At 44.0% G+C, this 72089-nt stretch overlaps 1 protein-coding gene across 3 annotated transcripts; it reads right to left on the bottom strand.

Moving 5' to 3' along the window:
• Positions 1 to 16720: 16720 nt before the first annotated feature.
• Positions 16721 to 65827, bottom strand: LOC139383378 (mitotic deacetylase-associated SANT domain protein-like). 3 transcript variants are annotated; one of them, XM_071127903.1, is made up of 13 exons: positions 65780 to 65827; positions 54739 to 57031; positions 44667 to 44987; positions 42646 to 43033; positions 41996 to 42062; positions 39786 to 39928; positions 39438 to 39541; positions 27113 to 27188; positions 26072 to 26160; positions 23377 to 23520; positions 21879 to 22013; positions 20964 to 21157; positions 16721 to 18461 (listed from the first exon to the last, which is right to left on the bottom strand). In XM_071127903.1, exons 2-13 carry the CDS (start codon positions 56683 to 56685, stop codon positions 18212 to 18214), a joined length of 3858 nt encoding a protein of 1285 aa, XP_070984004.1. In that variant the 5' UTR covers positions 56686 to 57031; positions 65780 to 65827; the 3' UTR covers positions 16721 to 18211. The 3 variants fall into 3 exon arrangements, 2 of the variants coding, with proteins under 2 accessions (XP_070984004.1, XP_070984003.1); XM_071127902.1 differs by lacking the exon at positions 65780 to 65827 and adding an exon at positions 63425 to 63785; XR_011628728.1 differs by lacking the exons at positions 16721 to 18461; positions 20964 to 21157; positions 65780 to 65827 and adding exons at positions 26734 to 26821; positions 63425 to 63786 and having other exon boundaries at positions 21927 to 22013.
• Between the last annotated feature and the right edge of the window lie 6262 nt (positions 65828 to 72089).

Below are 72089 nucleotides of genomic sequence, written 5' to 3'. Positions count from 1 at the left end.
TACTTTATTTTTTCTACTGTGTCATCGATTTGTTTATTGTGTTATTGGCTTGTTTGTTTACTCCATGTGTAACTCTGTGTTGTTATCTGTGTCACACTGCTTTGCTTTATCTTGGCCAGGTCGCAGTTGCAAATGAGAACTTGTTCTCAACTGGCCTACCTGGTTAAATAAAGGTGAAATAAAAAATAAAAAATAAATTAAATTACATTTTAAAAATTGCATCCAAGTTGTCAGACCCAGGTGTCTTGTCATCAATGGAATACTGTCTCTTGTCAATGAAATACAACATTTTATCAATAAAATACAATATTTTATCAATGCAATACAACATTTTATCAATGAAATACAATCTCTCAATGAAAGTGAATTTTGCCTCAATCAAAGTGGACTTCATGATGCAAAAGCAATATTGTTTCAGTGTGAAAAGGCAATGCTTGTTTTGGAAAATATAGCATGTCATCCAGAAGCATCTAAATGTCATCACCATCTGGTCTCAGGAAGCGTTAATTATCACGTAGCTATGGCTATGGAGGAGAAAGTGGCGCTCTCGGGAACGTTCAACCGCATTGGCCCAAATCTCTCTATATACTGTATGGCTCTGTATAGAACTCATATACAGTGGGGCAATAAAGTATTTAGTCAGCCACCAATTGTGCAAGTTCTCCCACCTAAAAAGATGAGAGAGGCTTGTAATTTTCATCATAGGTACACTTCAACCATGACAGACAAAATGAGGAAAACAAATCAGAAAATCACATTGTAGGATTTTTAATGAATTTATTTGCAAATTATGATGGAAAATAAGTATTTGGTCACCTACAAACAAGAAAGATTTCTGGCTCTCACAGACCTGTAACTTCTTCTTTAAGAGGCTCCCCTGTCCTCCACTCGTTACCTGTATTAATGGCACCTGTTTGAACTTGTTATCAGTATAAAAGACACCTGTCCACAACCTCAAGCAGTCACACTCCAAACTCCACTATGGCCAAGACCAAAGAGCTGTCAAAGGACACCAGAAACACAATTGTAGACCTGCACCAGGCTGGGAAGACTGGTGGCTACAATTTTGTTTCTGGTGTCACTCTTTGACAGCTCTTTGGTCTTGGCCATACTTTTTTGCCCCACTGTATATGAGTTCTATACAGAGCCATACAGTATATAGAGAGATTTGGGTCAATGCAGGCCTTCTTATCTTTTTAGAAACGTTGGTGGCCCGAGAGCGCCACTTTCTCCTCCATAGCCATAGCTACGTGATAATTAACGCTTCCTGAGACCAGATGGTGATGACATTTAGATGCTTCTGGATGACATGCTCATTTTGTCTGTCATAGTTGAAGTGTACCTATGATGAAAATTATTTTTAAGTGGGAGAACTTGCACAATTGGTGGCTGACTAAATACTTTTTTGCCCCACTGTAGGTCCTTGGTCTGTGGCTACTGGTGTAATACGAAGCATTCCAGAACACTCTAGACAAGAGCATTAAATACTGTGCTGCTGTTGCTGTTGCTACAGTTGTAAAACAAACTTTTCAAAACAGATGTGTTTTAAAGGTGATTCGTCTTTCCTGCTAATAAACGTTGACAGGAAGGAGCCCTGATTACCATCACAGGGTGTTTTATGATTAAACGTAATGTCTCCAATTATCTCCACACTAAGGCAATAGCCCTTTGCTATACAATTCATGTTTTGAATTCCTTATGAGTAGAACCAGGAGGTTTCCCTGAACACATGACCTGACCAGGAAAAGCTCTGGTCCTTAGTTATTAAACAGTACTTCTTGAGAAGGTACAATAATGTTGCTGGACCCCAGGAAGCGTAGCTGCTGTTTCGGCAGGAACTAATGGAGATCCATAATAAATACAGACTAGATGTAGATATTAGGACCAATAAAACGCAGACTATCCACAGCGTTTTATGACATCAACAACTGTCAATAAGAGTATAGGTCTACCTACTATCAGAACAGCAGAATAAAAAAGCCTATTTAAATATTTTAGTGATAGCCTAGCTCCCTGGGTGTCTCCAGTGATTTGTGTGAATGGCCTGTCAAGAAAGACAGAAGGAAAGAGAAAGAGAGAGAAAGAGAGAGAAAATATATGCGCAGGGTGGAAGTGTTTCTGGAATATTTATGCTTTGTTTTATCTGGAGTGGATTTCATCAGACAGCAAGAAATCAAAACCATACAATTCCTTCTGTGTGCTGAGGCCTGTATAAAATGAATTGTTAATTTACAGTACATCTACTCCCCTCTCCTTGGCCCCAAAATCACCCAAAAATACAGTGTAAAAACTCAGGGTTGTAGGTTTTGTTCCATAAAGCAAAAGCCTTTATTTATTGATCAAAATACGGAACATTGAGAGGTGCCGATTGGTTGCTGACTTTCTAGTTAATAACACCTGCCATCACATTTTCTATCCAATAAATTATAGATACGAATAGGTTCGTATACACTGCAGGGATATATTTATCAATAATACAAGCACACATTGTTTTATTACAGTACTATTGGAGATTTCTATTGGTTAGAGAGTTACTATATATTTTCTGCAACAAAAATTTAAACTCGCACAAACTTTTTTGTGTCTCCTTGTCAAGTGTTCATTTATAATGTTGAGGAACTGAATGTGTCTACTCTCATTTGTAGGTTTGGCTAGCTCAAGGCCATCGTCGGCCAAACAAACTCTCTATCCTAGAATCTGAAGGCAGTTCCCACACTGTGCTGAGACTGACTCTGTGAGTCCCAAACCACCCATTTACCCACCGTTTTGGCCTCAACATAAAAGGTAGTCAGTCAGTCACAAAATAGGCCTAGATTCAAGACCCATATCTGGCTAGATCAACAGAGCGGGCTCCATAAATCATTTTAGCACAATTATACAACTTCTGGTCATATTGTCCATGTTCTAGGGCCCATTTGTGGTACCAGTTTGTCCTCACAGGGTTATATTTCAGGAGCAGACAGTCTCTCTGGGGAAGACTTGGGTCTCTGTGTGTCTCTGCCATGGTAACCAAAGATTATTGAAGGATGACATCATCAGCGCTCTCCTGTTTGAAAAGAGCTCAGCAGTCGTGACAGTCCTGAAGGTTTCTGTTGTGGGTGTGTGAAAAGTCATGCCTAAAGAACTGGCTTCTGTCAACTTTGGAAACTCTCTCCCATGTGAATGGTACCACTCATTTCCCGGCAACCTACTCTGGGTAGCCTACAAAGACAGAGGAAAATTCAGCATTGAATTCACAACTCTAAATAGTCCTGATAAGTGGTGAACTTTGAATAGACATTAGTTTAAAAGTGTTGTTATGGTGTTATGGCGAGGTTCCACAGAGCAGAGGGAGTCAGGATGGAGTGAAGGAGGGAAGTAAGGAGAGGGGGAAGGAGGGAAGAAAGAAATAAAGGAGGGGGAAAAAGATGGCAGTTTTGAAACTGCAGTAAAAGTGCAGTAACTGCAGTCGACTGTGGTATTTTGGACGCAGTAATTGCAAAATAACTGCCGTGTACTGCAGTTGAACTGCACTCTAACTGCAGTTATACTGCACTCTAACTGCAGTTATACTGCACTCTAACTGCAGTTATACTGCACTCTAACTGCAGTTATACTGCACTCTAACTGCAGTTATACTGCACTCTAACTGCAATCGTTTTTCGTAAGGGAGAGAGGATATTTATTTTGATTAAGAATTATAGGGTCTCCTTTATGGCTTAGTGTACCATTGAGGAGGACATACTGCTACAGTACACCAGAAAGTTCTCCATGACAACCCCCACCATTCAGAAGGTCCTGCACTCCTCCACTTTAACAGGCAATTTCAAATTACACAGTGGTTTTCTTTTGATTATTTGAAAAGCTTTATGGTTGGTTTGAATCTCAACTGAAATTGTATTTAAACCCTGGACACTGTAGCGTGCTATACAGTATGTAAGTAATCTTCTAGCTACCAGAGCTTTGAAGGTATTCATTTCCATCCCGTCGTATACGCCACATAAATCCCCTTTCAGATCAATCACTGTACCCATAATTCACAAACTGCAGGAAATTGCATGTCTCCGCTATTTTTTTCACTCATAAGTCATGCAAGGGGACAAGCTAACAACCCTGGCCCTGAACAGTAGTTCCACTAATAGAATAACTAGTCTAATGTAGGATTCATTTAGGGAAATTATTATTGGGCTATGATAGTCCACCTGGATAGTATTGACTTTGTATTGATTCCTGTCCAGGGATTGTGGAAGTTGTTCATATTGTGGGAACGTCCGTCGGCTTTGATCCAACAGACAGAGGTTCTGGTGGAGTAGCAGACCAGAGGGAAGCTTGAAACACGGGATGCATCGTCTCAGGGCTGGATTCATTCCATATCACGGAAGTCTCGCGGAAGATCCACGTTAAAATATAAAGATAATTTCCGATTGAGCCGACATATGCAGCGTTTACCCTGAATGTCGTATCCGCGAACGCGGGAACGTTGCCTTTAGATTTAAATCGAGCCATAGTGAGGATCCTCCGCGATACTTCTGCAATACGGATTTAATCCAGCCCTTAGTCTTCTGTACAGAAACAGCTGTGGCCACTGTTTCTCCCATTAACCATTCTCCTCTATCTAGTGAAATGGCGTGAGGAGTTCATGTTAAGAAAGGCCTTCATCCTGAGTTCCCTCAGCTCCTTATGAGACCAGGCTGGAATTGCAGGAAATTTGCTTTAAAACCACAACATATTCTCTCCATCCGTGGAGAAAAAAAAATGTGTAGAACTGCAGGAAATTCGCTATAAATGGCAAAGTGTTCTCTCGGCCTCACAGAATTTTGAAATAAAAGATCAACAACAGAGGTTTGTTTTATGAACTGCCCTCTTGTCCAGGTCTCCCTTGTGAGATAAACTGGATAAAAGGTTAAAAAAGGCTCTATAATAATGAGCAGATGTTGATCTCTGATGTTGGTCTCTGGTGTTGATCTCTGATGTTGATCTCTGATGTTGATCTCTGGTGTTGGTCTCTGGTGTTGATCTCTGATGTTGATCTCTGATGTTGGTCTCTGATGTAGGTCTCTGATGTTGGTCTCTGATGTTGGTCGCTGATGTTGGTCTCTGATGTAGGTCTCTGATGTTGGTCTCTGATGTTGATCTCTGATATTGATCTCTGATGTTGGTCTCTGATGTTGATCTCTGGTGTTGATCTCTGGTGTTGATCTCTGATGTTGATCTCTGGTGTTGGTCTCTGATGTAGGTCTCTGATGTTGGTCTCTGATGTAGGTCTCTGATGTAGGTCTCTGATGTTGGTCTCTGGTGTTGATCTCTGATGTAGGTCTCTGATGTAGGTCTTAAGGAGCTTTATTTAGAGTCTCGTGAAAGGTGACAGGGAGTATTTTGTTTGCTGACTTCTCTCTCTCACCAATGTTGATAGAACTCTGGTGGTTGCATTTGTGGTCTGCTGTTTACGATGTCTTTCATAAAACCGGCCCATTATGTATGACAGAACTCCGGAAAGCACCAGTAATTCAGTACAGAAGTAGGCTACAGAGTACGGGTCTACGTCTCAAATAGCGCCCTATTCCCTACATAATGCACTAATTTTGACCAGAGCCCTATGGGGCTTGGCATAAAGTAGTGCACTACACTACATAGGGCACAGGGTGTCATTTGGGATGCATCCGGGTCTGCGATTATGAGAACCATACACACCAGGATAGATACAGTAATGAAAAACACACATTAGTTAAACACGCTAACTCACAGCTTCACCATAGAGACCAATCTGAGAGAGAGTATTTACTTTAGGCTTTCAGATGTTAAGCAGTTAGGCGTAGCTCGCAGGCTGATACTCCACAGAGCAGAGCACCATGGCGGGGTTCACCCCTGGCCAGTGACGGGTGGTGGTTACACTATTTCCCCTCTCTGTACTTTCCCTTATGTGCTGTTTTCCATTCTAACTGCATGAAGATATCCTCGTCATCTCATTTGCAGAAATGTTTGAATCACTCTCTCTGATGTGGTTCTGGCAGTTCCAGAAGCCTCCTGTGAATTCTAGAACATCTCCTCATTGCAGTGCTAACTGGTGGGACACTGAACAGATTCCATCCATAAGGTTCCGGAGGTGCGTTTATGAGTATGATTGAGAGAGAAAAGAAAACAGAGAATTTGACAAACCCGGGCAGGCCTAGAAATGAGTTGATCGCTAATGGCATGTCGTTTGTTCCTTCCCTGCTATAAAAAACTGTACATGTTCGGTTTGATGCATAAACAAATCTGCAGTCAATTAAATATCCAAAATCATGTGGAGCTCAGATGATTGTTGTTCATGAATAAACCACCACAGTGCTGAACACTTCTATAACAGTGAGGTTACAAAGATCATCGGATAATAAACTCATTTGAACTACTATTGTCCCTCAGAATGAGTTTCCTTTAATCTCGTTCAAGGGGAGAATACTTTTAACCGAACAACATTCTTCTCTGTTGGAAGGAACCAGGACGGTTGTTACTGTGGTTTCCTGTGATACAATCCTGTCTCAACCAATCAAATAGGGTTTCTTTTGGCGGGGATTTTAAAACCACATATCTGGCAACCCCAACCCTATCACTGCCTGTCCTGCTGTGCTCCAGTCTTGTGGCTAACATGGCAACCCATAATAAAGTGCTAATCACATATCTTCTCAATGAGAGGTCGGGATGGATTTCAAGTAATTTGGGATCCAGTTCCATTAGCGTCCTGTATAACAGAGCTTCAAACAATCTAATCTGATCTCTATAATCTGACAGCTCAGACATTTATTTTTTTAAATTTTATTTCACCTTTATTTAACCAGGTAGGCAAGTTGAGAATGCGTTCTCATTTACAACTGTGACCTGGCCAAGATAAAGCAAAGCAGTTTGACACATACAACAACATCTCTCAATCTGAATCAAAACCAGCACAGAGCCTTTACTGAGATCAAAAATATAGGACTCATGAAGGCCATTGGAGAATAGAGACCAAGACAACTAACTTCCTCTCCAACCTCTCAAAGGGGGACATGGGGATTTAAATGTATGACTGTCTTTCTCTATCTCTATCTCACTATCTCTCTCTCTCACTTGCTCTCTCTCTGTCTGTATGATATAAAAAGTAAGAAGGTTCGAAAATAAAACTGGAATGCACCAAGTCTGAGAACCTCGGTGCGTCTCCATGGCAACCGTCTCCCCCCTCCAAAACACAAATAAACTCAGTCTCGATTTTCTCTCCAGATGAAAAAAAGAAGGAGGGAAAGAGAGAGAGCAGAGAAAATGCTTTCCCAAGCGGTGTAGCTGTACAGGGGATCCTGTGGTGGTTCTGCAGTATGTGGTAACGCGTTCAGACCACTGAAGAATTCAGTACAATAATATCTGGAGCTGCAACTGTGAACTGAACTGGGCTGGCATGCTAGAATGGGATTTTGGTTGTGCCCTGCTTTTCCCGCCTGTTGACTTTAGTTCTGGTGAATGTAACAGTGCTGCACTATATTGTGAAGTTAGGTTGACCGAGGTTAAAAAGCCACAGATGTCGAAAAGCAACAGGCCAGTCTGTGACTGAGTAGAAAACTACACAAGAAAATGTAGGCTATTCTTATTCTCAGGAATTATGTTAGCTATCCGTTTCACAACAAGTGTCAGGAGAGACTTGACACTTTGTATTCAACTTGAATGATTGTCTAATTGACACCTGTTCCACCTCTTTCGCTCATTATCTACTTACCCTCAAACTCATTATCTACTTACCCTCAAACTCATTATCTACTTACCCTCAAACTGATTATCTACTTACCCTCAAACTCATTATCTACTTACCCTCAAACTCATTATCTACTTACCCTCAAACTCATTATCTACTTACCCTCAAACTCATTATCTACTTACCCTCAAACTGATTATCTACTTACCCTCAAACTCATTATCTACTTACCCTCAAACTCATTATCTACTTACCCTCCAACTGATTATCTACTTACCCTCCAACTGATTATCTACTTACCCTCCAACTGATTATCTACTTACCCTCAAACTGATTATCTACTTACCCTCAAACTCATTATCTACTTACCCTCCAACTCATTATCGTCCTCCTACTAACCGCCTCCAGCACTTTGGTCCTCCACTCCCCTCAACAGTTTATTTGAACGGTTCATAATACACCATTTATGAGGCATTAACAAACCGTTTGCTCGCCATTTATTAACCATTACTCCCACATCTGTAAATGTTAGTAAACTAGTTAGTCACACATGTACATATTTCATTAAACACCCTGAGTTGTGTGATTATTCTTTGACCAGGTGCTGCAGGAATGTCTACCAATGTCATTCCCATGTTTTTGTGAGAAATGACTCTGGTCACTCAAAACATTTATAAAGTATTTATAAAGTGTGTGTGTGTGTGCTCGTGCGTGTATGCATGCGTGCGTCCATTTGTGCGTGTGTGTAATGTGTTTAGTTGCTTATCTCTGTAGTGAAGGCGGAGAGGAAACTCAGTGATAGCTCCCTCTCAGAAACATGGCCGCCTCCAACCAGAAGATAAAGAGCAGAGGAAAGGTCTGGTATTGGTGTTGGAACAGAAACCAAAGGGAACTGGTTAGCTGCTATTGGATGGCTTCACTAGCTAATCTATGATGTGATTCCCTGCCTGGACTGGACTGTGTATACTACAGTAGACCAGGGGCCAACTGTTTACACCAGGGGCCCAGAGACAAATCAACACATCCCTGTGTGTCCTCCACTGGCCCCCAATGTCCCCACTGCCAACTCTCATCACAAAACAGACACACAGCAGGCAATAACATGATAAACAGCTGGTTCCTATGAGATACAGTAGACACATACATCATATCAATTCCTACAGACGCCCATCCATAACCCCTGTACAAAAAGCTCATAGAATCTTCTTTGATCAAGTGTTGGTCTTTCCGCCTCATAGGGCCAATAGGGAGAGAGGAACATAGTCAACTTTGGTATAGGAAAGCAGAGGAGAAGGTGGAGGAGAGGAGGGAGGGAGGATTTTGGCTCCTGGCCTTGACAGGGGCAGGGAGCCATGGTCTTGAGTGTCTCTGCTACTCTCATCAATTGGAAATGTTAGTGTGCCTGCCAGGCCGGCCCACCTAGAGGAGTGGGAGGATCGGGTGGGGGGGGGGGGGGGGTAGTCAGGGCCGGTCCAGGGTTGGCGGTCGGTGTGTACAGAGTAGTAAGGACCAGGTCGGCCTGGGAATCTGTCTTGGCCCTCAGGGTAGCAATGGAGCCCTGGGTCCCATTTGAACCTCCTCTTCCTCATCATTGTATCATTACGACATTAAACCTGATCACAGTTTTAAGGGGTAGTAAGTTCATTGCTCTCTTTCTCTTCAGCATGAGTAGCGAGGATGTCCTAAGGAGAGAGAAAGAGGGGCTGGAGAGAGAGAGAGAGGGTGGAGAGAGAGAGAGAGAGAGAGAGAGAGGGGAGGGAGAGAGACAGAGGAGTCATCGATGTGAAGCAGACCCATCTGGGATCCAAGTAACACATCTGTGTCTAAGCTTGAGCATGACTCCAACTGCATTCATTTTGATTGGTCCTGTTTATCTCCTCCTATCTGACTGTCTGTACTACCCAGGGCCTTGTTCACATCAGATAGGAGGAGATAAACAAGGCCCTAGGTAGTACAGACAGTCAGATAAAAGGAGATCAGCAAGGCCCTGGGTAGGGGACCAAGTGGTCCACTGGAGTCTTGGTTCCATTTTAGTGACACGTACAGTCCCTGAGATCCAATAAGCCCGGACTCTGACCACTTCACTGAGGTTTGGGACCAGCCCATCTGTTAGATGAGTCCCAGTAGATATTTCTATTTAGGGCTGTAGATGATGGTGGAAATATTATTTTATGATGTGAGTCAAAATCTCTTCCCTCAATGAGGAAGCAATGGTCCAGGACAGAATATAGACAGAATAAGTAGAGGACTAAGTGTGTCCCTCTGTTGAAACAATAGTCATTAAAGGGATAGGGTAAGATTTTGGCAATTAAAACCTTTTTTTGGGGGGTCCTACTAATCATCCCAAACAACTCCAAACAACCCAAATAACCCAAACAGGTACACAAAAGACCCCAAATGTACCTCAAAGTACCCCCAAAAAAACTAGAGTACCTAAAAGAACCCCAAAGTTCCCAAAAGAACCCCAAACAACCTTAACCCTTGTTTTCTACTTACCCAGAGTCAGATGAACTCATGGATACAATTTTTATGTCTCTGTGTGCAGTTTGAAGGAAGTTAAATGCAGTGTCTGGACCATTGATAACTAGCGTTAGTGCAATGACTGGAAGTCTACAGGAGCAGCTAGTACGCCAAAATCTCACACTATCCCTTTAATGATCATGCAGATGACGTTCTAGTACTGTGGTGGGAGCTACGCAGCTGTACCTGTTCCTGTTCTATAGACTGAAACTGTTGTACACAGTGAGGTAAGACTGAAACTGCATAGTAGGCAGTAGGCATTATTTTGTTTGTGTCTGTATCTTTGTGTGTGTGTGTATGTTTGTGTGTCTTTTTGTTTGTGTCTGTCTGTCTGTCTGTCTGTCTGTCTGTGTGTCTGTCTGTCTGTGTGGCTGTCTGTCTGTCTGTGTGTCTGTGTGTCTGTCTGTCTGTCTGTCTGTCTGTCTGTCTGTCTGTCTGTCTGTCTGTCTGTCTGTCTGTCTGTGTGTGTGTGTGTGTGTGTGTGTGTGTGTGTGTGTGTGTGTGTGTGTGTGTGTGTGTGTGTGTGTATGTGTGTGCGTGTGCGTGTGTGTTTGTGTGTTATTCTACTCGTCCTATTGAGACAACCTGGAGGCTAGGTAAGGTCAGTTAGTTCTGCTCTAGGTAAGGTCAGTTAGTTCTGCTCTAGGTAAGGTCAGTTAGTGCTGCACTAGGTAAGGTCAGTTAGTGCTGCACTAGGTAAGGTCAGTTAGTGCTGCACTAGGTAAGGTCAGTTAGTTCTGCACTAGGTAAGGTCAGTTAGTGCTGCACTAGGTAAGGTCAGTTAGTGCTGCACTAGGTAAGGTCAGTTAGTGCTGCACTAGGTAAGGTCAGTTAGTGCTGCACTAGGTAAGGTCAGTTAGTTCTGCACTAGGTAAGGTCAGTTAGTGCTGCACTAGGTAAGGTCAGTTAGTGCTGCACTAGGTAAGGTCAGTTAGTGCTGCACTAGGTAAGGTCAGTTAGTGCTGCACTAGGTAAGGTCAGTTAGTGCTGCACTAGGTAAGGTCAGTTAGTGGTCAGTTAGTGCTGCACTAGGTAAGGTCAGTTAGTTCTGCACTAGGTAAGGTCAGTTAGTGCTGCACTAGGTAAGGTCAGTTAGTTCTGCAGTACAGCCATCTGTAATAGCTACATATGTTCTGCCATGTTGAGTTGATCCCAGGATTCAGGTCTCTCAAACACACACACACCCACACTTGGACTGGCATGGCCGACCCCTCTCTCCACACTACATGATGGCTGTTCCTAGGGGTTTTGGAGATGGTTTGTAGTGGGGTTGATCTCCTCTCTCTGATAAATGAACCAGAATAACATCACCACCAACAGCCAGTTACAAATGAGTCTCTCTGTCTGCGTCCCAAACGGCACATAGAGGCCACTGGACTGGGAGAGTCAGAGAGAATTATTTGTGACTCACATTCAGTCCCAAATAGGTCTCTGTTCCCTATATAGTGTGTAATGGCAAATTAAATATAAAATGGCAAATTAAATATAGAAGTCCCATTCAGTTAAGTGATTAACACGTTTTATAGTTTTCCTTTCTGTAATACACAAGATTCTGTTTGTGCAAGGTCGATGTTCACTAGACTTGAATGTTATGGACAGTGCTCCTATCTGCTGATAGTATTGGCGCCAGTCACACTGGTTATTATTGTATTCTGTGAGACTGTGTGGTTCACTGCCTTGTGTTATGTCTTTTGTAACGTGTTTCCAGAATATATGTGATAAGGATATAGGGCTCAGAGACCCTGTGCTGAAGGTGTCTCGCATTTGCAACTTAAACCAGATTTGGTTTGACTTCATCAATAACTGCTTTCTTTTTTCTTCACCTGGAAAGTCCCATTACAGTGCAATAGAGAATAGTGTCCCATTACAGTGCAATAGAGAATAGTGTCCCATTACAGTGCAATAGAGAATAGTGTCCCATTACAGTGCAATAGTGAATAGTGTCCCATTACAGTGCAATAGAGAATAGTGTCCCATTACAGTGCAATAGAGAATAGGGTGCCATTACAGTGCAATAGAGGATAGGGTACCATTACAGTGCAACAGAGAATAGGGTGCCATTACAGTGCAATAGAGAATAGGGTGCCATTACAGTGCAATAGAGAATAGGGTGCCATTACACGACTCAATAAATTAATGTTAACTAATCAAATCCCCCAAAAATATTGGTTGTGTACACAGATTTGCAGATGTTATCGCAGCTGCAGTGAAATGCTTGTGTTTCTAGCTCCAACAGCAATAATACCTAGTAATCACATAATCCAAAAAGTAAAAAGAAAATTAAGAAATATCAGAACGAGCAATGTCAGAGTCTCGAGTAGGTGGACCATTTCAGGTCGTCAGTGATGTGCACGCCTTGGAACTTGAAGCTTTTGACCATCTCCAATGCGGCCCGTCGATGTGGATGGGGGCATGCTCTCACTGCTGTCTCCTGTAGTCCACGATCATGTCCTTAATTTAGTTGACGTTGAGGTTATTTTCCTGGCACCACTCTGCCAGGGCTCTCATCTCCTCCCTGTAGGCTGTCTTGTCGTTGTTGGTAATCAGGCCTACCACTGTTGTGTCATCAGCAAACTTGATGATTGAGTTGGAGACTTTGTGGCCACGCAGTCATGGATGAACAGGGAGTACAGGAGGGGGCTAGGCACTACCTTCATAACTTGGGGTCGGGCCATTTGAAAGTCCAAGACCCAGTGCACGGTGAAGGGTTCAGACCCAGAGCCCTGAGCTTAGTGATGAGCTTGGAGGGCCCTGAGTTTAGTGATGAGCTTGGAGGGCCCTGAGCTTAGTGATGAGCTTGGAGGGCCCTGAGCTTAGTGATGAGTTTGGAGGGCCCTGAGCTTAGTGATGAGCTTGGAGGGCCCTGAGCTTAGTGATGAGCTTGGAGGGCCCTGAGCTTAGTGATGAGTTTGGAGGGCCCTGAGCTTAGTGATGAGTTTGGAGGGCCCTGAGCTTAGTGATGAGCTTGGAGGGCCCTGAGCTTAGTGATGAGCTTGGAGGGCCCTGAGCTTAGTGATGAGCTTGGAGGGCCCTGAGCTTAGTGATGGGCTTGGAGGGCCTTGAGCTTAGTGATGCACTTGGAGGGCCCTGAGCTTAGTGATGAGCTTGGAGGGCCCTGAGCTTAGTGATGAACTTGGAGGGCCCTGAGCTTAGTGATGAACTTGGAGGGCCCTGAGCTTAGTGATGAGCTTGGAGGGCCCTGAGCTTAGTGATGTACTTAGAGGGCCTTGAGCTTAGTGATGAACATGGAGGGCCCTATGGTGCTAAAGGCTGAGTTACACATGGCTCTGATCTCTGATTGTTCCCAGATGCTGTCACAGCTTTCAAGATAAAGCAACGTTTCATGTTGAAGAATCCTCTTCAGTTCAAACCCCACTTCTCCTAACCCGTCTTTCCTCCCTTCTTCCCTGCATTCCTACCTCTTTCAATACACCCCTCCCTCCTCCCTCTCTTCTCCCAGGCTTTGGACCCCTTACATATGCAGTGTGTGAGCATAGAAATAGAATGTTCTATTCCTTCCATTTCTATGGAGGAGACATCTGAGCGTCATACTGTCCTTGTTTTGACTGTGAATATTGTCTGTCATCCTGAGCCAACTTTGTTCTAGTAGCCCACTGCAGCTCTGTCCAGCACTACTGATCAAGCTAGTCCAACACTTTCACTGTAGAGAGAAACAACAGAAGGGGGAGAGAGAAAATGTCAGAGTGAAAGGACAAACAAAAGAGCCAAACAAAGATTTAAGAGGAACACGTGCAGAATAACATGCTAAAATTGAATAAATAAATTCAATTCAAATTCAAATTCAATTCAAAGACATACTACCAAACAGCCACACCAAGCTCCATCCAGACCAACATCCAACCACCAGTTTGGATGTTCCACCAAAACAGCCACATCTGACCAATGACTCTTACAATACAAAGAGTAAATCCAGTATTGTACATAGTATAACATTATTCTAGCTCAATCTGGAATAAAGCTATTTATTTCAGCCAGAAAAAAAAGACAAGAAAAGTCAAATGAACATACAATTTGAAACAATGATGCCCTCTTATGCTTGGGATATGTAAGATTCCTACTACAATACCGCCCCGTAGTGGATCTTAGTAAAATAACAGCTACAGACATGGTGTAGGGTGAAGTTGCCCCAAGACGCTTATCTTGGGTCAGTTTAGCATTTCCCTCACTAATGGTTGGGGTGAAGATTGGCAGAGGGGAAGCTGATCCTAGATCTGCACCTAGAGAAAACTTTACCCTGGAGCCAGACACACACTGAATGAAACAGTGACTCTATGGACTAACCTGGACCCATAACATGTCAGCTTATAGATACTAGCACATTTTGTAAAGGACCAAAACACTTATTCCATGAGTATTGTAACATTTTAATAAACAGTGCTTTCCCCATTTTTTATTACAAAAACACACAGATAGTAAAAATCTAATTTAACCAAATAAGTTACATTGTAGTAAAAAGCACTTGAGATTCCATTCCATTTTACATCCTTAGTGTGAAATGAACCCCCATAGGAAAATAGCATACAAAGTATGCATTCATAGAGTTTAATTCATAGATATTCTTAATGTAAATATAACGTAAAGTGTTTTATTCCCTTAACTAATTGAATGAAAGTGAATAAGGCTTCCAGCTTCTTGGCATTCGTGGCATGCCCTCCCTCAACTTCCTCCTTAATTCTGTTTTACAGTATTAAAATAACATGTCAAAACAAACAGTTCCCCATGACAATCTTGTGGGGAGAAAAATAATAATTTAAAAAAGGGTAAGGAGAGATACATTGAGGTTACAAAAGTGAACAGTCGGGATAAAACCTCTTCTCTCAACTGGCTAAATTATATTTCAGAGTGATATTTGACTAGAAAAAGAAAACTTGCAAGTGGCATTCCACACACTCACAAACACTCCAGAATGCATACACATCACACACTCACAAACACTCCAGAATGCATACACATCACACACTCACAAACACTCCAGAATGCATACACATCACACACTCGCAAACACTCCAGAATGCATACACATCACACACTCACAAACACTCCAGAATGCATACACATCACACACTCACAAACACTCCAGAATGCATACACATCACACACTCACAAACACTCCAGAATGCATACACATCACACACTCACAAACACTCCAGAATGCATACACATCACACACTCACAAACACTCCAGAATGCATACACATCACACACTCACAAACACTCCAGAATGCATACACATCACACACTCACAAACACTCCAGAATGCATACACATCACACACTCACAAACACTCCAGAATGCATACACATCACACACTCACAAACACTCCAGAATGCATACACATCACACACTCACAAACACTCCAGAATGCATACACATCACACACTCACAAACACTCCAGAATGCATACACATCACACACTCACAAACACTCCAGAATGCATACACATCACACACTCACAAACACTCCAGAATTCATACACATCACACACTCACAAACACTCCAGAATGCATACACATCACACACTCACAAACACTCCAGAATGCATATACATCACACACTCACAAACACTCCAGAATGCATACACATCACACACTCACAAACACTCCAGAATGCATACACATCACACACTCACAAACACTCCAGAATGCATACACATCACTCACTCACAAACACTCCAGAATGCATACACATCACACACTCACAAACACTCCAGAATGCATACACATCACACACTCACTAACACACACACCAGAAGAGGCTGGTGGGAGGAGCTATAGGAGTATGGGCTGTTTGTAATGTCTGGAATGGAATCAGTGGAATGGAGTCAAACACGTTGTTTCTGGTGGTGGCAGGTAGTCTAGGAGATCAGAGCATTGGGCCGGTAACCAAAAGGTTGTTGGTTGGAATTGAGCAAGGCACTTAACCCTAATAGCTCCTGTAAGTCGCTCTGGATAAAAGTGTCTGCTAAATGACTCAAATATAAATGTTTGATACGTTTCCATGTATTCCATTACAATGAGCCCGTCCTCCTATAGCCCTCCCCGCCAGCCTCCTCTGACACACACACACAGTGCATAGTACCCAGGTAGGTTTAACTGGGTCCGGTAATTGGAGCTGTTCCTCTCTGCTCCCCACTGTGGCTGACTGCTTAAAGAGAAGAATCTTCAGCCTGCTCGCTTGCTTTAAACCCTCACCCTGACCTTAACCCCTACCCTTACCTTACCTAAACCGTTTTAAATGTGGGTGACATCTGGATACAAGGAATAAGAGGGGGTGTTGTCATCAGGGATTACGTGGTTCTTCTATCTACTGCACATTTACAATTCTGTTTCACATCTCTTCTCTACTCAGACTGTCTTTAGATGTAACTCTAAAACCTCACAGTTCAAAACAGACAGCGAAAGCAACGTCTTAAATAACCCTACACTACAGTCAAATGAGAAAGAGATCTCCAAAGCAACCTGCCGCAAAAACAATCCAAAATCACAATAATACAAGAGACAACTGTGACATTATTAATAACAATATTATTAACAAAAAACAACATTAACAATTTGATATAATAAGCAAAAAAGCAACAGTAATTTGTTGGATATAAAAATAACCTTTGTAAAATTGATTGTCGTTCATCCAAAGATAAAGTGTTGAAAACATCCAAGGCCTCGACAGTGAGGAGAAACACCACATGATGACTATAAAACAATTGATCAGGGTAGGGATCCAACTGAGAACAGCACTTGAAACTAAGATGAAACCAGTTTGGTGAACTGAGGACCCGACGCATCTGTGCAAGCTTTTGACAGCCTTGAGTGAGTGAAAAAGTCCCAAACAGGAAAAATGCAGAAACTCGCACAACAATGTGTGTTCTGTTCTCTAAATGGTTCCTTCCTTCACATATAGGTAAGCCTCCACACAGGCAGTGTTACGAGAGACGGAAGAAGTGAGACATCCCACTTTTTCTGGTTCATGTATAGTCAATGAACGAAGCGGATCAGACCCAGCTACAAATGCATTGGTGCCTATGGGAGAGCCACCCCCTTAAGCAGACTGGAACTGACCATTTTTTTCAATGGTAAACTGCCTGAGTGGGAAATCTTCATTTATCCACCATCTTTGGTGTTACCACCACATCAGTCTATCTGGGCTTTTCATGACCTGGAAGTCCTTTCAACTTCAATATTGCATGGTCCCAATCACTCATATGGTGTCCTTCTATTCATAATAACATATCAAACTGATCAGAGAGTAGAGAAAACAGTGGCCACGCCGGGTTGCATTGTGGTTTATGTAGTCTTGCATTGCCAGGCATCACAAACTATTCTAGTTTTTAAAGGCTGGGCTGAGGGCGTGGCTATATAGTTCCCACCTGATGAGTCTGTGTGCTGTGTTGTGATTGGCTGAAAGTGCTGACAGGAAGAGGAAGAAGCCAGGGGTGGATGGCAGACAGGAGAAAGAAAAGTATTGGTGTTAGAGAGAGAGATGGCATGGCTTTCTTTCCTACCCTACTGTGTGCCTGAGAGAGAGTTAACCCCTGAACACTTCACAAGCAGGTTAAAGGGAAGAGGGAGAAAACACGTGAGAGAACTTGTCCCTGAAAGTGTCAAGATAGGAGATCCTGTTCCATGAAACAATAAAAAAAGCAGTTTGTTTATAAAGACAGTTTTTTCCCAGAGAGAAACGCTGCTAAAGCAGGCGTAACAAGAGGGCGTAACAAGAGGGCGTAACTAGAGGGCGTAACAAGAGGGCGTAAAAGGGGGGCGTAACAAGAGGGCGTAACAAGAGGGCGTAAAATGTCCCTTGAGTGTTAGGAGCCGTAGCTGAACACTCGAGGGCGCTAGGGTTCTGAGGCCTCAGAGTTCTGCTCTGTTCTGTTTGTTACCGCTCACCCTGACCGTGGAGAGGGCTGTCTGTCTGTCTGTCTAAGCCAGATAGATTGAGCGTACACTTGCCATAATGGCAAAGACAGGTGGAGTGGGCTCGTTTTCTATCTCTATGGTCTTAGTGCCAGTCCTCATCTTCCTCTTCATCATCATCTTCCTCAGACGAGTCATCGTTTGTGCTGTCTCCTCCGGCTGTGTTCCCCTCCCGTTCCCCGTCCTGCCGGGCGGCCAGTAACGCTGCAGCCTCTGCTGCCGCCTGGGCCGCTGCCCTCTCCTCCGCCTCCTTCTGCCTCAGTGCTGCGGCCTTCTTCTCCTGCTCCGCGTGACTCTTCATGTGGGCACTGCGGCTCTTCACCTTGTAGAAGATCCTAAGGGGAGAAGGAGGAGGAGGAGGAGAGGCTTTCGTATCTGTGGACAAGCACTGTATGGTGTTGGTTTATTGTTCGGTGTAGAAAAATAGGTCCGCACTTCAATTCGAGGAGTGTAGACATTGTCTTTACACAATCACTGTACTGTGTGTGAACCTTGAATCTGAAGGAAGGAGAACTGATGAAGTCCAGATGCCAGAAACATTTGTCCACGTGTAAATGAAATATCAGTTTTCCTCACTTCATAATCTAGGTTCACAAACCATACAGTGCTTGTGCAGAAGAGAAGGTCTGCTCTCGTGGTTTTTCTACGGTGAATCTAGAACTGTGTGATGTGCAACACCATGATAAGGCAGAATACTGCAGAGTAGTCTACAGTATATGGGCCAATGAGGACCCGGATAATGGGCGTGTTGATAATTAGTACACAGTTAGTCGCTGGGCAGAGCTGCATAGACTGGGGGCATGGCATGCCATATCACTGCTGTGTTTCAGTTGCTAGGAGACAGTTGATAATAACAGGACTGCGGTTGCTAAGGATGAGCTCTTCTATCAAAATTGTCCAACTTTGCTTTATTCCTTCCTGCTCAAACAACCACCAAGGAGCACTTCTCACTATGTTATACACGCATGCACACACACAAACGCACTCACCCAAGCACACAAAGTGCTCGGAGTGCTTCTCAAATCAGTGTTTTTGCAACCAACAACATCTCCAAGATTTCAACATATCCCAACCAACCAGTAGAAGGCAGTTATCCCGCAGAACATTTACCCTAAACTTAACCACACTGCTAACCCTAATGCCTAACCCTAACCTTAAATTTAGACCAAAAAGCTATTTTTGTCAATGATTTTATTTTTTATATATATATCCAATTTGGACTTTGCAGCTGGCCCAACAAGCAGAAATCGCTCAGTTCTGCCTCAAGGGCAAACATCATGGTAATAAACGTCAACCTGCTGCAAAATATAGACAGATGTTTTACACTTTGCAATCAATCAATTGGAATAGCTTTATCCAAATCTTGGATCTCAAGACTATGTTTCTTTTATATGCAAATACCTTTAACCAGAAACCAACTGAGCCTCCAAATACCTTTAACCAGAAACCAAGTACCTTTAACCAGAAACCAAGTACCTTTAACCAGAAACCAACTGAGCTTCCAAATACCTTTAAACAGAAACCAACTGAGCTTCCATGTACCTTTAACCAGAAACCAACTGAGCTTCCATGTACCTTTAACCAGAAACCAACTGAGCTTCCATGTACCTTTAACCAGAAACCAACTGAGCCTCCATGTACCTTTAACCAGAAACCAACTGAGCTTCCAAATACAGTACCTTTAACCAGAAACCAACTGAGCTTCCAAGTACCTTTAACCAGAAACCAACTGAGCTTCCATGTACCTTTAACCAGAAACCAACTGAGCCTCCATGTACCTTTAACCAGAAACCAACTGAGCTTCCAAATACAGTACCTTTAACCAGAAACCAACTGAGCTTCCATGTACCTTATACCAGAAACCAACTGAGCTTCCAAGTACCTTTAACCAGAAACCAACTGAGCTTCCATGTACCTTTAACCAGAAACCAACTGAGCCTCCATGTACCTTTAACCAGAAACCAACTGAGCTTCCAAATACATTACCTTTAACCAGAAACCAACTGAGCCTCCAAATACAGTACCTTTAACCAGAAACCAACTGAGCTTCCAAATACAGTACCTTTAACCAAAAACCAACTGAGCTTCCATGTACCTTTAACCAGAAACCAACTGAACTTCCATGTACCTTTAACCAGAAACCAACTGAGCTTCCATGTACCTTTAACCAGAAACCAACTGAGCTTCCAAATGCAGTACCTTTAACCAGAAACCAACTGAGCTTCCAAATACAGTACCTTTAACCAGAAACCAACTGAGCTTCCAAATACAGTACCTTTAACCAGAAACCAACTGAGCTTCCAAATACAGTACCTTTAACCAAAAACCAACTGAGCCTCCATGTACCTTTAACCAGAAACCAACTGAGCTTCCAAATACATTACCTTTAACCAGAAACCAACTGAGCTTCCAAATACATTACCTTTAACCAGAAACCAACTGAGCTTCCAAGTACCTTTAACCAGAAACCAACTGAGCCTCCAAATACAGTACCTTTAACCAGAAACCAACTGAGCCTCCAAATACAGTACCTTTAACCAGAAACCAACTGAGCTTCCAAATACAGTACCTTTAACCAGAAACCAACTGAGCTTCCAAATACATTACCTTTAACCAGAAACCAACTGAGCTTCCAAATTCAGTACCTTTAACCAGAAACCAACTGAGCTTCCAAATACAGTACCTTTAACCAGAAACCAACTGAGCTTCCAAATACAGTACCTTTAACCATAGAACCACATAGAGAGTTGGGCCATATTTGACAGTTGACGCTACCATGTTGCTCTGCCTAAAGCCATCTAAGACCTTCTATTCTAAGACATGTCTCAGACACTTACCTGCCACACTTCTTGCAAGGGAACTCTCCCTCTGGTCCGGCGGGGCCCTTGGTCCCTGATATGGTCCCGGTCTTGGGAGGCGGCCGTGGTTTCGAGGGGGCGCTGGGAGAGGGCTGAGGGGGGTGACTGACCCGGGAAGACATCTGGTCTCTCCTCACATCCTCCTGTGTCTTCAGTACCAGGACCGCTCCAGCCTGCACACACATTTACATACTTAATTTGCAACATTTTATAAGCATTCAAAAGATCATAGATGCAAGGTCATAGGCATGCCTACAAAAAACATGACAGCTGATCACTGTCAGAGTAGTATCTTGTCAACTGCTTTGCACACACACACCTCTGGTCAGCACACACACTCACACACCTCCCAGCTAGAGCCAAACTAACCTGAACATTGCGTACCTGGTTAGTACAAAATACACTCAATAAAAATCTATATAAGGCTTGTTTTTGACACATTTTTACATCTGACCATACAAAACATAACAAAGCTCAATGTTCCACCAAAGCTCAAGAGGCCACCTTTTAAAACCATAGCTTTCTACCAGGTCACCCAACTAACTGCAGAAAATGGGGAATGGGGTCAGTTTTATGAGTCATTGTTTGCTGACAGAGTGAAATTACGCAACATGGGGAGAGAGGAAGCCAGCCAAGTCAGCTGTTCAGTGTTTAGCCACTAGAGAGCAACAAACTTAACAACGCTGCAGCTCCCTATCCACTATCCTACTGTGAACTCAGTTAAGGCAAGTTCAAAAGTGCAAATGTTGTTTACTGCATGGGGGCATCAGTGTTGATTACACAAGAAGAAACATAACACATACAGCCATGAAAATGCTCATTCATCTTCTAGTCAGCGTCTCCTCCGTTCCAACACACAGACACACACACTGTCCCCCTGAGTCTCCCACTCACGTTCTCTGTGGCCTGTAACGTCTGTGTCACCCTGCTTGGACTGGAGCCCCGGTGCTTCCTGTCAACTGACCCCTCCCAATTCCTGTTGTCTTCCTCTTCCTTCCGAGATTCTAATCTCTGACAGCTCTGAGAGCTCTGAGAGAGCGCGAGAGAGAGAGAGAGAGAAGGAGAAAGATAAGCAATGTTCCCTCGGGACTGCCGTGCAGAAGAAATATCAGACCACGCAGAGAAGCACGATATTGAACTTTACTGAACTTTCTAGAGTTTTCCCCGTCAGTTAACACTATAAATGTTTCCCTTTACTGTTGGAATTGTGATAGAATCAACACAATATTAGCCACTTTCAATGGAACATACCGAAACAAAACAAACTATAAAATACTTTAGAATGCAAAACTAACTATGCAAAATATTTTGTTGTAGGCAGAACGCCTCGGAGTCGGATTCTATTGACAGGCACAAGTCAGGCCCGTACTCTACACAGACCGGTGTGCCATAACCAATCAGAGCTGCAGTAGGCCTATATGCAAATATACCATTGCCATATATGGATCTGTGCCATTCACTTTGATCTGGACTGTGTTTGCAGCATGAGCGGTCATCAGATGATATGCTTGTTTTGAGATCAAAGAGAGAGCTACATGTAGCAACATGTGCACATTTGTTCATCTGTTCATATCCTTTGCTAGTTAGTGAATTATTAGCCCGGTTATAGATCATTTGTAGTCAGCAATGGGGGAGTGATTGCTTCCTGCAAGAGCATAAAATGTGTACATTTCTACCCATCTTAGAAAAGTGAGCCAGTTATAGTTTTATAGTGTGTCTTAAAGGGGCAGTGTTGCATTTTTGAGACAGGCTTGAATAAGCTAAGTAGCCAATAGGCAGAGGGTAGTATAATTTGTCTGATTCTCTGTAATAATGGTGTGGGAATAATAATGCATTTTATTTTGTAAAGTGGTTTCTGGCATCAAACAACACAACAACATTTTCAGTCACCTCCTTGTCTGTAGGACAAGTGGATAAACAGGTTAATGTCAAGCCCTGCATGTTTCTTTCAAAAGTCTCATGGAATATAGGCCTACATTGACACCACACATTGGCTGCTAATGTAGGCTAAATGATAGAACGGCTATTTCCATGTTAAAATGTTATGGCATGCATTTTCTCCATTGCTTTTGATGGTAGGCCACATTGGTAGGCCAACATTATGATGAAATAGCCACAGTAGCCCACGTTTACAACTGTAACTTAAAGCGGGTACAGCCTCAGTGTTCACATTAAACACGCGCCGGAAGTTGTACAGAATTTTCTAGTATACACTCAGCAGACCTACAGTTTTTTGGAGGGAACATTGAAGACAATAATTATTGTACAAAGATTGCTTATGTAGTGTTGTATCTGTTGGTAAAGGGATGGATTGTTTATAGAATCTGTAAATGCTTATGTACTGCTTGTGAATGTGTTATAACATCCTTTTGTAGGTAGTCAATCAACTCACCTTGTGGTCCAGCTCCTCCTCAGTGTTCCTGCTCTCAGGTGGGTCCATGTCTCCGTAGATCAGAGCTCCGTTCCGACCCGTCTTCACCTGCCTCTTATAGCTGTAGTAGAACTCCACACACTGAGCCACCGTCTTAGTGCTTACCTGAACCACCAGACACACACACACATCAACAGACACTTCATATCTACGCCTAGTACATGTTATAACATACTGTACTGTGTTTTCCTGCTTATAGAGTCTCAAAACTCTATTTGAGTGGTCCACCATGTGGCTTTTAAATCTCTATTGTGTATTGTCAACTAATGTATCTGTAACGTCTGCTTCCAACTCACACTCTCAAACACATAGATCCCCTGAATGCAGCTCACTCTCCAGATCCCAATCATCTGAATTCTGATCACCTGTTCACACACCTGTATGTCATTATCACACACTATTTAGTTCAGTTCTTTGCACCCCATCACTGTGAGGTATTGTTTGTTTTGTGACATGTCTTTCGGAGCTCTGTTTTTCCAATGATTTACTCCTCCTGTGTATGATAGTTTTTGCCTGCCTCACTAGCGAAGCCTTTTGCCTATTCCCTGCCTGTACTTTAGCCTATCGGGTTTCCTGTTATCAACCTATTTCCTGATCTCCCGGACGGCAATACTAGCCTTTTCCCTGCCTTTTCCCTGCCTTCTACTCAGGGCCAGAAGATAGGATATGCATATAATTGGTATATTTAGATAGAAAACACTCTAACGTTTCCAAAACTGCTAAAATAGTGTATGTGAGTATAACAGAACTGATTTGGCAGGTGAAAACCTGAGAAAAATCCATTCCATTCAAATAGAGTTTGTTGTAGTTTTCTATTCAATGCCATTACAGTATCCATTGACTTAGGACTCAAATTGCAGTTCCTATGCCTTCCACTAGATGTCAACAGTCTTTAGAAATTGTTTCAGGCTTGTATTCTGAAAAACGAGGGAGTAAGGGCAGTCTGAATGAGTGGACCCTGCCGTGTCACAGAGCTTTTTCATGCGCGCCGTGTCACAGAGTGCCTTTCTTATTTACCTTTTATATTGACAACGTTATTGTCCGGTTGAAATATTATCGATTATTTAGGCTAAAAACAACCTGAGGATTGAATATAAACATCGTTTGACATGATTCTATGAACTTTATGGATACAATTAGGATTTTTTTGTCTGCCTGTTGTGACTGCATTTGAGCCTGTGGATTACTGAAGAAAACGCGCAAACAAAACTGAGGTTTTGGGATATAAAGAGAGACTTTATCGAACAAAAGGATCATTTATTAAATAAATGAATGCCTTCTGAGTGCAACCATATGAAGATCATCAAAGGTAAGTGATTAATTTTATCTCTATTTCTGACTTGTGTAACTCTTCTACTTGGCTAGTTACTGTTTGTAATGATTTGTCTGCTGGGTGATGTTCTCAAATAATCGTAAGGTATGCTTTCGCCGTAAAGCATTTTAAAAATCTGACACCGTGGTTGGATTCACAAGAAGTTAATCTTTAAACCTATGTAAAATAGTTGTATATTTTCGGAATTTTTATAATGAGTATTTCTGTATTTGAATTTGGCGCTCTGCAATCTCACTGGATGTTGGCCAGGTGGGATGCTAGCGTCCCACATACCCTAGAGAGGATTTATTAAGTAACCTTTCATCATATTACAGTAATCACGTAGGAATTCTGAATGGGAACAGATTTATCAAAACCCTCAGTTGACTTGCGTATTCTCATTGTCCCTCTTGCAGCCCATACCATCACACCTCCTCTTCCATGCATCACGGTGGGAACCACACATGCGGAGATCATCCGTTCACATACTCTGCGTGTCACAAAGACACGATGGTTGGAACCAAAAAGGACAGATTTCCACTGGTTTAATGTCCATTTCTTGTGTTTCTTGGTCCAAGCAAGTCTCTTCTTCTTATTGTTGTCCTTTAGTAGTGGTTTCTTTGCAGCAATTCGATCATGAAGGCCTGATTCATGCAGTCTCCTCTGAACAGTTGATGTTGAGATGTGTCTGTTACTTGAACTCTGAAGCATTTATTTATCTGGTAACTCTAACGAACATATCCTCTGCAGCAGAGGTAACTCTGTTCTTGCCATAATATGGACTTGGTCTTTTACCAAATAGGGCTGTCTTCTGTATACCACCCCTACCTTGTCACAACACAACTGATTGGCTCAAACAAATTCAATTAACTTTCAACAAGGCACACCTGTTAATTGAAATGCATTCCAGGTGACTACCTCATGAAGATGGTTGAGAGAATGCCAGAAGTGTGCAAAGCTGTCATCAAGGCAAACGGTAGCAACTTTGAAGAATTTCAAATATAAAATATTGTAATGAAACAGCAGGGAGCAGGTCTCGAACCCTCGACCTCCGAGCCAGAGGTCCGGCGCGCTATTGACTGTGCCGTAAAAGCATGCTCGTGTGGCAGAGTCGATTTCCGCGCTTATAAACCCAGGGTCGTTACAATATATTTAGATTTTTGGTTTCTGGTTAAAGGTAATTTTAACACTTTTTGGTTACTACATGATTCTATATCTGTTATTTCATCGTTGTAAATGCCTTCACTATTATTCTACAATGTAGAAAATATAAAAACTAAAAACACTGGAATGAGTAGGTGTGTACAAACGTTTGACTGGTACTGTACATGGACTGGTACATACCAGTTTCTGGACCATGAAGAAGTCTTTCTTATAGGCAGCGATCCCTTTGTTAAAGCAACTTCTCTCTACTGGGGTCCAGCTGTCTGACCCTGAGAGAGAGCGAGAATGAGAGAAAACGAGAGAGAAAGAAAGAGAGAGAGAAAGAAAGAGAAAAAACAGACAAAAGAGTGGTGGGGAATTAGACGGACAGACATTGACTGGTGACTGTGACTGTCTGCTTCTGTATGCACAGGGTGGACACACACACACACACACGACTGGTTGGACAAACAATGGTTCTCTGTCCTCTGCTTGGGATTAACCAAACGCCACAAACCCAATACCCCCCTCCACCCCCTTCTCTCCCACTCTACCTCTCACTCCGCTCCCATCACCCCCAGCGACACTCTCAATCCTCCACAGTTTCCCTTCCACAGCCAATCTCCCCCTCTCTCCACGGACCCACACCCCTCCACCCACTCCATCCCCCACCAGCTAGCACCTCCCCTCCCTTCAGCTGCCATTGTTTAAGGCTGAGGGGGGCTCTGGAGCCCATCCCTGTTACTAGAGGGGAGGATAAAAGGACTCATACAAGTATTCAGACAGCACAGGCATGCCTGCAGGAATGCACTTTGACATAACCCAGTGAAGTTTGATTATTCTAATTTCGTAAAAGTACCCACAGAGATTTCTGCACCGAGGCTTGTCTGCAGGAAGAGTAGACAACCCACAGAGAATTCTGCACCGAGGCTTGTCTGCAGGAAGAGTAGACTACCCACAGAGTGACTTAGAAACAAAGTATGAGAGTGCCAGAGGAGAGAGCGGCGCAGTAACCATAGACATAATACTGTACAGATATAAAGTCTTATATGTAGGGTTGTAGAATTTCTGTAACTTTTCAAAAAATTCCCAGGTTTTCCAGAAATCCTAGTTAGAGGTTTAGGGATTTTCTGCTTTTCCCCTCCTGATTCCTGGAATTTTACAACCAGGATTTCTGGAAAACCTGGGACTTTCAGAAAAGTGATCAGTATTTTGCAACCCTAGTTCTCTGTCTTGACCAACCGGAGTAGTGGTAGTATCCTAGACGGTGGTTCTTTGGGAAGATGGGGTTTTTCAATAGCAGGAGGGCCAACGCTTCCTGAAAACCAAAAACAACAAATCAAATTAACTCTGAAGAGTAATACATGAAAAATGTCCTGTTTGTTTATTTTTTACAACAGCTTATGAGTCTCTGAGCAATACTTCAAATCCAGGTTTACTTGGCTGGAGCACACACAGGACACTGATCAGAGTTCTATTGGATATTGAGAGGCTGATCTGTCCCTAATAACGAGGGGATGAACTGGGAGATATACTGTAAGAGAGCAACATGCCTCCTGCTGCTGAGACAGAGGGGGAGAGAGCACTTCACACACTGACAGCCACTCTCTGTCTCCTTGACAACAACATGGTCAAATGCTGCAAGCTGAAGCTACTAGTATAGGCCATCTTCCTCTATCTTTCTCTTTATCTCACCCCCTCTAGCTCACTGTCTCTCTCTCTATATCTTTCTCATTGAACACATTGCTGTGTTTCTGCCCAAGGCCCCATACATGACCTTTACTCCAGTGTGTCAGCATGTGTGTGTCTACTGTATCAGTGTATGTGTAAGTGTTTTCTACATTGGGAAGATGGAGCACTGAGCATATCTGATAACAAAACAACACATAGATTCAAGGAGAAGATGGCTACTAGCAGGAATAGTGAACTAACTAGCCACTGTGCTGCACCACATCTGTTCCATGTTATATACACAGTAGTTAACTCTGAGTGACAAAACTAACAATTCCTCCACCCCTAATACATTTACCATACCATACACCCTAATACCCTTTACCATACCATACACCCTAATACCCTTTACCATACCATACACCCTAATACCTTTACCATACCATACACCCTAATACCTTTACCATACACCCTAATTAATACCCTTTACCATACCCCCTAATACCTTTTACCATACCATACACCCTAATACCCTTTACCATACCCCCTAATACCTTTACCATACACCCTAATACCCTTTACCATACCATACACCCTAATAACCTTTACCATACCCCCTAATACCTTTACCATACACCCTAATACCCTTTACCATACCATACACCCTAATGCCTTTTACCATACCCCCTAATACCCTTTACCATACCATACACCCTAATACCTTTACCATACCATACACCCTAATACCCTTTACCATACCATACACCCTAATACCTTTACCATATCATACACCCTAATACCTTTACCATACCATACACCCTAATACCTTTACCATACCATACACCTTAATACCTTTACCATATCATACACCCTAATACCCTTTACCATACACCCTAATACCCTTTACCATACACCCTAATACCCTTTACCATACCATACACCCTAATACCCTTCACCATATCATACACCCTAATACCTTTACCATATCATACACCCTAATACCTTTACCATACCATACACCCTAATACCTTTACCATACACCCTAATACCTTTACCATACCATACACCCTAATACCTTTACAATATCATACACCCGAATACCCTTTACCATACCATACACCCTAATACCCTTACCATACCATACACCCTAATACCTTTACCATATTGTCATGACGTTGCCCTCTTTGGGTACAGCAAGCCCCATCCCCCTCTCTCTGCCTCCTACACACAGGCTGTTGTGGTCAGAGATAGGTCGTAAATTCTGGGAGGAGATGATCTCCTCATGGCCACAGTATAGAGACAGAGTGAATTTTCATAGAGAACAAAGGAATTTCTTCCACCTCACAGAACTTGAGGTCCGAACAACATTTATGTTCTGGAGAAGGTATAAAAGATCGGTGAAGAATCCAGCTACGAACTGGTCCGTTTGTTACAACTTGGTGAAGCTCATTGGAGACGGTGCAGTCACATTACCATAACGCTGTTTATATAATAGCCTCAGATATGAGGTTTACATCTAATTGTTGTATAAGATGAATGAGTGAGGATGATACTGTTTGTAAAATTGTGTAATGTGATTTTGGACTGTTTAATGAAGGAAACTCCAATTCCCTTTTGAGTTTAACTAAATCAGAGGACCGTCCATGAGCCCAGTTATGGTCGGGCATCCTGGGACGGGCCTTTTCTGCAACTCCCGAATAAAACCCCAACTTTGAGAAGTTCTCAACAGACCATGTTTTCTCTCAATCACGAGAGAACAAAGGTTGCAGACCAGCTTACCTCAATAACAAGAGGGCCAAGGTTTGAGACCAGATGGCTGAATCTTTTAACCATCCCACGTGGTTAAACTCTTAAGACTATTGATTAGACTATCAATACCGACAGAATAAGAACAAGTCTTTGATATTAATTACTAGTCTGCAGCTAGGAATTCGGTATAATTGAACGCGAAGAACGACAACCGCCGACACATCTATCCATAACGACATGAATGAATGTCACTCTGAACTATCCATTCTAACCACTTCAGAGAGGGCGGACAAACTCTCCAACAGAAACAAACTTTTCAGCAGACCCCGACGACACACTGTGCGTAAATATATATATTGATTGCAATTGTTCTCGAATGAGTGAGCGTTCATGTGCAAAGGATTAGCATTTCAATTGTTATAATTATCAACTGTATGTTGTCTTATCTCAGTCGATCCCCACTTCCCTTTAGTACACCAAGCCGCGATGCCGGTATATCCCACTAGGGAAACTCCGTTATTATTTCATTGTAACTATCAACTGTTTGTTTATGCATTTCTGTGAATTACTTAGTTAATAAATAAATGATTTAAGAGAATTGATGTATGGATAACTCATAGTGAAGACTGGGTTTGTGCAGATAACCAACTATTTTTGACGTTTGGAATGAGACTAACGTGAGGTAAAGTAAATAATTAATTAATTCGAAGACAAATTGATCAGATATAAAATATCTGAAAAATTATAACTTTGTAATCTGAATATTTTCCTTGGTGCCCCGACTTCCTAGTTAATTACAGTTACATGATTAATCATGATTCAATCGCGTAATACTAATTACAGAGAATCTTTGATAAAAACTAAAAGTCTTAATTTAATGATAGTAAAGACACGACAATACCACACACCCTACCATACCATACACCCTAATACCTTTACCATACACCGTAATACCCTTACCAAACCATACACCCTAATACCTTTACCATACACCGTAATACCCTTACCAAACCATACACCCTAATACCCTTACCAAACCATACACCGTAATGCCCTTACCAAACCATACACCCTAATACCCTTACCAAACCATACACCCTAATACCCTTACCAAACCATACACCTTAATACCCTTACCAAACCATACACCGTAATACCCTTACCAAACCATACACCCTAATACCCTTACCAACACATACACCTTAATACCCTTACCAAACCATACACCCTAATACCCTTACCAAACCATATACCCTTACCAAACCATACACCCTAATACCCTTACCAAACCATACACCCTAAAACCCTTGCCAAACCATACACCCTAATACTCTTACCAAAGCATACACCCTAATACCCTTACCATACCATACACCCTAATACCCCTACCATACCATACACCCTAATACTCTTACCAAACCATACACCATAATACCCTTACCAAACCATACACAATAAGACCCTTACCAAACCATACACCCTAATACTCTTACCAAAGCAGGCACCCTAATACTCTTACCAAAGCAGACACCCTAATACCCTTACCATACCATACACCCTAATACCTTTACCATACCATACACCCTAATACCTTTACCATACACCGTAATACCCTTACCAAACCATACACCCTAATACCTTTACCATACACCGTAATACCCTTACCAAACCATACACCCTAATACCCTTACCAAACCATACACCCTAATACCCTTACCAAACCATACACCCTAATACCCTTACCAAACCATACACCTTAATACCCTTACCAAACCATACACCGTAATACCCTTACCAAACCATACACCCTAATACCCTTACCAAACCATACACCTTAATACCCTTACCAAACCATACACCTTAATACCCTTACCAAACCATACACCCTAATACCCTTACCAAACCATATACCCTTACCAAACCATACACCCTAATACCCTTACCAAACCATACACCCTAAAACCCTTGCCAAACCATACACCCTAATACTCTTACCAAAGCATACACCCTAATACCCTTACCATACCATACACCCTAATACCCCTACCATACCATACACCCTAATACTCTTACCAAACCATACACCATAATACCCTTACCAAACCATACACAATAAGACCCTTACCAAACCATACACCCTAATACTCTTACCAAAGCAGACACCCTAATATTCTTACCAAAGCAGACACCCTAATACCCTTACCAAACCATACACCTTAATACCCTTACCAAACCATACACCCTAATACTCTTACCAAAGCAGACACCCTAATACCCTTACCAAACCATACACCCTAATACTCTTACCAAAGCAGACACCCTAATACTCTTACCATACCATACACACTAATACCTCACCATACTATTTATTTATATTTCACCTTTATTTAACCAGGTAAGTTTATTTGTAGGTTTATTTGAACAGTGAGAGACAGAATAACAACAACAAAATCCAGAAAAACGCATGTCAAAAATGTTATAAATTGATTTGCAATGAAATAAAAATAAAATGAAATAAGTATTTGACCCCTCTGCAAAACATGACTTAGTACTTAGTGGCAAAACCCTTGTTGGCAATCAGAGGCCAGACGTTTCTTGTAGTTGGCCACCAGGTTTGCACACATCTCAGGAGGGATTTTGTCCCACTCCTCTTTGCAGATCTTCTCCAAGTCATTAAGGTTTTGAGGCTGATGTTTGGCAACTCGAACCAACAGCTCCCTCCACATATTTTCTATGGGATTTGAGTTGATGCCAAAGAGCTCAATTATGGTCTCATCTGACCACAACACTTTCACCCAGTTGTCCACTGAATCATTCAGATGTTCATTGGCAAACTTCAGATGGGCATGTATATGTGCTTTCTTGAGCAGGGGGACCTTGCAGGCGCTGCAGGATTTCAGTCCTTCATGGCCTAGTGTGTTACCAATTGTTTTCTTGGTGACTATGGTCCCAGCTGCCTTGAGATCATTGACAAGATCCTCCCGTGTAGTTCTGGGCTGATTCCTCACCGTTCTCATGATCATTGCAACTCCACGAGGTGAGATCTTGCATGGAGCCCCAGGCCAAGGGAGATTGACTGTTCTTTTGTGTTTCTTCCATTTGCAATAATCGCGCCAACTGTTGTCACCTTCTCACCAAGCTGCTTGGCGATGATCTTGTAGCCCATTCCAGCCTTGTGTAAGTCTACAATCTTGTCCCTGACATCCTTGGAGAACTCTTTGGTCTTGGCCATGGTGGAGAGTTTGTAATCTGATTGATTGATTGCTTCTGTGGACAGGTGTCTTTTACACAGGTAACAAAGTGAGATTAGGAGCACTCCCTTTAAGAGTGTGCTCCTAATCTCAGCTCGTTACCTGTATAAAAGACACCTGGGAGCCAGAAATCTTTCTGATTGAGAGGGGGTCAAATACTTATTTCCCTCACTGTCTCTCACTGTTCAAATAAACCTACCATTAAAAAATAGACTGGTCATTTCTTTGTCAGTGGGCAAACGGGATCAAATACTTTTTTCCCTCACTGTAAGTATCAAAAGTAAAAGTTTAAATCATTTCAAATTCCTTATATTAAGCAAACCAGATGGCACCATTTTCTTGTTTTTGGAATTTACGGATAGCCAGGGGCACACTCTAACATTCAGACATTATTTACAAACTAAGCCTGTGTGTTTAGTGAGGCCACCAGATCAGAGGCAGTAGGGATGACCAGGGATGTTCTCTTGATACGTGCGTGAATTGGACCATTTTCCTGTCCTGCTAAGCATTCTTAATGACTACTTTTGGGTGTCAAGGTAAATGTATGGAGTAAAAAGATAAATATTTTCTTCAAGAATGTAGTGAATTAAAAGTAGTCAAAAATCTAAATAGTAGAGTACTGTCACGTTCTGACCTTAGTTCTTTTGTTATGTCTTTTGTTATATTATGGTCAGGGCGTGAGTTGTGTGGGTTGTCTATGTTTGTTTTTCTATGAGTTGGTATTTCTGTGTTTGGCCTAGTATGGTTCTCAATCAGAGGCAGCTGTCAATCGTTGTCCCTGATTGAGAACCATACTTAGGCAGCCTGTTTTCACCCTTGATTTGTGGGTGATTATTTTCTGTGTCTGTGTGTTCCACACGGAACTGTTTCGGGTTTTTGTTATTTCACGTTGTTATTCTGTTATTCTGTATTTTTCTGTGTTCTATTAAAAGTATCATGAACACTTACCACGCTGCGCATTGGTCCTCCGATCCTTCCTACTACTCCTCGTCAGAGGAGGAAGAAGACCGTTACAAGTACTGATACCCCCCAAAACGACTTAAGTAGCACTTTAAATTATTTTTACTTATTCACTTTACACCACTGCATACAACCTAATAGCCTTACCATACCCCCTAATACCCTTATCATACCATACACCCTGATACCCTTACCATAGCATACCATACACCCTAATACCCTTACCATAGCATACCATACCCCTAATACCCTTATCATACCATACACCCTAATACCCTTTACCATAGCATACCATACAACCTAATAGCCTTTACCATACCCCCTAATACCCTTATCATACCATACACCCTGATACCCTTACCATAGCATACCATACACCCTAATACCCTTACCATAGCATACCATACCCCCTAATACCCTTATCATACCATACACCCTAATACCCTTTACCATAGCATACCATACAACCTAACAGCCTTACCATACCATACACCCTAATACCCTTACCATACACCCTAATACCCTTTACCATAGCATACCATACAACCTAATCCCCTTACCATACCTTACACCCTAATACCCTTTACCATAGCATACCATACAACCTAATAGCCTTACCATAGCATACCATACCCCCTAATACCCTTATCATACCATACACCCTAATACCCTTTACCATAGCATACCATACAACCTAATAGCCTTACCATACCATACACCCTAATACCCTTACCATACACCCTAATACCCTTTACCATAGCATACCATACAACCTAATCCCCTTACCATACCTTACATCCTAATACCCTTTACCATAGCATACCATACAACCTAATAGCCTTACCATACCCCCTAATACCCTTATCATACCATACACCCTGATACCCTTACCATAGCATACCATACACCTTAATACCCTTACCATAGCACACCATACACCCTAATACCCTTACCATAGCATACCATACACCCTAATACCCTTACCATAGCATACCATACATCCTAATACCCTTACCATAGCATACCATACATCCTAATACCCTTACCATAGCATACCATACACCCTAATACCCTTACCATACCATACACCCTAATACCCTTTACCATAGCATACCATACAACCTAATAGCCTTACCATACCATACACCCTAATACCCTTTACCATAGCATACCATACAACCTAATAGCCTTACCATACCATACACCCTAATACCCTTACCATACCATACACCCTGATACCCTTACCATAGCATACCATACACCCTAATACCCTTACCATAGCATACCATACACCCTAATACCCTTACCATACCATACACCCTAATACCCTTTACCATAGCATACCATACAACCTAATAGCCTTACCATACCATACACCCTAATACCCTTACCATACACCCTAATACCCTTTACCATAGCATACCATACAACCTAATCCCCTTACCATACCTTACACCCTAATACCCTTTACCATAGCATACCATACAACCTAATAGCCTTACCATAGCATACCATACCCCCTAATACCCTTATCATACCATACACCCTAATACCCTTTACCATAGCATACCATACAACCTAATAGCCTTACCATACCATACACCCTAATACCCTTACCATACACCCTAATACCCTTTACCATAGCATACCATACAACCTAATCCCCTTACCATACCTTACATCCTAATACCCTTTACCATAGCATACCATACAACCTAATAGCCTTACCATACCCCCTAATACCCTTATCATACCATACACCCTGATACCCTTACCATAGCATACCATACACCTTAATACCCTTACCATAGCACACCATACACCCTAATACCCTTACCATAGCATACCATACACCCTAATACCCTTACCATAGCATACCATACATCCTAATACCCTTACCATAGCATACCATACATCCTAATACCCTTACCATAGCATACCATACACCCTAATACCCTTACCATACCATACACCCTAATACCCTTTACCATAGCATACCATACAACCTAATAGCCTTACCATACCATACACCCTAATACCCTTTACCATAGCATACCATACAACCTAATAGCCTTACCATACCATACACCCTAATACCCTTACCATACCATACACCCTGATACCCTTACCATAGCATACCATACACCCTAATACCCTTACCATAGCATACCATACACCCTAATACCCTTACCATACCATACACCCTAATACCCTTTACCATAGCATACCATACAACCTAATAGCCTTACCATACCATACACCCTAATATCCTTTACCATAGCATACCATACAACCTAATAGCCTTACCATACCATACACCCTAATACCCTTATCATACCATACACCCTGATACCCTTACCATAGCATACCATACACCCTAATACCCTTACTATAGCATACCATACACCCTAATACCCTTACCATAGCATACCATACACCCTAAAACCCTTACCATAGCATACCATACACCCTAAAACCCTTACCATACCATACACCCTGATACCCTTACCATACCATACACCCTGATACCCTTACCATACCATACACCCTAATACCCTTACAATAGCATACCATACACCCTAATAGCATTACCATATCATACACCCCAATACCCTTTACCATACCATACATCCTAATACCCTTACCATAGCATACCATACATCCTAATACCCTTACCATAGCATACCATACACCCTAAAACCCTTACCATACCATATACCCTTATAGCATTAACATAGCATACACCCTAATACCCTTACCATAGCATACCATACACCCTAATACCCTTTACCATAGCATACCATACAACCTAATAGCCTTACCATACCATACACCCTAATACCCTTTACCATAGCATACCATACAACCTAATAGCCTTACCATACCATACACCCTAATACCCTTATCATACCATACACCCTGATACCCTTACCATAGCATACCATACACCCTAATACCCTTACCATAGCATACCATACACCCTAATACCCGTACCATACCATACACCCTAATACCCTTTACCATAGCATACCATACAACCTAATAGCCTTACCATACCATACACCCTAATACCCTTTACCATAGCATACCATACAACCTAATAGCCTTACCATACCATACACCCTAATACCCTTATCATACCATACACCCTGATACCCTTACCATAGCATACCATACACCCTAATACCCTTACCATAGCATACCATACACCCTAATACCCTTACCATAGCATACCATACACCCTAAAACCCTTACCATAGCATACCATACACCCTAAAACCCTTACCATACCATACACCCTGATACCCTTACCATACCATACACCCTGATACCCTTACCATACCATACACCCTAATACCCTTACAATAGCATACCATACACCCTAATAGCATTACCATATCATACACCCCAATACCCTTTACCATACCATACATCCTAATACCCTTACCATAGCATACCATACATCCTAATACCCTTACCATAGCATACCATACACCCTAAAACCCTTACCATACCATATACCCTTATAGCATTAACATAGCATACACCCTAATACCCTTACCATAGCATACCATACACCCTAATACCCTTTACCATAGCATACCATACAACCTAATAGCCTTACCATACCATACACCCTAATACCCTTTACCATAGCATACCATACAACCTAATAGCCTTACCATACCATACACCCTAATACCCTTATCATACCATACACCCTGATACCCTTACCATAGCATACCATACACCCTAATACCCTTACCATACCATACACCCTGATACCCTTACCATAGCATACCATACACCCTAATACCCTTACCATAGCATACCATACACCCTAATACCCTTACCATAGCATACCATACACCCTAAAACCCTTACCATAGCATACCATACACCCTAAAACCCTTACCATACCATACACCCTGATACCCTTACCATACCATACACCCTGATACCCTTACCATACCATACACCCTAATACCCTTACAATAGCATACCATACACCCTAATAGCATTACCATATCATACACCCCAATACCCTTTACCATACCATACATCCTAATACCCTTACCATAGCATACCATACATCCTAATACCCTTACCATAGCATACCATACACCCTAAAACCCTTACCATACCATATACCCTTATAGCATTAACATAGCATACACCCTAATACCCTTACCATAGCATACCATACACCCTAATACCCTTTACCATAGCATACCATACAACCTAATAGCCTTACCATACCATACACCCTAATACCCTTTACCATAGCATACCATACAACCTAATAGCCTTACCATACCATACACCCTAATACCCTTATCATACCATACACCCTGATACCCTTACCATAGCATACCATACACCCTAATACCCTTACCATAGCATACCATACACCCTAATACCCGTACCATACCATACACCCTAATACCCTTTACCATAGCATACCATACAACCGAATAGCCTTACCATACCATACACCCTAATACCCTTATCATACCATACACCCTGATACCCTTACCATAGCATACCATACACCCTAATACCCTTACCATAGCATACCATACACCCTAATACCCTTACCATAGCATACCATACACCCTAAAACCCTTACCATAGCATACCATACACCCTAAAACCCTTACCATACCATACACCCTGATACCCTTACCATACCATACACCCTGATACCCTTACCATACCATACACCCTAATACCCTTACAATAGCATACCATACACCCTAATAGCATTACCATATCATACACCCCAATACCCTTTACCATACCATACATCCTAATACCCTTACCATAGCATACCATACACCCTAAAACCCTTACCATACCATATACCCTTATAGCATTAACATAGCATACACCCTAATACCCTTACCATAGCATACCATACACCCTAATACCCTTTACCATAGCATACCATACAACCTAATAGCCTTACCATACCATACACCCTAATACCCTTTACCATAGCATACCATACAACCTAATAGCCTTACCATACCATACACCCTAATACCCTTATCATACCATACACCCTGATACCCTTACCATAGCATACCATACACCCTAATACCCTTACCATAGCATACCATACACCCTAATACCCGTACCATACCATACACCCTAATACCCTTTACCATAGCATACCATACAACCTAATAGCCTTACCATACCATACACCCTAATACCCTTTACCATAGCATACCATACAACCTAATAGCCTTACCATACCATACACCCTAATACCCTTATCATACCATACACCCTGATACCCTTACCATAGCATACCATACACCCTAATACCCTTACCATAGCATACCATACACCCTAATACCCTTACCATAGCATACCATACACCCTAAAACCCTTACCATAGCATACCATACACCCTAAAACCCTTACCATACCATACACCCTGATACCCTTACCATACCATACACCCTGATACCCTTACCATACCATACACCCTAATGCCCTTACCAATCCATACACCCTAATAGCATTACCATATCTTACACCCTAATACCCTTACCATAGCATACACCATTTGTGTTTGCTGGTGGTAGAGAGTGCTGTGCTAAATGGCTCAAATTAAAACATAAACATTGAATGCATTGTGTATGTATTCGGTGGTGGTATAGCAAGAAATGCTGGTATGGATATTGGAACACAGCCGGGGTCCAGTTAAATCCCACCCACCAAAGCCAAGATTGTACTCTGTTCAGTACACGCAAGATGGAAGAAAACCATCACAAACAGAGGTACAATCTGTCAACACCTAAACACTCTTTTTCATTTTCAGTTTCAAACCATTTTGCTACAATGTGCCCTAATGAATGCGACCCAGCTCTCACCCCTCCCTGTCTTCCCTCTTCAGTCATCATGACCCATCATGCATTTCTCACCATGATGTCACCCTTGCACTCGTACAGGCAGTGCAGAGCCAGCTCCTGATTGGTCCCTCCACCATGCAGAGCGCTTGAGCACGCCAGGTTCATGAGGTCATCCACTGAAGAGAGAGAGAGAGGGTGGGGGGAAGGGGGAGAGAGAGGGGGAGGGAGAGAGAGAAAGAGAGGTTGTGATTGAGATACTGTAGCATGATCAGCAAATGTTTTCCACTGGGTTCTTCACATCACTACTGAATGCTTGATTTACTGACTCATTTCTATTGGATAATACCAACCTGGTTAATGACAGTATTATGACAGTATTAATGGTGGGACAGTTAGCTGATACTTTTGTTAGTGTATTACCTCTCTCCTGGTCTTCAGGTTTAGCCTCCAGGTCGTGGAGAGGAGCCCAGACCAGCTCAGCCTTGGGATGGTCTTGTTGGGCCGCTGAACGTTGCCTCAGCTCTGGTACCTCTGCCTGGTACCTCACACCGATGTTTATACGCCTGAGATGACAGAATGTATAGCCAGTGGTCAGTTGGAGAGACGGGGGAGACACTTTCAGAAATGCGCATGATATGCAGTCTCTCTGTCCTGCTATAGCATAGCCTCCATTATTACAATTCTAGATCATATTGTTGTGATTGACAGGGAAGCTTTCATAACTTAGGTATATTGTTTATTTAAAGAAAAATCATGTGAATAAGTGTTCTTATACAGACATGTAGTTAACTAGTGGAATGTTTACATATCTCGTATTACTCATCTCATATGTATATACTGTATCCATCACTATCTATTCTTTACAATCTATTGCATCCTAGCCACTCTGTCGCTGCTCATCCATATATTTTATACTACTTATATATTCTCATACCATTCCTTTACTAGATTGTGTGTATTAGGTTTTGTTGTGGAATTAGATATTACCTGTTAGATACTGCTGCATTGTCGGATTTAGAAGCACAAAATTTTGCTAGACTCACAATAACATCTGCTAACCAGGTGTATGTGACCAATAACATTTGATTTGAATTGATAAGGTCGGCTGGTTTACAGAAATAAGCCACAGCTAATAATTTAAAAAACTGTCTGCTGCACTGAAGCAACCAGACGGTGATAAAGTGGTCGATCAGGTTACCCCCAAGATACCCCTCCAATGATAGCTAACGGCAGCTTTGAAAACAGCCTGGAACGCAGACACTATTCAGCCTTCTCCCTCCCTGTGTACTAATTGCACCTGGCTGCAGCCTGCTAGCTCAGTTCAGTTCTCCTCCCAGAATGAGCTAGCTGGAGTGTGTTCAGCAGGGCACAACGTTGTAGAACGTTCAGATAAAAATATATTAGGCCTCTGTGGTAAAACAAACAAGCATCTGTGGATGTAGAATAAAGAATCACTTCAGCTCTATTCATTTGATTTCTATCAGCAACGTTCATAAAGTTTGCCTCCTAAACTGACCCTGCTGTAAGCTGATCTGGCTCACGACTACATGGACTTTTCCAATAAGAAACAATCGTGTTTGTTTCCCCGCTGCAAAACGTTTTGTTACATTGTACACTAATCAACAGGCCCCTGCTGTAAGCTGATCTTGCTCAGAGGTTTAAGGAGGAAGAAGAGGAAGCAGAGGAGGCTGGTTGCTCTAGACTCAGCTGAAAGACCTGATTTATCACCACTGGAGGTTACCCCTGCCTGGCCCGCCCGGCCGCCCTGATTACTAGCCAGCTGCTACCAGTCAGAGAGAGGAAGAAAGGGAAGACAATCCACAATGCACCCTGTTTTTCTCTCACCAAGCAATCGCCACTCCCCCACCTCCCACACACACACTCACACACACACACTCCTCTGTCTTTGTGAATAAAATCAGGACCGTGATACAGGCTAACTGGGTCAGATCCAAAGCACCCAATCTATCCTTTCATAACTAACACAAAAACAGTCCTCCTCTACTGCAGCACATATCAATAGACTCAGCACCATCACTGAGAAAGACACACAGTGTACCATTTGACTAGTTGTTTGGCCTTGGATGAATATCTTCTCTGACTCTAACTTTGATTTAAGAGTACTTTGATTTAAGAGTACTTTGATTTCAGAGTACTTTGATTTAAGAGTACTTTGATTTCAGAGTATTTTGATTTAAAAGTACTTTAGCCTCTCAGGCTCGAATCTTAAACTTGAGATCCATACACGTAACTGATAATGGGATGAAAGAAGTATGGAGGGTGGTGTGTTCTCTGTGTGTGTGTGTGTGTGTGTTCTGTGTGTGTTCTGTGTGTGTGTGTTGTGTGTGTGTGTTCTGTGTGTGTTCTGTGTGTGTGTGTGTGTGTGTGTTCGTGTGTGTGTGTGTGTGTGTGTGTGTGTGTGTGTGTGTGTTCTGTGTGTGTGTGTGTGTGTGTGTTCTGTGTGTGTGTGTGTGTGTTCTGTGTGTGTGTGTGTGTGTGTGTGTGTGTGTTCTGTGTGTGTGTGTGTTCTGTGTGTGTGTGTGTGTGTGTGTGTGTGTGTGTGTGTGTGTGTGTGTGTGTGTGTGTGTGTGTGTGTGTGTGTGTGTATGTGTGTGTGTGTGTGTACTCACGGTTCTATGCTGACTGGAGTGGCCTCACCGATCGTTGAGAGCAGAGGTGGGGTTATGTCAACGCTGTCTGAAAAACACAACACCAAAAGAATTGTCCGTTAAATGTACTATTCTTATCTCTTCTTACAACAGAAAATATTTAGTACAGCAGATTTTGAGGAAGTGAGCTTACTTCATGCGTATTTCTCAAGAAATGTTTATATGAGGGAATAAAGTTATGGTCCAACTCACACAGCTACAGTTCATTCTGATGACAGCTTGTTTAAATCCTAATGGCCGGTTTCACGTTCCCAGATTAAGTTTAGCCCTGGACTAAAAAGCATGCTCAATAGATAATCTTAGCTTTATCTGGATCTGGGGAAACCAGTGCAAAGGCATCTGCAAACCCCAGTAGCACTCAGGTTGGCTATGTTTGAACTACAACCCCCAGAAGTATCAAGCTAGGTAGAGTATGTTTGGACTACAACCCCAGTAGGACACAGGTTGAGCAGGTTTGGACTAAAACCCCCAAAAGAAACAGGTTAAGTAGGTTTGGACTACAACCCCCAGAAAAAACAGGTTAAGTAGGTTTGGACTACAACCCCCAGAAGCACAGGGGGTTGAGTAGGTTTGGACTACAACCCCAGTAGGCCCCAGATAGTGGTACTCACTGGATCGCAGCAGGCTGCGTGTGGCTGATTTGGGCGTGATGGGTGGAGGCAGACCCTGGGTGGAGGCAGACCCTGGCTGGAGGCAGACCCTGGCTGGAGGCAGACCCTGGCTGGATGCAGCAGAGGAGAGGAAGGTAGAAAAGTAGAGACCTGATCCCTCTCTCACCGGGCTTAGGATGGGCGGGGGGGTGTAGGGCGGCATGGTCAGGGGGTTGTCTATTAGCCGGACAGGGGAGCGGAGGTGGCTCTGGTAGGGAGTGATGCAGGAGTAGACAGGAGGGGCGATAAAGGTGCCAGGCTTGGGAGGCGGGATGAAGAGGGGTTCGGGCCGGGGACGGCGTTTGGGCTTCTTGCCGTCGTTGTCGTTCCCTCCCTCCATTCCACCGTTCTAAAGAAGGAGGTAGAACATCAGTACAAACACAGAAATACATGACTGCTACTGTCCACCCTGTTCTCCCTGTCCACCCTGTTCTCCTGTCCACCCTGTTCTCCTGTCCACCCTGTTCTCCTGTCTCCCTGTCCACCCTGTTCTCCCTGTCCACCTTGTCCACCCTGTCTCCCTGTCCACCCTGTTCTCCTGTCCACCCTGATCTCCTGTCCGCCCTGTCCACCCTGTTCTCCTGTCCACCCTGTTCTCCTGTCCACCCTGTCCACCCTGTTCTCCTGTCCACCATGTTCTCCTGTCCACCCTGTTCTCCTGTCCACCATGTTCTCCTGTCCACCCTGTTCTCCCTGTCCACCCTGTTCTCCCTGTCCACCATGTTCTCCTGTCCACCCTGTTCTCCTGTCCACCCTGTTCTCCCTGTCCACCATGTCTCCCTGTCCACCATGTCTCCCTGTCCACCATGTTCTCCTGTCCACCCTGTTCTCCCTGTCCACCATGTCTCCCTGTCCACCATGTCTCCCTGTCCACTATGTCTCCCTGTCCACCAGTCCACCATGTCTCCCTGTCCACCATGTCTCCCTGTCCACCCTGTCCACTATGTCTCCCTGTCCACCATGTCTCCATGTCCACTATGTCTCCCTGTCCACCCTGTCCACTATGTCTCCCTGTCCACCCTGTCCACCATGTCTCCATGTCCACTATGTCTCCCTGTCCACCCTGTCCACTATGTCTCCCTGTCCACCATGTCTCCATGTCCACTATGTCTCCCTGTCCACCCTGTCCACTATGTCTCCATGTCCACCATGTCTCCATGTCTACCCTGTTTCCCTGTCCACCCTGTTTCCCTGTCCACCATGTCTCCCTGTCCACCATGTCTCCCTGTCCACCATGTCCACCCTGTCTCCCTGTCCACCATGTCTCCATGTCCACCCTGTACCCCTGTCCACCCTGTTCCCCTGTCCACCCTGTTTCCCTGTCCACCCTGTTCCCCTGTCCACCCTGTTCCCCTGTCCACCCTGTTCCCCTGTCCACCATGTCCACTGTTTCCCTGTCCACCCTGTTTCCCTGTCCACCCTGTTTCCCTGTCCACCATGTCCACTATGTCTCCCTGTCCACCCTGTTCCCCTGTCCACACCCCTATACACCAGTTAGTATGAAGCACTGTTTACAGCATGCAGTCTAAGTGAGTTGTTCATCTGGTCAGACACTAGAGAGGATACATTCTACATCAGGGGTCTCCAGCAGGTCACTAGGGGAATTAAAGGAGAAATGTGGAAATTTTCTATTTTGTACATTATCTCCCTACACATAACATGTCCAGTACACCACCACCCTGGTTATTGTACAGTACAGTACAGTACAGTAGTAGGAAATATATATCCATCTATAGTGTGGATAGCCCCTGCTAATAATCTCCTTGACCTGATCTGGAGCAGCAGGGAGGGAGGGGGAGGGGCAGGGTTGGAATGAGGGCAGAGGGGAGAGAGAGACATGGGTGCAAGAGCATGGTGGCAGGATATGTAGGATTGTAATAGATTATATGGAAACAGAGATATGAACCAAGCCTCTACTTATGGTACTAGAGACGTTAGTCAGGTGTGTGTGTGGGGGGGGGGGGGGGGGCACTAGCACCGACCTGTCCTGAGCTCTCTGACAGAGAGTTTCTGAGAGATCGCCTGCGGGTGACAATGACGGAGGGTTTGCCATCCATACTGGTCACGTCCTGAAGGGTGAAGGGTCTCTGTGGCCAGCCTGTCCCCGGGGTAGAGTGCTCCCCGTCTGGGGAGGACGAGGACGAGGACGGGTCTGGCCTTTGTACGGGGACTGACACAGGGATGACCAGGGGCATCATGCTCTCATCACGGGGCCGCTTGGCACTGTGGCCCCCTGAATCCTTGTCCATGGTCCCTCGCCCTGGCGCTGGTCTCTGGGGGCTCCAGGGCCTGTGGTGCTGTGCCTGACGATGAGACAGACAGATACACACATCATCAAATACCTGACTGGAGAGGCTACCTGAACAGGCTTCCTTTACAGATCAAATGAGCAAACAAACAACTTACGACTTCATGTGTTGTCGTACTGAAGTGAACCTACAGTGCCTTGCGAAAGTATTCGGCCCCCTTGAACTTTGCGACCTTTTGCCACATTTCAGGCTTCAAACATAAAGATATAAAACTGTATTTTTTTGTGAAGAATCAACAACAAGTGGGACACAATCATGAAGTGGAACGACATTTATTGGATATTTCAAACTTTTTTAACAAATCAAAAACTGAAAAATTGGGCGTGCAAAATTATTCAGCCCCCTTAAGTTAATACTTTGTAGCGCCACCTTTTGCTGCGATTACAGCTGTAAGTCGCTTGGGGTATGTCTCTATCAGTTTTGCACATCGAGAGACTGACATTTTTTCCCATTCCTCCTTGCAAAACAGCTCGAGCTCAGTGAGGTTGTATGGAGAGCATTTGTGAACAGCAGTTTTCAGTTCTTTCCACAGATTCTCGATTGGATTCAGGTCTGGACTTTGACTTGGCCATTCTAACACCTGGATATGTTTATTTTTGAACCATTCCATTGTAGATTTTGCTTTATGTTTTGGATCATTGTCTTGTTGGAAGACAAATCTCCGTCCCAGTCTCAGGTCTTTTGCAGACTCCATCAGGTTTTCTTCCAGAATGGTCCTGTATTTGGCTCCATCCATCTTCCCATCAATTTTAACCATCTTCCCTGTCCCTGCTGAAGAAAAGCAGGCCCAAACCATGATGCTGCCACCACCATGTTTGACAGTGGGGATGGTGTGTTCAGGGTGATGAGCTGTGTTGCTTTTACGCCAAACATAACGTTTTGCATTGTTGCCAAAAAGTTAAATGTTGGTTTCATCTGACCAGAGCACCTTCTTCCACATGTTTGGTGTGTCTCCCAGGTGGCTTGTGGCAAACTTTAAACAACACTTTTTATGGATATCTTTAAGAAATGGCTTTCTTCTTGCCACTCTTCCATAAAGGCCAGATTTGTGCAATATACGATTGATTGTTGTCCTATGGACAGAGTCTCCCACCTCAGCTGTAGATCTCTGCAGTTCATCCAGAGTGATCATGGGCCTATTGGCTGCATTTCTGATCAGTCTTCTCCTTGTATGAGCTGAAAGTTTAGAGGGACGGCCAGGTCTTGGTAGATTTGCAGTGGTCTGATACTCCTTCCATTTCAATATTATCGCTTGCACAGTGCTCCTTGGGATGTTTAAAACTTGGGAAATCTTTTTGTATCCAAATCCGGCTTTAAACTTCTTCACAACAGTATCCCGGACCTGCCTGGTGTGTTCCTTGTTCTTCATGATGCTCTCTGCGCTTTTAACGGACCTTTGAGACTATCACAGTGCAGGTGCATTTATACGGAGACTTGATTACACACAGGTGGATTGTATTTATCATCATTAGTCATTTAGGTCAATATTGGATCATTCAGAGATCCTCACTGAACTTCTGGAGAGAGTTTGCTGCACTGAAAGTAAAGGGGCTGAATAATTTTGCACGCCCAATTTTTCAGTTTTTGAATTGTTAAAAAAGTTTGAAATATCCAATAAATGTCGTTCCACTTCATGATTGTGTCCCACTTGTTGTAGATTCTTCACAAAAAAAATGAGGCAAAAGGTTGCAAAGTTCAAGGGGGCCGAATACTTTCGCAAGGCACTGTATGTTATAATACGACCAGGAAGGAAAAACTAGCATAATGCTGTTAATTGACTTTCAATTCCCTAAACAAACATCATACAATTAAGTGAAGATGTAGAGTATTTCATCAGCTGAAGCCCATAGGAGTGAGTGTTGCAGACACCTATAGGAGTGAGTGTGGCAGACACCTATAGGAGTGAGTGAGGCAGACACCTATAGGAGTGAGTGAGGCAGACACCTATAGGAGTGAGTGTTGCAGACACCTATAGGAGTGAGTGTGGCAGACACCTATAGGAGTGAGTGAGGCAGACACCTATAGGAGTGAGTGAGGCAGACACCTATAGGAGTGAGTGTGGCAGACACCTATAGGAGTGAGTGTGGCAGACACCTATAGGAGTGAGTGAGGCAGACACCTATAGGAGTGAGTGAGTGTGGCAGACACCTATAGGAGTGAGTGAGTGTGGCAGACACCCATAGGAGTGAGTGTGGCAGACACCTATAGGAGTGAGTGTGGCAGACACCTATAGGAGTGAGTGTGGCAGACACCTATAGGAGTGAGTGAGTGAGGCAGACACCTATAGGAGTGAGTGTGGCAGACACCTATAGGAGTGAGTGTGGCAGACACCTATATGAGTGAGTGAGGCAGACACCTATAGGAGTGAGTGAGGCAGGCACCTATAGGAGTGAGTGAGTGTTGCAGACACCTATACGAGTGAGTGAGTGTTGCAGACACCTATAGGAGTGAGTGAGTGTTGCAGACACCTATAGGAGTGAGTGAGTGTTGCAGACACCTATAGGAGTGAGTGTGGCAGACACCTATAGGAGTGAGTGTGGCAGACACCTATAGGAGTGAGTGTGGCAGACACCTATAGGAGTGAGTGTTGCAGACACCTATAGGAGTGAGTGTGGCAGACACCTATAGGAGTGAGTGTGGCAGACACCTATAGGAGTGAGTGTGGCAGACACCTATAGGAGTGAGTGTGGCAGACACCTATAGGAGTGAGTGTGGCAGACACCTATAGGAGTGAGTGTGGCAGACACCTATAGGAGTGAGTATGGCAGACACCTATAGGAGTGAGTGAGTGAGGCAGACACCTATAGGAGTGAGTGAGTGAGGCAGACACCTATAGGAGTGAGTGTGGCAGACACCTATAGGAGTGAGTGAGTGAGGCAGACACCTATAGGAGTGAGTGTGGCAGACACCTATAGGAGTGAGTGAGTGTGGCAGACACCTATAGGAGTGAGTGAGTGTTGCAGACACCTATATGAGTGAGTGAGTGAGGCAGACACCTACAGGAGTGAGTGAGTGAGCAGACACCTATAGGAGTGAGTGAGTGTGGCAGACACCTATAGGAGTGAGTGTTGCAGACACCTATAGGAGTGAGTGAGTGTGGCAGACACCTATAGGAGGGAGTGTTGCAGACACCTATAGGAGTGAGTGAGTGTGGCAGACACCTATAGGAGTGAGTGTTGCAGACACCTATAGGAGTGAGTGAGTGTGGCAGACACCTATAGGAGTGAGTGAGTGTGGCAGACACCTATAGGAGTGAGTGAGTGTGGCAGACACCTATAGGAGTGAGTGAGTGAGGCAGACACCTATAGGAATGAGTGAGTGTGGCAGACACCTATAGGAGTGAGTGTGGCAGACACCTATAGGAGTGAGTGAGTGAGGCAGACACCTAAAGGAGTGAGTGTGGCAGACACCTATAGGAGTGAGTGAGTGTGGCAGACACCTATAGGAGTGAGTGTTGCAGAAACCTATAGGAGTGACTGAGTGTGGCAGACACCTATAGGAGTGAGTGAGTGAGTGAGTGTGGCAGACACCTATAGGAGTGAGTGAGTGAATGTGGCAGACACCTATAGGAGTGAGTGAGTGTTGCAGACACCTATAGGAGTGAGTGTTGCAGACACCTATAGGAGTGAGTGTGGCAGACACCTATAGGAGTGAGTGTGGCAGACACGTATAGGAGTGAGTGTGGCAGACACCTATAGGAGTGAGTGTGGCAGACACCTATAGGAGTGAGTGTGGCAGACACCTATAGGAGTGAGTGTGGCAGACACCTATAGGAGTGAGTATGGCAGACACCTATAGGAGTGAGTGAGTGAGGCAGACACCTATAGGAGTGAGTGAGTGAGGCAGACACCTATAGGAGTGAGTGTGGCAGACACCTATAGGAGTGAGTGAGTGAGGCAGACACCTATAGGAGTGAGTGTGGCAGACACCTATAGGAGTGAGTGAGTGTGGCAGACACCTATAGGAGTGAGTGAGTGTTGCAGACACCTATATGAGTGAGTGAGTGAGGCAGACACCTACAGGAGTGAGTGAGTGAGCAGACACCTATAGGAGTGAGTGAGTGTGGCAGACACCTATAGGAGTGAGTGTTGCAGACACCTATAGGAGTGAGTGAGTGTGGCAGACACCTATAGGAGGGAGTGTTGCAGACACCTATAGGAGTGAGTGAGTGTGGCAGACACCTATAGGAGTGAGTGTTGCAGACACCTATAGGAGTGAGTGAGTGTGGCAGACACCTATAGGAGTGAGTGAGTGTGGCAGACACCTATAGGAGTGAGTGAGTGTTGCAGACACCTATAGGAGTGAGTGAGTGAGGCAGACACCTATAGGAATGAGTGAGTGTGGCAGACACCTATAGGAGTGAGTGTGGCAGACACCTATAGGAGTGAGTGAGTGAGGCAGACACCTAAAGGAGTGAGTGTGGCAGACACCTATAGGAGTGAGTGAGTGTGGCAGACACCTATAGGAGTGAGTGTTGCAGAAACCTATAGGAGTGACTGAGTGTGGCAGACACCTATAGGAGTGAGTGAGTGAGTGAGTGTGGCAGACACCTATAGGAGTGAGTGAGTGAATGTGGCAGACACCTATAGGAGTGAGTGAGTGTTGCAGACACTTATAGGAGTGAGTGAGTGAGTGAGTGAGTGAGTGAGTGAGTGAGTGAGTGAGTGGCAGACACCTATAGGAGTGAGTGAGTGAGTGTGGCAGACACCTATAGGAGTGAGTGAGTGAATGTGGCAGACACCTATAGGAGTGAGTGAGTGTTGCAGACACCTATAGGAGTGAGTGAGTGAGTGAGTGAGTGAATGTGGCAGACACCTATAGGAGTGAGTGAATGTGGCAGACACCTATAGGAGTGAGTAAGTGTTGCAGACACCTATAGGAGTGAGTGTGTGTGACAGACACCTATAGGAGTGAGTGAGTGAGGCAGACACCTATAGGAGTGAGTGAGTGTTGCAGACACCTACAGGAGTGAGTGAGTGAGAGAATGTGGCAGACACCTATAGGAGTGAGTGAGTGTTGCAGACACCTATAGGAGTGAGTGAGTGAGTGAGTGAGTGAGTGAATGTGGCAGACACCTATAGGAGTGAGTGAGTGCAGCAGACACCTATAGGAGTGAGTGAGTGCAGCAGACACCTATAGGAGTGAGTGAGTGCAGCAGACACCTATAGGAGTGAGTGAGTGAGGCAGACACCTATAGGAGTGAGTGAGTGTGGCAGACACCTATAGGAGTGAGTGAGTGAGGCAGACACCTATAGGAGTGATTGAGTGTGGCAGACACCTATAGGAGTGAGTGAGTGCAGCAGACACCTATAGGAGTGATTGAGTGAGGCAGACACCTATAGGAGTGAGTGAGTGAGGCAGACACCTATAGGAGTGAGTGTGGCAGACACCTATAGGAGTGAGTGAGTGTGGCAGACACCTATAGGAGTGAGTGAGTGTTGCAGACACCTATAGGAGTGAGTGAGTGAGGCAGACACCTACAGGAGTGAGTGAGTGAGCAGACACCTATAGGAGTGAGTGAGTGTGGCAGACACCTATAGGAGTGAGTGTTGCAGACACCTATAGGAGTGAGTGAGTGTGGCAGACACCTATAGGAGTGAGTGTTGCAGACACCTATAGGAGTGAGTGAGTGTGGCAGACACCTATAGGAGTGAGTGTTGCAGACACCTGTAGGAGTGAGTGAGTGTGGCAGACACCTATAGGAGTGAGTGAGTGTGGCAGACACCTATAGGAGTGAGTGAGTGTGGCAGACACCTATAGGAGTGAGTGAGTGAGGCAGACACCTATAGGAATGAGTGAGTGTGGCAGACACCTATAGGAGTGAGTGTGGCAGACACCTATAGGAGTGAGTGAGTGAGGCAGACACCTATAGGAGTGAGTGTGGCAGACACCTATAGGAGTGAGTGAGTGTGGCAGACACCTATAGGAGTGAGTGTTGCAGACACCTATAGGAGTGAGTGAGTGTGGCAGACACCTATAGGAGTGAGTGAGTGTGGCAGACACCTATAGGAGTGAGTGAGTGAGGCAGACACCTATAGGAGTGAGTGAGTGTGGCAGACACCTATAGGAGTGAGTGTGGCAGACACCTATAGGAGTGAGTGAGTGTGGCAGACACCTATAGGAGTGAGTGAGTGTGGCAGACACCTATAGGAGTGAGTGTGGCAGACACCTATAGGAGTGAGTGAATGAGGCAGACACCTATAGGAGTGAGTGTGTGTGGCAGACACCTATAGGAGTGAGTGAGTGAGGCAGACACCTATAGGAGTGAGTGAGTGTGGCAGACACCTATAGGAGTGAGTGAGTGTTGCAGACACCTATAGGAGTGAGTGTTACAGACACCTATAGGAGTGAGTGAATGAGGCAGACACCTATAGGAGTGAGTGAGTGTTGCAGACACCTATAGGAGTGAGTGAATGTGGCAGACACCTATAGGAGTGAGTGAGTGAGTGAGTGTGGCAGACACCTATAGGAGTGAGTGAGTGAATGTGGCAGACACCTATAGGAGTGAGTGAGTGTTGCAGACACCTATAGGAGTGAGTGAGTGAGTGAGTGAGTGAGTGAGTGAGTGAATGTGGCAGACACCTATAGGAGTGAGTGAGTGAGTGTGGCAGACACCTATAGGAGTGAGTGAGTGAATGTGGCAGACACCTATAGGAGTGAGTGAGTGTTGCAGACACCTATAGGAGTGAGTGAGTGAGTGAGTGAATGTGGCAGACACCTATAGGAGTGAGTGAGTGTTGCAGACACCTATAGGAGTGAGTAAGTGTTGCAGACACCTATAGGAGTGAGTGTGTGTGACAGACACCTATAGGAGTGAGTGAGTGAGGCAGACACCTATAGGAGTGAGTGAGTGTTGCAGACACCTATAGGAGTGAGTGAATGTGGCAGACACCTATAGGAGTGAGTGAGTGAGTGAATGTGGCAGACACCTATAGGAGTGAGTGAGTGAGTGAGTGAGTGAGTGTGGCAGACACCTATAGGAGTGAGTGAGTGAATGTGGCAGACACCTATAGGAGTGAGTGAGTGTTGCAGACACCTATAGGAGTGAGTGAGTGAGTGAATGTGGCAGACACCTATAGGAGTGAGTGAGTGAGTGTGGCAGACACCTATAGGAGTGAGTGAGTGAATGTGGCAGACACCTATAGGAGTGAGTGAGTGTTGCAGACACCTATAGGAGTGAGTGAGTGAGTGAGTGAGTGAGTGAGTGAGTGAGTGAGTGAATGTGGCAGACACCTATAGGAGTGAGTGAGTGTTGCAGACACCTATAGGAGTGAGTGAGTGTTGCAGACACCTATAGGAGTGAGTAAGTGTTGCAGACACCTATAGGAGTGAGTGTGTGTGACAGACACCTATAGGAGTGAGTGAGTGCAGCAGACACCTATAGGAGTGAGTGAGTGCAGCAGACACCTATAGGAGTGAGTGAGTGCAGCAGACACCTATAGGGGTGAGTGAGTGAGGCAGACACCTATAGGAGTGAGTGAGTGTGGCAGACACCTATAGGAGTGAGTGAGTGAGGCAGACACCTATAGGAGTGATTGAGTGTGGCAGACACCTATAGGAGTGAGTGAGTGCAGCAGACACCTATAGGAGTGAGTGAGTGTGGCAGACACCTATAGGAGTGAGTGAGTGTGGCAGACACCTATAGGAGTGAGTGAGTGAGGCTGACACCTATAGGAGTGAGTATGACCTGATGCTGGAGGCCTATACACTGTTAATTCCCAGTGGAAAACTCCAGCCCCAACACCAGGACAGGAGAAAGAGAGGCATACATTTAGCTGAACACTGCACAAGTACACCCCCCCCCCCCCCCCCTATAGTAGTTTCAACCCTATGATGGAATGAACGGGGGAGGGGATTCAGCCCTATGTTGGAATGAATGGGGGAGGGGTTTCAGCCCTGTGTTGGAATGAACGGGGGAGGGGTTTCAGCCCTATGTTGGAATGAATGGGGGAGGGGTTTCAGCCCTATGATGGAATGAATGGGGGAGGGGTTTCAGCCCTATGATGGAATGAATGGGGGAGGATGGAGGAGTGCTGAGTGAAACAGGACCAGTCAGCATTCAGCAGGTTAACCTAGCAGTCCTAGTCTATATTCTATATGGTGAGGCATGAGGCAGACACGGGGGATGCACCGTTACACGCTAGATGTAACTGCACCGTCATGTAGGGGAAGACCAAGTCTGCATATACCCCATACCACCCCCACGTTGTAAAATATAGAGAGAGTAAAAGCAGGGGAGCAGGTTCTACTCTTTATGGTCCTTTTCTGGTGTTTTGTGGTGGAAAACCAAGCTGGTGGAGCGTAACACAACAACCCTGTTACCCGTAGATAGACAACCCTGTTACCCGTAGATAGACAACCCTGTTACCCGTAGATAGACAACCCTGTTACCCGTAGATAGACAACCCTGTTACCCGTAGATAGACAACCCTGTTACCCGTAGATAGACAACCCTGTTACTCGTAGATAGACAACCCTGTTACCCGTAGATAGACAACCCTGTTACCCGTAGATAGACAACCCTGTTACCCGTAGACAACCCCGTTACCCGTAGACAACCCTGTTACCCGTAGATAGACAACCCTGTTACCCGTAGATAGACAACCCTGTTACCCGTAGATAGACAACCCTGTTACCCGTAGATAGACAACCCTGTTACCCGTAGATAGACAACCCTGTTACCCGTAGATAGACATCCCTGTTACCCGTAGATAGACAACCCTGTTACCCGTAGATAGACATCCCTGTTACCCGTAGATAGACAACCCTGTTACCCGTAGATAGACAACCCTGTTACCCGTAGATAGACAACCCTGTTACCCGTAGATACACAACCCTGTTACCCGTAGATAGACAACCCTGTTACCCGTAGATAGACAACCCTGTTACCCGTAGATAGACATCCCTGTTACCCGTAGATAGACAACCTTGTTACCCGTAGATAGACAAAGCTAGAAATGTTTTAACAACAACAACAAAATTGTGAAGCTTGCATTCAATTGCCCCTCCCTGTTGCACACAACACACTTCCACTTCCTGTCACAAGGGGATTAATGGCTAATTTAAGATGAAATCATCAACCCTGTTACGGTCAACACTGTTACTTTATTTGGCACTTACTATAGTCATTTTTTTATTATCCTCTTGAGATTCTCTTTTATGAAGTTGAACATTTGCTCTTTATGACACAATGTAAAAAATTAGGTGAAATCAAACTTTTTTTTCAATCAAGTTACACCTCTCAAAAGGCACTGAATTGGTTGAACGACATTTAGGGCACTAGGTTGCACTGAGGACAAAATATCCACATGTGGTTTGCATTTCTTGCTGTTTGTTGCACACACACAAAATAGGAGTATTGCTTATCATTTTTAGAATTTGCGTTATAACATGAGTAACTGTGCATCTGTAACCTAACAATAAACCCCTTCCATGAAGACAGACCGTGCTAAATCATTCAGATACTGCTGTGTTAATATTGGGATGATGATTGCTTATTCTGCTCAGTGCTAATCATTCATAAACAACATCATTTCAGGCTCGATTGGCCTTGGCAGGTGCATTAAGCTTTTTGTTTCTGATCTACTTCTAGATAAGGGAGCCAGAATCACTCTGCCATTATACAAAGGTAAACAACAACGAAATGGATTGTTTTAACAACATTCATCAAAGAGGACTGTTATTGCAGCTCCTCAAGCCCAACAGTACTAGCAGAAACAGTTACCAGGGTAGCAGAAACAGTTACCTTGACGATGTGTGGCGGTAGGGACTCCATCTCTGAGGCTTTCTGGGCCAGCGTCTCCAGGTTAACCTCCTGGGAGACCCTCCGTTTCCTGCGTGTGCTCTGGATGACCCCTGTAGGGGCCATCTGGGCAACGTGGACTTCATCCGCCTTCGGTGCTCCTCCTGGCTCCTCAGAGGCCCCATTCTGGGCCCCATCAGATGGTATGAGGAAGGGGTTGTCAACTGGTGGTGGTCCACCTTCCTTGGAGAGTCTCCTGGACCTTCGAGGCTGCAGCTGGATATGGGGAGGTTGGAGCTGGGTCTCCGTGGGGGGGAGCTGGGAGTCTGTTTGGGGGGGGATGTTTAGAGGGTCTGGGGACATCTCCTGGAGGTCTGGGGAGGATGCTGCCTGAGCACAGGGCTCTTGGGAGGGCAGTAACACGGGCGGCTGGGAGTGAGGGTGTTGGTGGGTAGGTGGGTTCTGGCTGCTGGGGTAGTATTCTAGAACATGTTGGGGTTGTTGCTGCTGCAATTGCTGTTGTTGTATTTGTTGTTGCTGCTGCTGCTGTAATTGTTGCTGTATTTGCTGTTGCTGTTGTATTTGTTGTTGCTGTTCTAACTGTTGCTCTTGTTGTATGTGTAGTTGTTGTTGCTGTTGATGCTGAAGCATTTGCTGCTGTTGCATCTTATGATGTTGTTGCATTTGTTGTTGATGCTGTAATATTTGTTTCTGTTGCTGTTGTCGTTGTTGCAGCTGCTGCTGGAGCTGTGGATGCTGTTGGTTCTGTTGCAGCTGCTGCTGGAGCTGTGGATGCTGTTGGGTCTGTTGCAGCTGCTGCTGGAGCTGTGGATGCTGTTGGGTCTGTTGCAGCTGCTGCTGGAGCTGTGAATGCTGTTGGGTCTGTTGCAGCTGCTGCTGGAGCTGTGGATGCTGTTGGGTCTGTTGCAGCTGCTGCTGGAGCTGTGGATGCTGTTGGGTCTGTTGCAGCTTCTGCTGGAGCTGTGGATGCTGTTGGGTCTGTTGCAGCTTCTGCTGGAGCTGTGGATGCTGTTGGGTCTGTGGATGTGGTTGGGGTTTGGGCTGTTGGGAATTGTAGTTCAGATTAGGTAAAGTCCTATTGCCCCCCTGAAACACCTGGTAGTAGCCAGCCGTTAGGTGTTGCTTAGGCTGGCCGAAGGCTAGCTGGAAGGGCTGAAGCACGGAGCTGCTCCCAGGGTTGGATGTGCTGTGCTGCTGGGCATTTAGAGCCCCAGGCTTAAGGGTCTGTGGGAATGACTGAGTCTGTGACTGCTGTTGCTGTTGGGAAGCCTGATGCTGCTGCTCCCACTCTAGGCTGGGAGGCTTGGCCACGTCTCTAACGTCTCTGTAGGCCTCTCCTACAGCAGGCAGGGGGTTAACCACCTGCTGCGGCTGGGGAGGCTGCTTCTCTGCAGCCCTACTAGGAGACTGTGGCTGCTGTGGCTGCAGGGGTGGAGGCCCCTCACAGATCTGCTGCTTGGAAAAGGCAGTCTGGGTCTGGGACCGTGAGTCACTGACGTTGACGCCCCCTAGGTACGGAGCAAAGTTCTGACCCCAGTTAGCCATAGTGACACCCTGTGTCCAGTTCCCAGTCTCAGTCCCAGTTCTCTGTTGAGGCTGTGGTTGAGCTGCTGGGTCCTGGTGTGCCCACTTCATGGGTACAGTCTGTTGGTAATGTCCCCGACTCTGGTCTCCTTTCTCTGGACTGAAGATCACTGAGTTGAGGTACATACCAGTATGTGGAGCCTCTGGGTTGGAGGTTGTGGAGGTGACGGTGCCTGCAGCCTTACTCTGGCCAGGACCAGGATCTGAGGCTGGGGCACCAAGGCCGTAGCAAGAACCTTCTGGATTCTGTTGAGAAGACGTCTCCTTCATCGCCACTCCTTGGTCGTTAAAAAAAGAGATGCGCTTGCCTGTTCTCTTACTGTTGGGTAAACTCATGGCTGGCATGAATAACGGGGCGAGGTGGGGGGACTATGGGGTACTAGGTGCATAACAGTCCCCCAACCACACAGACCACCAATCAACGTATGTCCCAAAGTGGCCCTCTTCCACTGGCCTTATCTGAAGGGAATAGAAAGTTCACAGCACACACCCTAGGAGAGGGGGTTGCATATTTTAACGGAAATCACCAAACCACATATGCAACCAAAAACCAAGGAGTTGGATTGGACGTAGACAAAACCCAATCTTCTCCTTCTCCCCTTGAACTCCTCTTCCTGCTGTACTGAGAGGTTGCCGGTGCTGATAGAGATGTCTGGATGTCCACTGGCCTCGTTCATTCATGGGAGACACCCTGTGAAGAGACCAGAGGGGTCAAGTTACAGGACAGTCCAGAGAGGTTCCCATAGGGTTCCTAATGGACCTATTGTTAAAGCTGCCTGCTGCCATGTAAAAACCCTTTCCAACACAATGCAGTACCAGTGAAAGGTAACGGGTTGGGTGGGAAAGAAAGATAGATAGGAATGAAAGTGTGTGTGTGTGTGTTGAAAGTGTGCCTGCCTGGCTCCATGCATGCAGTGTGTCCTTACCTCTGTCATGTGAGCTGAGCTAGTAATGACACAGCCTAGCACACACACATAGTCACACACACAGTCACACACACACAGTCCCACACACACACAGTCACACACACACATAGTTACACACACACACAGCCACACACACGCACCTAGTCGCCCAGTTACACACACAGTCCCACTCACACACACACTGAAGCTGGACTCCCTTGCAGAAGACATGTTGTTATAAAGGTTAAATACCTGCTGATCACATGGTAACTAACTGGTTGCAACAGTCAAATGACCGCTTCAAGCCACCATCACTTTACATTAGGTTCTGAGAGTGACACAGCAGGATGCACTACAGCCATCACACACACAGACACACAAACGCACACACATACACACACAGACACTGGCCGAGACCCCACTCTCCGAGGGTGTCTCAGGGAGAGTTGGGATATGCAAAAAAACACACATTTCCAATTCACACATGCATATTAATACACACGTGTACATGTGTGAAATAGGGCAAATATAAGCACCCATGTTTTATTATTACACACACCACACAGTGTGAGAATAAGTGTGATTTTACCAATATTCACCGCTGAGGCCCGTTTGCTCATTTCTACTGTCATATTGAAGCTTCCTCTTGAATGTAATTGACTTGCTGTAACAAGGGCTTTAGAAATAAACTTTATTGATTGGTTGACTTGTCTGTCTGGGTAGTCTGTCTGGGCAGTCACTCCTTGACCTTGTTCCTGCTTCCTCAAAAGGGGAACCTGTCACCCCTTGACCTTGTTCCTGCTTCCTCAAAAGGGGGACCTGTCACCTCTTGACCTTGTTCCTGCTTCCTCAAAAGGGGAACCTGTCACCCCTTGACCTTGTTCCTGCTTCCTCAAAATGGGAACCTGTCACCCCTTGACCCTGTTCCTGCTTCCTCAAAAGGGGAACCTGTCACCCCTTGACCTTGTTCCTGCTTCCTCAAAAGGGGAACCTGTCACCCGTTGACTTGTTCCTGCTTCCTCAAAAGAGGAACCTGTCACCCCTTAACCCTGTTCCTGCTTCCTCAAAAGGGGAACCTGTCACCCGTTGACCTTGTTCCTGCTTCCTCAAAAGGGGAACATGTCACCCCTTGACCCTGTTCCTGCTTCCTCAAAAGGGGAACATGTCACCCCTTGACCCTGTTCCTGCTTCCTCAAAAGGGGAACATGTCACCCCTTGACCCTGTTCCTGCTTCCTCAAAAGGGGAACATGTCACCCCTTGACCCTGTTCCTGCATGTTCAATAGGAAAAGGCAAGAGACGGGACAATGAGTGGACAAACATGACTCACAATGACCTTTATAATAACATAAAAAAGGCACATTTATTGTAGTCCAAATCTGTCTGGGCATCACTTCCTTTGCCATGACAACACGTTATGATAATCACAATCTGGATACACAGAGATACAGAACCCTTCCGCAATTGAATTGCAATTTAAATATTTTACAGCTGGCACTGATAGCATGCACTACAATCTCCAAATGAACTGTATGGCCTAGGCAGCAACCATCTAGTAAACACACACACACGCCGTAAAGCTAGAGTCCAAAATTGAAACAATAACAATTTTGTTTAGGTAAAAAGCCAAAGGATGGGCCTGGAGAAATCTAACCACTCTCAAATTCATAGACAGAGCTATGGATGCAAGGACAGACCATCCACGATATTAAAATGATCATTTTAACCATGTTTTGAGGCTATTTCTGTTTACATTTACTTTATTTAGAAACATTGTATTCGGGAGGGAGACACTCAAGTTTTTTAATACTATATCTCTTGACACATTGAAGAAAATAGTCATGGCCTCTAAATCTTCAAGCTGCATACTGGACCCTAGTCCAACTAAACTACTGAAAGAGCTGCTTCTTGTGCTTGGCTCTCCTATGTTGAACATGACAAAATAAGCTCTCTATCCACCGGATGTGTACCAAACTCACTAAATGTGGCAGTAATAAATCCTCTCTTGAAAAAGCCCAACCTTGACCTAGAAAATATAAAAACTATCGGCCTATATCGAATCTCACATTCTTCTTAAAATGTTTAGAAAAAAGCTGTTGCGCAGCAACTTACTGCCTTCCTGAAGACAAACAATGTATACGAAACGCTTCAGTCTGGTTTTAGACCCCATCACAGCACTGAGACTGCACTTGTGAAGGTGGTAAATGACCTTTTAATGGCGCAGACCAAGGCTCTGCATCTGTCCTCGTGCTCCTAGACCTTAGTGCTGCTTTTTATACCACATTCTTCTGGAGAGATTGGAAACGCAAATTGGTCTACACAGACAAGTTCTGGCCTGGTTTAGATCTTATCTGTCGGAAAGACATCAGTTTGTCTCTGTGGATCGTTTGTCCTCTGACAAATCAACTGTAAATGTCGGTGTTCCTCAAGGATCCCTTTTAGGACCACTATTGTTTTCACTTATCCTCTTGGTGATGTCATTCAGAAACATAAATGTTAACTTTCACTGCTATGCGGACGATACACAGCTGGGGAAGCCCCAAAATTGCCCTCCCTGGAAGCCTGTGTTTCAGATGTAAGGAAGTGGATGGCGGCAATTTTTAAAACTTTTAAACTCTGACAAAACAGAGATGCCAGTTCCAGGTCCCAAAAAACAAAGAGAGAATCTTGATGGTTGTACAGTCGTCTCAAATAAAACTTTGAAGGACCTCGGCGTTACTCTGGACCCAGATCTCTCTTTTGGCGAAGATATCAAGACTGTTTCAAGGACAGCTTTTTCCACCTACGTAACATTGCAAAAATCAGAAACTTTCTGTCCAAAAATGATGCAGAAAAATGTATCCATACTTTTGCCACTTAGACTACTGCAATGCTCTGCTTTCCAGCTACCCAGATAAAGCACTAAATTAACTTCAGTTAGTGCTAAACACGGCTGCTAGAATCCTGACTAGAACCAAAAAATGTGATCATATTACTCCTGTGCAAGCCTCTCTATACTGGCTTCCTGTTAAGGCTAGGGCTGATTTCAAGGTTTTACTGCTAACCTACATAGCATTTACACGGGCTTGCTCCTACCTATCGTTCCGATTTGGTCCTGCCGTACATACCTACATGTATGCTACAGTCACAAGATGCAGGACTCCTTATTGTCCCTAGACTTTCTAAGCAAACAGCCGGAGGCAGGGACTTCTCCTATTGAGCAACATTTTTATGGAATGGTCTGCCTACCCATGTGAGAGACGCAGACTCAGTCTCAACCTTTAAGTCTTTATTGAAGATTCATCTCTTCAGTAGGTCCTATGATTGAGTGAAGTCTGGCCCAGGGGTGTGACGGTGAACAGAAAGACACTGGAGCGACGAACCGCCCTTATTGTCTCTGCCTGGCCGGTTCCACTCTCTCCTCTGGGATTCTCTGCCTCTAACCCTATTACAGGGTCTGAGTCACTGGCTTACTGGTGTCTTCCATGCCGTCCCTAGGAGGGGTGCGTCACTTGAGTGGGTTGAGTCACTGACGTGATCTTCCTGTCTGGGTTAGCGCCCCCTCGGGTTCGTGCCCCCTCGGGTTCGTGCCGTGGGGGAGATCTTCATGGGCTATACACGGCCTTGTCTCAGGGTAGTAAGTTGGTGGTTTGAAGATATCCCTCTAGTGGTGTGCGGGCTGTGCTTTGGCAAAGTGGGTGGGGTTATATCCTGCCTGGTTAGCCCTGTCAGGGGGTATCATCGAACCGGGCCAGTGTCTCCCGACCCCTCGTGTCTCAGCCTCCAGTATTTCTGCTGCAATAGTTTGCGTTGGGGGGCTAGGGTCAGTGTGTTATATCTGGAGTATTTCTCCTGTCTTATCCGGTGTCCTTTGTGAATTTCAGTATGCTCTCTCTAATTCTCCCTTTCTCTCGGAGGACCTGAGTCCTAGGACCATGCCTCAAGACTACCTGGCCTAATGACTCCTTGCTGTCCCCAGTCCACCTGGTTGTGCTGCTGCTCCAGTTTCAACTGTTCTGCCTGCGGCTATGGAACCCTGACCTGTTCACCGGACGTGCTACCTTCTACCGCACTTGCTGTCTCTAACTCTGAATGATCGGCAATTAAACGTCAACTGACATTTACTCCTGAGGTGCTGATCTGTTGGACCCTCTACAACCACATCTTGGCCACGTACTGTTATAATCTCCACCCGGCACAGCCAGAAGAGGACTGGCCACCCCTCAGGTTTCTTACAAGGTTCCTGCCTTTCTAGGGAGTTTTTCATAGCCATCGTTCTTCTACATCTGCATTGCTTGCTGTTTGGGGTTTTTAGGCTGGGTTTCTGTATAGCACTTTGTGACATCAGCGGATGTAAAAAGGGCTTTATAAATACATTTGATTTAATATTTCAAAATAAATAATATTTTGGGCTGATGAGGTAGGACAGTTGAACTAAGCTCATGAGGCATTTATAAGTCATATTTTTCCAGAATCAATGGTTAGGCCTATATATATTTAATTTCTAAGTCCAAAAATGGATGTAGCAACTTTCAAATAGACAGCTGCATCAGTTCATATCCTGCACTGGGGCAACATTGTAACTTGACTGTCTGACCGACCACACTTCACAGTAAGGTAGTGCTGAGTGATTAGCTGAAATGTATGTTATGTTTTTAAACAACTAACTGAGTGACATCAGTTCATTCAATTGTTTTTTTCCCCTGTGAGTTCAATGCGCACATTGCATATTTTCTCTAGAGAAAAATCAGAACAAGCCTGAACTGTGCAATGTAGTAGGGAGTTGTAGTTTACAACAGCTCATTATTCAAAATAGTTTAGCACAGAAAACATGGTAATTTACTACAATGACCCTAATCCATTGCGCACCTACTTATCCCTCTCGTCTGTTTTACGTTGCAGGCTAAAAAGAAACAGGCAGAGAAAATGCATGAGAGGGATACCTTGCTTCACGAGGTATCTCGAAGTGAAAATACATGATGTAAGTGATTGATAGTTGTTATTCAGCAGTCATAAAAGTATGTGCTTATTCATTTTGAAGAACTACTTAAATAGTGATTCATTTTTAATTACTAAACGGACACGACTTCAAAAAGCACTAATCACTCAGCACCACGGTGAGGACCTGACACCCTGGTGCACTGGCGAGGATAATTATACCATGTTATCTTATAGCATGTTCTTAATTAGGAACATTTATGTAGATGCTGTTCCAATATAGGCTATAGAAAACAATGTGGATGCATCACCGTGTTTATGAATAAATACCTATGATCAATTTCAGGGAATTGGAGAGAAGTGTGAGCACCCTATGTCAAGAACGTGCAAGACGCATTGCCTTTGCTGAACAACAGAAATCATATGGAGTGTGTTTTGCAGTGTTGTTTTTCAAGAAGGGTTTATACAATATGAAACATGTGAACAGTAACACGATGTCCACCTAACCTTTCTGTAGGCTATCGAGTGTAGGCTAGAAGGATAATGACACAGTAAATACCCCCAGTAGGTTTTAACCAATGTAACACCGTTAATATATAGCCGAGGTTTGACCCTCGACGTAATTACCTAATCCCGGAGCGTTTCTTAATTTAAACAGCGAATACGCACCGCGGTGAAAGCGAACGCACAGTCGTTGTATTTGACATGGGGGAGTGAGAAGAATTGCCCACGGACATCAAAAAAAGGAAAAGAAAAAACATGTTGCGTCCTACATCAGAACAACCCTTGCTGGACCCCCCACCTCTGCACCGCGTCCCCACCGCCAGCCAGCTCAGCGCTATTTACGAGAAGGCAGTCCTTTGTTGCAGAACACGGATTACCCAGTCACTAATTCCGTGGCACGTTGCAACAAAGTGAAGCAACAATGTAACCTATATAGGCTATACCAGCACGAGCTCCAACATAAAAGAAAGATAGGATATAGACCACGCGCAGCGGATCTAGGACTGCTCAACATGTAGGCTATTAACCATATTGACGTCATATGGACGGCAATATCTTCCTTTTCCAAAGAAACACTCCATATTAACCAATAAACACACACAGAGATGTCTAAACCGCTGATCATTAGGTTTAATATGCATGAAGGCCTATTTAATGTTATGGTGAACTTTGTTTACAACAACCATTCACTTGCATGCTTCTCATATTCTGATCAACAAGCCCAGATATACAAATCCCAGTTCCTATCCGAGAACTCACTGTGCTTGCCATGTTTCTGCGGTGACCACCAGTGCAGCAACTGTCCCCGGGTCCACGCGCCCCACAGTGTGCAATCGAACGGAGATATGACTGCAAGCATCTCTAGCGTTGAGTCATTCTATGCTGACCTCACTATTATTTTTCAAATCAAAGAATGAGGTAGATCGATGTCATTAAAACAAACGTGCTATCCGGTCCAAAATGGAGCAACGATCTGCAGGAATATGGACAAATGTCGCACAATAAGTGTTGCACATTATTGCGTTACTATTGCACAAATAGCCTACATGTACACAACACATCCGCTGTCCTATGCGGCCTTGTTTCTCCCGCTGTAGAACGCTCTCTCAATCGAACAACACATTCTTTCGGCTCATCCTTGTGATCCTCTCCAGTCTGCTCGCCACACCTACTTCCACGACCATATATGGTTTTCCTCTTGCATGAGGGGCGATGTAATTTACGCGTCCAAAGTACCTCTCAGATCCATGCGGTGAAATACCGAAAATCAATGGGTCACTGATGCAGAAACCGCGGTGCCATTTCCTGGTTGCTAAAATGCAAATAGTTCGCCTAATTTCATTTTGTGACAAAACAAGCAGCCATTGTGTTGAGTATCTTTTGTAACATGTAAACCACCATGAAATCTATTTTCCATAACCAAAAGTATAGTATTTTCATCTGTTTGAAGCTGGTGTAGTTTTAGTATTACAAATGTCAGAGGCCCTTGCATAGTTTTAAAGGTTCAGTGGAGTCATAAACCTGATTTCCCTGTGTTATCTATATGTCCACACTATGAGTTTGGAATGGTGCAGTGAAATTGTCAAATTGATGAAAATGCCCTTTAGTGTAAGAGCTGTTTGAAAAGGCCACCTGCAATTTCAATAGACCAATTAGAATGATTGTTCCAAACCTCTCTGCCAATAACAGCACATTTTCAGTTTTCCCCTCCCCACCCAGTTTCCTCCCAGACAGTCCTAGCAAAATGATTGCTTGAGAAATTGCCCTTTGCTAAGAAGTATTTTTGTTTATTTTTGAACATTTTAGTTGAAAACAATCACAGTAAGTTACTTAATTTTTACCCAGAAATGATTTGATATTGAGATAAAAACAGCTGCATTGGACCTTTAAGATAGACAAATAGAGCTCTCTCTACGCTGTTCCGCAATAGAATTGCTCTTCATGGCACTATTACAACAGTATTACAATATTATTATACTGTCTCGAACATTGCATTTACATTTTGGTCATTTAGCAGCAGACACTGTTATCCAGAGCAATTTATAGTCAGTGAGTTGCAAAGCAAATAGCATGTGTCTGCTGGCAGAAAGGAGATACTGCCAGCCCCACTGTGTCAGACTATACTCTCTGCTGTACCTTAAAATAACCACACATGCTATTCACTGCATAAGGAATATGCCAACCAAGCTCTGCGAGACTGAGTGAGATGTGAGATTGTGTGTGTGTATATATGTGTGTTTTATTAGGCCTGTAGTTTTGTATCTAGGTGATATCCATATAATATGCACTCTTTTACTCTTCCATTGGGAGAAAGGCCTAAATGACATTTACAATCTACCTTCTAAAGAGAAAGTGTTTGGCACAGGTCATATCCATTAGCCTATCCAAATAATATATGAATCCATTGACTTAGTTATAATTGTCTGTCACAGCAACTGGCATTAAACTGGTAATGGACGGTTAATAAAACTAAAACTACAGTCTATAATCAAAAAATCCACTCCACTCTCCAAAGCAGGACCTGTGCAGGACACGTGCAGGGCAAATTTCCACTTTCTTTCATCATACAATTGATGATAGCCTGCAATAGACCAGGAAGACGAGTTAGCAGAAGGCCTGCAACTGTTGCATTCCAAATAATTTTATTGTATACCGATTGATAAACGCGACTCGTGATCAATTGTACCCGGGATACACAATGTAACTTTCGATCGTGACGTGGAACCCCCCCACTGCAGAGACCAGGGGGGTTGCACCGGAGATAGGCTATCGTGCAGCAATTGTATGTCTGCCTCCACCCTTGGCATCCGAGCTATCGAACGACGCGATTCTGCCTCTAGTCTAAACTATACTACTGCACAGAAGTTCTAGATCAATATGCAGGGTTTCCATGGAGATGAATTGATATGTGTTTTTAAATGCAGCCATTCTAGATGAAATATGCTACAGGGAGGGGACAATTAATTATGCATATCGGACCCATATCCTGAATCCTATATTGATACCTTTCTTTCACCGTAGAGAAGTTTAGATACATTGACAAGTTGTCACATTAACATTGACAAGTTTTGACATTATTACACACGAATAAATGCAATTTCTACTTTAGCCTACCTTGTAGCTTATAGCCGGTAGGCTACAATGTTCTGCTCGGCATTTTCTCTCAGTCTCTTCTGAAACAGAAAACTTTTTTTCTGCTTTTCGGAGCGTCACTTCCTAGTTCCTACTCTTGCGGCTGAAATCATTGCATGGTGATTGTGAATGTATAGCGTATGCTTTATTATGAGTTGTTACAATGAACCTAAACTAGTCACGTCTCTTAATTCATTGTTGTAGAAGTATTGCGACACTCGACAGAGTAAACATTTATGAGAGCCATACAGAGTACACAGATATCATATTGGGTGAGGGCGCATGCCATTTTTAATACGTAGCATACAAAAATACTCTAGCCTACTCCCTACTATAGGTGGCGCATTTGCTTAATCACAAAGAGGAGAGGACAACAAAGTGTCAACCACCACCACCAATCCATCCAATCGCAGCATAAACACGAGAATGAAAACAACGTTTACTTCAGCTATTTTGACGAGAGAAGATTCTGCATGTGCAAAGAGTGCTGCTAATCTTCCGACCTGGTATTGGTAGCCTTCTCCCAAGCCAATGCAATAAGGTCTGACCACAGATAGAACAATGAGCAAAAACGTTTGGTCTGGCTGTGACCCGTGTTCAGGAAAACTCTAGGGAAACCAAGCCCCCTCGTTGTCGCCACGATTGGTTTGTTTACACAGGATCATTGACGCAGGTTAGGATAACTAACGTAGCAGGTTAAGATACTATGCTTCTCGGAGACATGGCTGAACAAGGACATGGATAATATAAACCTAGGTGTTTTTTCTATGCATCGGCAGGACAGAACTGCAGAGTCCGGTAAGATCAGGAGTGGTGGTGTGTCTCCTTATTGACAACAGTTGTTGCGCGATCTCTACAATTAAGAAAGTGTCGAGGTTCTGACTGAGTTGAATACCCCATGATAAGCTGTGACCATACTATTTACCAATATATTTTTCATCTGTATATTTCGTAGCTGTCTATTTACGACCACAAACCGATGATGGCACTAATGCCGCGTTCAGAACAACTGTGAACTCGGAAAAATACGAGATCATATCATGACGTCAGTGATCTTTAGGTCGGAAAGTCAGCGCTCTAGAATGATGCCCGTTCAAAACGATTTTCCCAGTTGGAGCTGCAGTTGTTTTGAAGCACTGAAGTCGGTGATTTCCGAGTTCCCAGTTATTTGGAATGCTGCATAAGACCACACTCAACGAGCTGTATATAGCCCCACAGTGGAGGTGTCATAATACACATAAACCCTAGCGGTCAAATAGGGAAACGGTTCCAATCGTTTTCCCACCATTCATTTTTCCCATAGGGGATTTTAGAAACACTTAAAATAAGGGCTGTGTTTCGTGTAGGTTTACCCTGGCATGACGTTTTGATAACCATGTAAATATCTCTCGGACAAGGTGACTTTTATCAATATATTTGGCTCAAAGGAAGGCCCTAAAAATGGTCAAAGACTCCAGCCATCCAAGTTATAGACTGTTCTCTCTGCTACCACACGGCAAGCAGTAACGGAGCGTCAAGGCTGTGACCAAAAGGCTCCTGAACAGCTTCTATCCCTAAGCCATAAGACTGCTGAACAGCTTCTGCCCCCAAGCCATAAGACTGCTGAACAGCTTCTACCCCCAAGCCATAAGAATGCTGAACAGCTTCTACCCCCAAGCCATAAGACTGCTGAACAGCTTCTACCCCCAATCCATAATACTGCTGAACAGTTAATTAAATGTCTACCCAGACAATTCACATTAACCCCCTTTATTATGTATCTTAATTGTTTTGCATTGACTCCATGCACACTCACTAGACGCTACCAACACATACTACACTGACACGCCCACACACACACTCTTATCCCGAGCAATTAGTGCTAAGTGTCTTGCTCAAGGGCACATCAACAGACTTTTCACCTAGTCAGCTCAGGATTTGAACCAGCAACCTTTTGGTTACTGGCCCAATTCTCTTAACCACTAGGCTACCACACACACACACACACACACACACACACACACACACACACACACACACACACACACACACACACACACACACACACACACACACACACACACACACACACACACACACACACACACACACACACACACACACACACACACACACACACACACACACACACACACAAAATAAAACAAAACGGTTTCCTCATCAATCTATGCACAATACCCCATAATGAGAAAAAAACTGAAATGCCTTTTTTACATAAGTATTCAGACCCTTTGCTACGAGACTGGAAATTGAGCTCAGGTGCATCCTGTTTCCATTGATCGTCCTTGACATGTTTCTACAACTTCATTGGAGTCCACCTGTGGTCTATTCAATTGGTTGGAAATGATTTGGAAAGGCACACACGTCTATATATAAGGTCCCACAGTGCATGTCAGAGCAAAAACCCAGCCAAGGAATTGTCCGTAGAGCTCCATGACACGATTGTGTCGAGGCACAGCTCCGGGGAAGGGTACCAAAAAATGTCTGCAGCATTGAAGGTCCCCAAGAACACAGTGGCCATCATCATTCTTAAATGGAAGAAGTTTGGAACCACCAAGACTATTCATAGAAACTGAAACCTGTCGAACGCTGAAACCTGAACTAAAGACCTCGGTATAAAAGTTGACATGTTTTTAAAGTGGTATAAACTGCCTTCATTTTACTGGAGCTTTGGCAGCAGCTAATGGGGATCCATAATAAATACAAATACAAATGGAGATGGTCACCCGGCCAAACTGAGCAATCGGGGGAGAGGAGGCTGCTAAGGGGAGGACGTCTCATAATAATGGCCCGAATGGAATGGTACCATTCCTAACACTCCATTACATCCATTATTATGGGCCGTCCTCCCCCCAGCAGCCTACACGGGTATGTACAGTGCATTCGGAAAGTATTCAGACCCCTTGACTGTTTCCACATTTTGTTAAGTTACAGCCTTATTCTAAAATCGATTAAACAGTTTTTTTTTTCTCATCAATCTACACACAATACCCCATAATGACACAGCAAAAACAGGTTTTGCTATTTTATATATAAAAAACTGAAATATCACATTTACGTAAGTGTTCAGACCCTTTACTCAGTACTTAGTTGAAGCACCTTTGGCAGCGATTACAGCCTCTTGGATATGACGCTATAAGCGTGGCACACCTGTATATGTTATGTGCCAGCTGGGATTGTATGAATTGCAAAATATAAAAGATGTAACATACAGTTGAAGTTGGAAGTTTACATACACTTAGGTTGGAGTCATGAAAACTTGTTTTTCAACCACTCCACAAATTTCTTGTTAACAAACTATAGTTTTGGCAAGTCGGTTAGGACATCTACTTTGTGCATGACACAAGTCATTTTTCCAACAATTGTTTACAGACAGATTATTTCACTTATTATTCACTGTATCACAATTCCAGTGGGTCAGAAGTTTACATACACTAAGTTGACTGTGCCTTTAAACAGCTTGGAAATTTCCAGAAAATTATGTCATGGCTTTAGAAGCTTCTGATAGGCTGATTGACATCCTTTGAGTCAATTGGAGGTGAACCCGTAGATGTATTTCAAGGCCTACCTTCAAACTTAGTGCCTCTTTGCTTGACATCATGGGAAAATCAAAAGAAATCAGCCAAGACCTAACTGAAGTGGCGATCCTAAAGTGGCGATTCTAACTGACCCAAGACAGGGAAATTGAGTTTAATGTATTTGGCTAAGGTGTATGTAAACTTCCGACTTCAACTGTATGTTAGCAGGTGATGTTATTCTTCAATAACACAAACCCCAAGGCAAATCAGGGGGGGGGGGGAGAATAGGTTTATTCAAATAGGACAAATCATGCTTGGAAGTAGATGGTCATTCTCCCCTGTCCTCAGTGATTCTCTCCAGCGATTCTCTCCAGTGGTTCTCTCCACAGAACAAAGGGACAGCATGTAGTTTTATAACCCAGCCCTAGCCTGTGGTTTACCAATTAGAATTCCTTGCAATAAAACTAGCCAATGGACAAATAACAAGTATCCTATTTCAGAAGACATATTCCTCACGTCTCTGAACCATTGATCAATAATTCCCTATTACAGAAAAAACACTTTCCATTGATCGTTAGTTCTTGTCCTCTTGACCTCTCATACTCTGTCTCTGCGTTGCGTATTTATCTTTGACATATTCTTACACATATCACATGAAATGGATGACATTGTACACCATTTTTGGGGACCCATTTTGGCTCGTGAGCTCTACTTTCAAAACTATTGGCTAAAAACAACAAGTAGAAAAAAGTAATGTTATCGACAACAAATTGCCTATAACAGACAATACATGTATTTATCAACATGAGGTTATGTAGAATACTATTAGATGTAAAATCCCTAGAGTTGACATGTTAACTGTATAGGATGGTTGAGAACAATCATTTTCACACAGGTAACAACCAGCTTGATATTATCAAGGTTTATGTGACAGGAGTGTCTGGCAGATCTCACCTCTGACAGAGGGCACAGGCATGAAACTGGACGCCACCAGCACTTCAATATTCAGTAGCATCACTACCAGAAAGGCTACCCGGGCCTGTAGACAGACAGTACAAATGGTACTGTTACAGTATATGAGTTTAAAACCCCCGGAGCACAGCTAGTCAGTCCTGGTAAAGACATGGTGTGTTAATGTTAGAGGACCTCATGGTATGAGACCTACGACCATGCCTCAGGACTACCTGGCCTGATGACTCCTTGCTGTCATGCTGCTGCTCCAGTTTCAACTGTTCTGCCTTGCAGCTATGGAACCCTGATCTGTTCACCGGAGGTCCCAGACCTGCTGTTTTCAACTCTCTCTCTACTGCACCTGCTATTTCGACCTCTGAATGCCTGGCTATGAAAAGCCAAGTGACATTTACTCCTCATGTACTGACCGGTTGCACCCTCTACAACCACTGTGATTATTATTTGACCCTGCTGGTCATCTATGAACGTTTGAACATCTTGGAGAACTATCTGGCCTTAATGGCCATGTACTGTTAGAATCTCCACCCGGCACAGCCAGAAGGGGCCACCCCTCAGAGCCTGGTTCCTCTTGTCGTGTCTTTGGCTATGCCGGATTAAGTGATATGACATGCTATTCTATAAAATAATTTCTCCGTAATTAATTTCACCTGATTGAGCTAATCATGTAAATGTAATTACAGTAACTAGAGAGTCGGGCACCACAAAATAATATTTATAGAGCTGTTATCTTCCGAATAAACTCTTAAAGACCTAGTAATACAGTATTTTACATCAATAGCAGTCAATATCAACCGTCACCTTAATTCCATCTCATCTGAAAGTTGTAAATTCTGAATGAACCCTGGCTAACAATTAGAATCAGCAATACAAAATTGGGTTTAATTATTTATTTACTAAATACCTAACTAATCACACAGAATTACACATACACATAATTAAATCATAACTTGATTACAAATTACATTAAGGAAAACGTCCCTAGCGGGCGGAACAAATATAACAGCTTGTTACACAAAAGAAAGGGGTCTGGGTTTGAGTGAAAGAGCGGGAAGACTGAGGAACAAAGGCGAAGCTGTGCTATCGTAAATACAGTATCTTATGCATTCTAAATTACCGCCCATTTGGAAAAGGAAAATGCAATAAATATTTACTCTGAGCTGCGCTCCGGTAGGTTGGTGGTAGATGGAAGGCCTTGTTGCCCAACCAAGTCCTTTGAAGAATGTCTCTGGTGGTCAATAAGATACGTTGTAGTAACGTTGTTGAGTGGTAGACGATATACTCTGTCTGTTCATCCCTAATCTGCGTTTGCAGCTGCGGTTGCTAACTCAACGGCTAGGACGTATCACTTCTGTAGTGAATAAGAGTTCAAAGTTCATACCATTCGCAACCAAAGCTCACGCTGACGTTGGCTTCTTTCTGTAGTTATTATCGGAACCATTCTGACATAGGACCGTCGTCCTACATCCCCGGGAACAGGAAGTTCTGTTGTCGTCATGGCTTATATAGGAAGGGAGAAAAGGGGTGTGTTTCATAGTTTACAACCTCTGTCTCTTCACGTGGGTGGGCCACTGAGTGAGCAGCCCTATCTTATGAAAACCCACATCTCACATTTTAGAAGCTAAAATCACATTTCATCCCATCACAAATAATTTCATATTCAAACATTTATATTGAACAACAATTCCGTGTGAATCCGATAACTCTGATGTGTAGACTTTCCACTGTAGAGTTTATGTCATCTTATCATTGATGAGAATGTCTCAGATGACAACCGAACTGACATCATATTCATTAAGCATATG

Source organism: Oncorhynchus clarkii, chromosome 25 (assembly GCF_045791955.1).
Source record: "Oncorhynchus clarkii lewisi isolate Uvic-CL-2024 chromosome 25, UVic_Ocla_1.0, whole genome shotgun sequence".
Lineage (NCBI taxonomy): Eukaryota > Metazoa > Chordata > Actinopteri > Salmoniformes > Salmonidae > Oncorhynchus > Oncorhynchus clarkii.
This window is presented reverse-complemented; position numbering and strand designations above follow the sequence as displayed.

What these genes read in the sequence shown, in the direction of transcription:
- LOC139383378 (XM_071127903.1), bottom strand. Translation starts at nt 56,685, where the DNA reads ATGCCAGCCATGAGTTTACCCAACAGTAAGAGAACAGGCAAGCGCATC. An exon ending in ACTCCAGTCAGCATAGAACC is followed by an intron (nt 39,929 to 41,995) that starts GTGAGTACACAC and finishes CTGTCATCTCAG; the next exon opens with GCGTATAAACATCGGTGTGA. An exon ending in AGGATACTACCACTACTCCG is followed by an intron (nt 26,161 to 27,112) that starts GTTGGTCAAGAC and finishes GCTCTCTCTCAG; the next exon opens with GGTCAGACAGCTGGACCCCA.